We start from the raw sequence: 71,842 nt of genomic DNA, 5'->3' as shown, positions 1-71,842 counted from the left end.
GTATAACAGCTATTTGAGGACTGGTTGTATAGGTTTCGGAAGAAAAATGTGATGTTAGTAGTTGTCGGATATGCTGCGGTGGTTTGGGCAATATGGAAATCTAGACATCTAGCATGTTTTGATCAAAAGTTACCGTGAGACCCTACTAAGGTTGTGTACTCAATTTGTTACTGGACTGATCTTTGGGCTGCTTTGCAAAAAACAGATCGAGAACCGAGCACTGATGAAGAAAGGAATGGCAAGAATTCGTAACAACATGGTGGAGATGGCGGTGATCCAAGCTTGGTGGAATGGCGGTCGTAAAGTGCTCGCTGCCTGAAGATGTAGAAGAAGATACCAAGATCAGTTTGAGTGGCAAAAAGCATTGGAAGTGCGATGTCTCCTTGGAAAAGCAACGTATTACTTTAGATTTTTTCCTTAGTATGTGATGGTCAGCAGAGCTCCAGACTTCTCTGCTTTTGCGTTTGTTATCCCGTTTACATTGCTCTTTTATTGAACTTTTGTGCAAGACCTCTGTAACTGTAGCTTCACTAATTGAAGTCGGGGCTTTCCAGTTTCCCCGTATCTTTAAAAAGCTGCCTGTGCTAGCTTATTACGGTTGTTAGCATTAGCATTGGTTAGCCTGTCAATTGTCCAACAGCACTGACACGAGTTGGCATACGCCCACATCCGTTCGGATTTCGCAGTCCATAGAAAACCATTAGCACTGCAAACAAGAGGACTGCTAGGCTTGCGTGTGGTATTAAATTTTGTCATTTAGAATATCTAATACGGTCATCAATTTGCAATGCTTGCATATCTTAGAACCAGCACATTCATTGCGAGCCCGTAGTCTTCTCTCCTCTCTCTCACATGCAGTTACTCCTTCCAGTTAATACTTGAACGTTTATGACATAGCATGGTGTTCGTTGCATACTTTTGAAAACTATTTTCAACTAGAATATGTTTATATAAATAATAAGCTTATGATATTATGATAGTATTTTTAAGATAAATCAATATATAATTTTAATGTTTTGAAACTAATTATTTCAAAAGTTATTGATGATCAGGGCCGGTATTGTAGGGGGCAAGAGGGGCGGCTGCCTATATATATATATATATTACTTGTGATCAAACAAAGCAAACAATCCAAATTTCAATCGACTGGCGGCCGTTGTTACATTATCATGTATGGGCTTTGGCCTTTGGCCAGCCCAAAAGAAGTAGGTTTATTGCTTTGGTTCCTTCGCAACAGGTTAGCAACAAACTAAATTAGCAATTGTCTCGTGCACAAAAAAGTTGATAAGATTGCTTCCTCTCGTAGAGTCCTGATCTACCTTATACGTCGTCTCCATGGACGTGCGGATGACCCTCATGCTCTGCCTTGCCAAGCACCTCACGCCTTAACCAACGGCCGCCGCCGCAACCTCCTCCACCTGCGCCGGCAACGTCACACTATCACCGACGTCCGTGTATGTGGCACTGGCGCTTGTGGGCGCAGGCGCGGGTGCACGCGATGCCACGCTAGAGCTGGTTGTCAGTGTAATAGGTAAGGAGGTGTCCCACGAGGCGGGTTCCATGCCGCCAAGTGTTAGTCGGTAGTAGATATTGTCAAGACCACGACTGCATCGCGCGACCAGGGCGAGCCTCGCACGACCAGCCCCCTGGTCGTAAAGCAAGATCCTGGTCATAGGGTAGATTCTTACCTAACTAGTCAAGTCTTATTTTATACTGACCACTTGAGTATTTTTCTTCCTAGGCGCTTGCTTTCAGTGAGGCATGGTCATAGGGCGGTGTGGAGTTGCAGTGACCCATCTCGTAGAATTTAATGCTGCGAGATGGTCTGACGGGTGAGCATGATAGCGTTCGATGATGGTACAGGGTGTGCAGGACGACTAGAGCAGAGCAGGCATACCTATCTAACATCATGATGCGCTAGAGGTAGTTGGCTCCTTCAAGGGCAGGTCTATCACAGGGTTTGGCATAGTCTATTTGTTTGTATTTCTTTTCCCTTAATTTATAAAGGGATGAAGACTCTGCTTGTAGCGAAAGAGAAAGATACTCTGTAACAAGTTCATCCAATTCATAAGACAATAGAGATGATGTAGTGCTATTATTCCACGAGAGGTCTGAACCTGGATAAATCCTGGTGTTCTTAGATCTAGTTTGAGATACATCCAGTAGAAATGTAGATCAACGTGTTTGTCGTCCGATATACCCTAGATTCATTGTCAGGGATCATCCCCTAACAATTGGTGTGCTAGGTAGGGGCACATTTTTTCATGTTTCTGTAAGTATTGATACTATGGTTGGACTACTCATGTCCAGATCCACGACGGTTGTGGAGTCCCATTTCAAGGACCCCGGCCGTCGTGACATTTTCGTCATGGGGTACGACCCAGACGAGCTCGATGTGCTCCAAGCTTAGGACACTGAGCTAGAGTCTGAGAACTCCGTGACTGAATGTGAAGTTTGTATGGAGGCCCATGCAGATGAGGGCAACAGCGACGCTCATGTCGTGAGAACTAGAGGTGAGACTCAGGCCTTAGGCCAAGAGGGAAACCTGCCTAGCACCAGGCTCAAAGATGGTCCTCTATTTTCCCCACAATAGGAACGCCACCTCGAGGAATGCCTGCATGAGGTGAAGACCTTGGCGGTGTCATCTTCAAGGCTGTCACACCGCACGCGGAACGTGAGTGCCTGGGATTTGCCCCCTCACGGTGCCTCTCTGCGGTTAGCAACTCTATTACGAGGCTATGACCCCCATGTAGAACATGCAGACTACACATGTACTTCTTAGCCACCCGCTGGTGGCGGTACCAGAGAGTTCACCGGTAGCTCCATGGTTACGTGACCTCACCCTATTGGTAGAGACCACCCAGCGCAAGACCATGGCAGTTGCCACCCCGTCCACCATAAGGAACGACCGAGATGGTTGCCGGCAGCGTTCGCAGTGGGCTTCGCAGCAGGAGGGAACCCGTGCTCCCTTAGTAGCAGGGAGTACAATGAGACCCTCACCATGCCAGGATAGTCCACCCGCTGACCTTCATGACTTGCTGCACCATCACGACCTCCGTGATGTAATCCGGGGCCAAAAGGCCACCGTGGAACAGGAGGAGCATGCCCGGTGAAAGCAGGAAAAGGGCAAGCAGCCCTGCAACTCGCCTTCTCCACATAGGGAATCATTAGACTCCTCTCCCATCACTAGGGCCACGAGACTGATGTTTCTCTCCCTGATCGCGTGCGGCCACCCATCAATGAGCGGCTCCCATTAAGGAACAGGGTGTAACGCTTTATCGGCTTGGCTATGAGAGGAGCATTGGCCAGACAAATTCTGACCGATCCGAACCAAAAAATATGTCGCTATGGTGTGAGAGGAGAGCTTGACCAACCCCGAGGACTTCCTACAGGTATACACCACTATGGTGCAAGCCGCAGGAGGTGACAAGAAGGTCATGGCAAACTATTTCTCGATCGCTTGGCTAGGTTAGCACGGTCTTGGCTAATGAACCACCCCCATGGGTTGGTTCGGTCCTGTGAAGACTTGTGCGACCAGTTTGTCACCAACTACCAGAGAACCTATGCCCGACCAGAGGTCGAGAATGACCTATATAAAGTCAGGTAGTGGCATGGCAAGCCTCTACGAGACTACATCTGACATTTCATCGAATGCCGGAATACCATTCCAAAGATCATGAGCAAGCCCATGGTCATAGCGTTCCGGAGAGGGGTTAGAGACTAGAAGATGGTCGTAAAGCTGGCCACCAAAGAAGTCCATAAATTAACTGGGTGTGTTGCAGCATTGAGCATGTTCATCTCAAGGATGGGAGAGAGGGGGCTGCCCCTCTTCAAGCTCTTGAAGAAAAGGGACCACTTCCTGTGGACGCCAGAAGCGGAGGCGACCTTCCAAGATTTCAAAAGGCACCTCTCTTACCTTCCTACGCTGACCACTTCTCGACCAGACAAGGAACTATTGCTTTATGTTACAACTACCCCATAGGTCGCGAGCATGGTAGTAGTCATCGAGCATGAAGGTCTTCAACGATTAGTGCACTACGTCAGTGAAGTCTTACACGGCACGAAGGCTCAATACCCACAAGCACAAAAGCTATTGTACATTATGCTGATGGCACCTCGTAAGTTCAGGCACTACTTCCAAGCTCACAAAATTAAGGCAATCTCCTCACTCCTAATTAGGGAAATCCTACACAGTAGGGATTCATCAGGAAGAACAACAAAGTGGGTAGTAGAGCTCAGGGATTTGATATTTAGTTCGTCCCTCGAACGGTTATCAAGTCCCAGGGGCTAGTCAATTTTATAGCCAAGTGTTTGTCCTTTGAGCCCGAGCAGGAAAAATGACCAGAGGCGGATGAGCACTGGACCATGCACTTTGATGGGTCATTAACGCTAAAGGGAGCAGAGACTGGAGTGGTTTGACATCACCTACTAGCGACACCCTTAGATACGTAGTTCAATTATATTTTTTTGCCACTAACAATATTGCAGAATATGAGGGCCTCCTATCCAGAATGAGAGCAACCTCTGCACTTGGTATAAAACACTTGCTGATGATAGGGGAATCGCTACTGATCGTAAACCAAGTGCTAAAGGAGTTTCAATGCTCTGACCTAACAATGACATCATACCTCATTGAAGTGAGAAGATTGGGGTGATACTTCATCAATTTTGACATCAAGCATATCCTATGCAGGGACAACTTCCTCGCCGATAAGATGGCCTATCTAGCTTCTTCTCGCACTCCTATCTCAGTCAGAGTCTTTGAAGAAAGACTCACACGACCATCCACCGTGGTCTCGAGCCAAGGTGAGGGGGATGCTCCATTTGGAAATGGAGTAGTCGAGGTAATGCTTGCAGAGGTAATGCCTCCTTTGGTGCAGTCTTCGGGCGTCCATCGTGTGGTCACCCATCTTGATACATGTACAACCTGGATGTACCAGATCTTGGCATACCTTCAGAATCAAGTGATCCCTGATGATGATGTGCTAGTAGAAAATATCATGCACAAGCCCACATATACTCCTTAGTAGAGGGACGCCTCTACTGTAGGGGGAGCAACAGCTTTTTATTGAAATGTATCACTCCGGAAGAGGGGAGAATAGTGCTCTCTGATATCCACGGAGGCATATATGATAGCCACGCTACATACCACACTCTGGTTAGAAAAGCATTCTAGCAAGGATTCTATTGACCCACAACCCTTCAGGATGCTTGCGAGCTGATGAAATGGTGTGAGCCGTGTCAATACCATGGCTGATAGACTAACCTACCAGTCCAAGTACTGCAAACCATACCACTCTCTTGGTCTTTCACTTTCTAGGGGCTCGATATCGTGGGACCGTTCCCTAAGGCCCCTAGCAGTTTTTGAATTCTTGTTCGTGTCAGTCGACAAATTCACTAAGTGGATCGAAGCTAAGCCTATCAGGAAAATCACCCCTGCAGTAGCGATCAAGTTCATACGAGGGTTGGTAGTGTGGTTTGGCAGTCCAAACCTTATAATTATGTACAACGAGACTCAGTTTGCTAGTAGCGCTTTCAAATATTACTACGGAGAGATCGGAACCAAAGTTTGCTACACGTCGGTTGCACACCCCCAAAGCAATGGATAGATCGAAAGGGCAAATAGGATGATACTGCAAGGGGTCAAAGCTCGGGTCTTTGATTGGCTTAGGAGTTATTCAAAATGTTGGGTGCATGAACTCCCCATAGTACTCTGCTTGTTGTGCACAACCTCTAGCAGGGCTATAGTAAAATCTTCTTTCTTCCTGGTCTTCGGTGCTGCAGTAATGCTCTCCTTCGAGATTGCCCTCTAGTCTCCTCAAGTGATCAGCTACTCGGATGACGACCAGGTGGTGCAACGAGAGGATGACATAAACCTGATCAAAGAGTTCCACGATCGTGCTCTAATTCAAGCAGCCTGATACCAGCAGAGCCTCAGGCACTACAACAACCGCAAGGTGCGGGAGTGAACACTAGTCATAGGCGACCTCATCCTTAGACAGAGCTAGAACAAAGCAGGCTGAAACAAGCTCTCCCCCAAGTAGGAGGAGGGCTACAAAGTGGCCAATGTCACCTGACCTGGTGCGGTCAAGTTAGCCATGGAGGATAGTTGTGAATTGCACAACTCATGGAACATAGCCCAGTTGCGCAAATTCTATATGTAAGGATGCTCGAAAATGGTCCATTTTTTTTGTTTTGCAGGATATTTCGGACAAGCGTGGAACATGGCTTGTAAGTTTTCCCATTCAAAGACTACACTCTCTATTTTATAGGATCTCTCAGACAAGAATGGTCTCCCATCGACTTGTAAGTTTTTCCAATTCGGTGGTTAGACTGCCTAGTCGGTAGCTTTTCTACCGACCGACGATCAGGGGCTAGAGTAGTTTAAGTTTCCTTTTTTATGTTGCCAGTTTATGTTGTTTGCTCTCTCATGTGGTGAGTGCCAAATCAATTGAGAGGGAATGAAAACTGCTGCTAATTTAGTGTTAGAGGTATGGGTGGCCGAAGGATAATGACCACAAGGCTGCAGGTCCAAGTTCAGGTTGAGCGCTAATCGCCAATGAAGGGATTGTTGTGCTAATGGATGTCCTAGGCATGGTGAACAAGCTAGTGAGCGGTACAGAAAGCCTTGGTCACATGAACACGGGGAAGTTTATATAAAAATGAGTCCTGGAGCTACAAAGTGACCACTCATGTAATGCTCGGGAGCTGGTTTTAATGATTTTATTCAGTGTCCCTAGGATCCAAAGATGCCCCTCAGCGGGTCGAACCAGACGCTCCAAAGGAGGGAGCAAATTGCATACATAAATGAGTCTGCATGGCCGTCGAGCTCCGCCGTGGTCCACCGAACAACGCCAAAGCTTGTAGTGACCACCGGAGCAAGCTCGAGGTTGGAGACGTGGTTGTTGACGTAGGCAAGGGCAAGGTAGGCGCCAGATACTCTGATCTCAAAAAGGTGGTCGCTGACGGTCTCACAAAGCCTCTACTCGAGGTCACCAGCCTCCTCAGAGGCCGCCAAAAACTAGTTAATATGACCGGTCACAGTATCCCTAGTGGTTAGGCGAACACGAACGCCAGCAACCCGAAGCAGCGAGTCGAAGGGCTGAACGCCCGACTAAGCCAATCATAGAAATACACCCACTTTGCACCATGAGCAGTCCCTCTTAACAAACTGGTCGGAACTAGGTCGCAGAGCACACAGGAGACTGGTCGGGTATTACTTGGCTAGCCTAAGACTACACGAGGCTTAGTTTGTGGAAAGACTAGCGCACCTCGGAGATCACTCTGCAAGTTCTCTCACTCGACCACAAACCTTAGTTCACACTCGGCCACTGCTTCCTAGTTATGCTTGTTGTTTGTGTCCTTGATGGTCGTGGTTGGGGGCTCAGAGCGAGTAGAAGATTTAGTCAAGTCAGGGACTCTACAACCACAACAACGACACAAGCACATCAAGGAAACGAAAAATCTTCATTTAATTTATAATGCAAGCCTAAATTACAATTTGATATTTACTCTTCGATGGTCTCCGCCTGAAAGAGAGACCCTAAGTACTCCACGGTCCCCTGGCACTCTACCTGCAGCTTTGCCTCGGCTTTGGGACCGGAGGTCACAACCCCCTCGCGGATGGCCTTGAGATTGAAGTTGGGGTCGCGACTGCGGTAGCACTAGAGCACGTACCCCACTACGTCTTTCGCCACCTTCGTCACGTCCTCCGCTATCTGTGCCACCAGGATGCATGGAAGCTGGGTGAACTTCTCTGCTAGGATATTGATGGTGTAGGCCCAACCCTACTCAGACTCCTCCTTTGGCTCATTGGCTTCCAGCCTGACGCTCCTTAGAGACCCCCGCATCATCATGAAGACATTCTGTAGAAAGCCACGTGTTGTCCTCTCATCCTCCATCAGCTTGGAATGTTGAGTGGTGAGCAGGACCTTCTTCTCATGAAGTAAGGCATTCTCCCGCTAAAGCGAACTCCTCGCCTCTTTTTCTTCGGCTACTAGCCTCTCCAGATCATGGCATCTACGGTACTCCACCTCCTTCTCAACAATCAGCATGCTGATAGATGCGGGGAGGCTGGCGACCAAGGTAAGTAGGCCAGAGGTAGGAGTAGGCCCTACAAAAGGCTCTACAGGCGCAGAGTTCACGATCATTATTTTGGTCGTCGAGCTACTACGGGCTGGAATTTCTAGCCAAGGAGCCAGGGGAGGGGTCACGACCAAGGTACAAGACCTGCAGTGACAATAAATTTGTGAGGAACCGTCCAAATAGTATTCTAATTAATCATTAAGTCAATCATTTAAACAATCACAACTGCAATGATTACCCAGATTACCATTCCGGTTGTTCCAGCACGTGTTTTGTGCCCAAGATCGGAATACATGCTTTTTTAATAGGTAACATCACAACAAAGCTTAAGAAAGAGTGAGTAATTAAATTATATTGCAATCATTTAGAAGATTATAATTTACAACAATTTACAGAGATACTACGCCGATCTCTAGACGTCATGGTGGTCGAGGTGGAGCTCTCTTCTCTCCTCTGGCTCGGGGCTTGCTCCGATGAAGGGGGAGCTTAGGGACAAGCTTGAGGATGACGTGGGGGACTCGTGGACGATCTCCTTCTTCGACCTTCAGCCTCCATTAAGCTCGGGTGGAGGATCTCCTCTCCCTCCTCCTCTCTCTCCCTCCTCTCTCTCTTCTATCTCACTCGGATGGAGAAGAACAACTGAGTGGGTGGTTGAGTAGATAAGAGTTGGAACAATGGCTTAAGTGGTGGTTCTAGATAGTGGTGGTCAGACCGTAAACTCGAATGGTTAGATCGCCCCAGAGCAGAGGCTAAAGTGGCTCTGCTCACCTTTGGCGATCAGACCAACAGTGGCGCGGTTGGCCTGCCCGGAGGTCTTTTCCCAATTCCTTCCTAAAGGGTTTTGGATTGCTTAGGAAGACCCAACACATATAGTGGAACGCGTATAAGCTAAAGACATACATTTCCAAAATGTTTAAACACTTAAAACATGACTTTAAAGCACCATGATGCTTATGCATGGTTAATTACACAATTACCGTTTTCGGATGTGATAACCCCCCCCCCCCCTCTAAAAAGAATCTCAACCCAAGATTAGGCAAACTTAGGGAAAAGGTGATGGTGATGAAGTGGAAGGGAATCTCCCACAAATGGAAAAGAATTTTATTGAAATTCATCGACAGAATAAAATGATAGACTTAGGGCCTTCACATGAGCTGGCGGTTAGACAGCTGGAAGGCTCAGTCAGACCGTAGCTCGGTTAGACCGCGGGGATGTCAGTTAGACCAAAATCTATACAAAGAGTTTTGGGCTCCAAATGCCTCTGCCTGTCAGACCAGCAGACCAACAATGGTCAGTCCACCAGGAGTATGTTCTCCCGGTTTGAAAGGTTTCTAAGTGCAATCCTTTGATAACAAACTTTCCATTCAACATGGTGATGATTATAGACATGTGAGATTCTCCAATATTCAAAATTACCATGATATTTATATGTGCTCAAAAAGTTCAGGATATTCAGAGCGAATTTTATCCTCACCCTCCCAAGTTGCTTTGTCCTCAGTGTGGTTGCTCCATTGGACTTTGATGAACTTGATAGAATGACGTCGAGTGGTACTCTCGGGCAAAACCAAAAGACAACTGCACTGAGCCTTTCAGCTCAAGGCATCAGCGGTAATGTTCACCTTTCTTGGATGGTAATGGACCTCCAACTCATAGTCCATGATCAACTCAAGCCATCTTCTTTGCCTCATGTTGAGATCGGCTTGGGTGAAGATATATTTGAGGCTCTTGTGGTCAGTGTAGATGTTACAAACATTCCCAAGGAGATAGTGCCGTAAATTTTCAGGGCGTGCACTACAGGTGCAAGCTCCAAATCATGAGTGAGGTAGTTCTACTCATGGCACTTCAACTGGTGTGAAGCATAAACAATTACTTGGCCCTCTTGCTTAAGAACACAACCGAGACCGATGCAAGATGCATCACAATAGACATCAAAGTTTTTGTGAATACCCGATTGTGCCATATGGGGCGCTGTAGTGAGATGGGACTTCAAAGTCTAGAAAGGCGCTTCACACCCATCAGACCACTTGAATTTGACACCCTTCTTCAATAACTCAGTCATTGACTTGGCAATCTTGGAGAAGTTCTTAATGAACCGGCGGTAATAACCCGCAAGTCTGAGAAAACTCTGGATGTCGGGAACACTTCGGGGCTGCACCCAATTGAGCACATCCTGCACCTTGCTCGGGTAAACTGCAACACCACTTTCAGAAAGTACATGTCCAAGAAAAGAGACTTCCCTCAGCCATAAATCACACTTGCTAAGTGTGGCCTAAAGGTGATGTTCCCGAAGTCTCTCAAAAACAACACGATGATGATCGGCATGTTCCTCCTCAGTCCTGGAGTAAATGAGAATGTCATCAATGAAAACCATGACAAACCTGTCTAGCTCCTCCATGAAAACTATGTTTATCAAATACATGAAGTACGCCAGCGCATTGGTGAGGCCGAAGGACATAATTGTATACACATACAATATATAGCGAGAGGAGAAAGCCGTCTTTGGAATGTCCTCTTTTCGGATCTTTATCAGATGATAGCCCGTCCTCAAATCAATCTTGGAGAACACCCGGGCACTGGCCAACTGGTCAAACGGGATATCAATCCAAGGAAGTGTGTATTTATTCTTGATAGCGTCTGCATTCAACGGACGGTAATCAACACACATCTGCAAAGTCTGATCCTTCTTCTTTACAAAGAGTGCCGGGCATCTCCAAGGTTAGGAGCTTAGACGAATGAAACCCTTTGCTAGTAATTCCTGAATTTGCTTTTGCAGCTCTGCTAACTCATTTGGCGGCATCTGATAGGAACGCTTGAATATTGGATTTGTTCCAGACACAAGCTCAATGGCGAACTCGACTTCTCGGTCGGGTGGCATTCCAGGTAACTCATCCGGAAAGGCGTCTAGGTAATCACGCACCATTGGAATATGAGTAAGGTCCATGGAGATGGCACCTTCCATTGCATAGAGATGAGGATCACTCTCATCAAGGCATAGGGTGACCCGATCATTGAATGAATTTGTAAGAGAAATGGACCTTGGTGCACACTTGATAATCGCACCATTCTGGGTGAACCAATTCATCCCTAAGATGACATCCAAACCCATTGAGTCAATCAAAATCAAGTTGGCTGGAAAAGTGACTCCATTGATGAGAATTTGTGCATCCCGAACGAAATCCTCCAAGAATATTTTTCCACCGGGTGTTGTTATGAGATAGGGAGTTTCATAGCTTCAATAGCAAAAGCATGGGTCATGACACTACTCTGCTTGGCAAAGGAATGAGAAGCCCTATAATCGAAGAGTACCGTTATAGGGTGAGAATTGACAGGAGTGTGCTTAAAAGCACACCAATATCCTTTTGGGCTTCCATGATTGTGATGATGTTGATATTCCCCTGCTTCGAAGTTGGGACCTTCTATGACCCAAGAGGTGGTGGTATAATTGGGGTATTTACCATATCATCTTGCTTGGGATAGCAGCAACTTTGGGCAAAGTGCCCCAACTGGCCGCAATTGAAGCATGGGACCCCTCTTCTATGTGTTGACCTGCTTCTCCAGTCCTTCACAACTTCTTGGGATTGCTCTTGGGAAGGAGAGGAATGTGCCAAAACACATAGACTATGAAGGCACCATGATCATTGCATGAGACAAAAGCGGTGGTTGCGCTCACAAATGTTGCTCATTGTATCTATAAGAAAACTGTGCATCCCTCTTGCGTTTCTTTTCCCCCTGATGTTTCTTCATTTTGTACTCCACCATAATAGACTTGCTCACCATCATGTTGAAATCATCAAAATCATGTGCGGAGAGCCTCTCTTGCATCTTTGTGGAAAGCTTGTCCATGAAGTACTCTTGCTTTCGCTTGTCAGTGGAGACAAGCTCCGGTGCATACTGTGCTAACTCATTGAACTCCTGCACATAATCCATTACCGACTTGTCCCCTTGCTTTATGTTGAGGAACTCCTGCCTCTTGATGTCCCTCACACCCTTAGGGATGTAGGAAGCACAAAAAGTTGCGTGGAAATTTGCCCAAGTGACAGAGTGGCTAGGGGCTTGCATGGTGAGATAGCTCTGCCCCCATGCCCCTGTTGCACCTTGAAGTTGATGAGTGGCATATCTGACTTTTTCATGATCATCACACCACATGAAAGCAAGTTTATGCTCAATGGTGCGAAGCTAATTATTTGCGTCATTGGGATCTTCAGCGTGGGTGAAGATAGGTGGCTGAGTACGGAGAAACTCAAAGAAACCTTCATGTAGGTCGGCTCCAACTCCAACAGGATGGGTTGTGTTCTAAGCAATAACCTTAAGAAGGTCCAACACCTCCGCCATAGGGGATGGAGGGGATGGCTCTTCATCACAGGCATTTGAACCCTTCAGATTGTCTTTACAGGCACTATGGCAGTTTCTCATCCTGTTTGTGATGACAAAATGAAAAGAGGTGAACGGTCAATCCTTGACTTAGCAAAAATGGCGTTAGTCGGATCCCAACAAATGATGCACGCTAAGGCATCATGTAACAGATAGAATGCATGAACAAAAGTGCAGTGCAAGGTATGCGAAAACGTAGCCTAGCTCACAACTCACAACATGTTTCTTTCTCGAGCGCATCACTCCGTAACAAACATCAAGATCACAGGCATTCATATCTACAATGATTACCAATCATCACCCTTCGTGCTACCTTTTTGTTTCTCGTGCGAATGGTGCTTGTGCATCTCACCGCACAAGCAACATTTCATACATTATTACCAACGTATTCACTTCCCGTACCATCGCTTTACAAGACACCCCATGTAATCGCCACATGGATAGACAACCATAACTACCATCGTATGATGGATGCTCATACATTATTGCTAACATGTTCACTTCCTGTATCATAACCATACGGGACACACCAGGCCCTTGCCTCGCACTGGTTGAGCCCCCGATATTTACCGCCATCGGGATGTGTTCCTTACCTTTTTTGTCGATGCAACATGATTTATAAAGACATCACAAAGCAAAAACAAACAACTTAAATGCGAAAAACAACATTATATTACACTTAGGGGCATAACATAGTAAATTTAAACATATTAGCAAGAAGAGGTAAAAAGAAACTTTAGTGGGTTACTTTAGTGGAGTTGTTACCTTTCTAACCCATGTCTTAAGTGTTTTTAGGCTACTTCATTAAACCAAACTCCGATACCACGTTGCGAGGAACCGTCTAAATAGTATTCTAATTAATCACAAGTCAATCATTTAAACAATCGCGACTACAATGATTACCTAGAATGCCATTCTGGTAATCCCAGTACGTATTTTGTGTCCAAGATCAGAACACATGCCTTTCTAACAGGTAACATCACAAAAAGCTTAAGAAAGAGCGAGTAATTAAATTATATTACAAGCATTTAGAAGATTATAATTTACAATAATTTACAGAGATACTATACAGCAAAAAAGTAACATCTATGAACAACAACAATTAGGTGAAGCCATATGCCCTTAGGCTCCACCCAAAAGCACGCCACTAGAGTAGACAACACTACTCTTGCCCGCCGCCAGCATCGGTGAACATGAGGTAGCCTGAAACTAACATTTCCTCACCTGCAAATCTGAAAGAGCAGTGTGATTACGAAAGTACTTGTAAGACTTAATCCATATTATGTACATATAACGACCCGACTCCAAGGATTATGCAATTAACCCATTAGCGTGAAGGCTTGGTGTGCAGTTTGGTCACCCCTGGTTGTCTTAGGGCAAGACTGGTCGCTCCCCTGTGAGCCGGCACCACTTGCAAGACCTCCGCCCGGGATCAATAATGGGCCACGAGCAGTCTGATCACCCACGGCTAACTCAGGGCGAGGCTGGTCACTTCTCTACTGACCAGTAGTGCTTGCAGAACCTCCGCCCGTGGTTGGCATTCGACCAGGGCAGGCTAGACATCTTCACGATCTTACGGTTTGGAGGTGTGACCAAATGGATTAGGAGGAGGCGGGGCTGTGCTTTGCTAGGCATTCAGATGGAGGTCGCGGTGAATCCCCCCCTGAGGCGGCCTGATCAAAGACCTCTAGAACCTCGTCAATGATTGGGCACAGAACATCAACATCAGGGAGGCCCTGTAATGGTGCCAATCATGTAAATCTAACTCCTAAAAGGGCTTGGGGTAGGAATTTTGAAAATACCAAACTTACGCTCTTGCGTTATGCTCTCTCCGATGAGGTGAGATGACACAGCGGAAGTGTGCCGACTGGAGGACCACCTTTCCTCAGGGAGGCCGACATTAGGATTTGGACCTGCGAGTTGATGGCATCGTCAGTAAGATCTGAATAACAAAAGAGATGTGAAAGTTCGCACACCTCGCCAAAAAGGCAACACAAGGAAGCGACAATGGGGTTACCTGTGAAGCTCTCCCGGGTGACATCATCCTATCGGAATACAGAAATGCCCGGTGTTCTCGCCTCGGTAAGGGGAACCGTTGGCGCTTGATGAAGTCACGCATGACATCCGACCCCATCAACCTGTCCTCTTGAAGCCGTTCAACCTGCTTGGCCAGGGTTAGTAGCTCTGGGGTAGTTGCAGGCGAATTCTCCCAGCTGTCTGTGACCTGTGTTGGCACGCTTGACACGCGGAGGTTATCCAAGAAAATGTCGGCTATGAGGTAGAACCAATCCTCCCTATAGACCGATCGCGACAACTTGAGGCCCACCTCAATGTAGAAGTCTGTGGTGTTGTCGTGAAGGCGGAACCCGTAGCTTCCGGTGAGCGATCCAACCACCAACCGATAAGTGTAGAAGAACCAAAAGAGGTCGAGGCATGGCTCAACCCCAATGAAGTTCTCACAGAGGTGAGCAAATGCTCACCTGAGAATGGAGTTAGGGTTGAGATGGAGGTGGCTGATGTCATAAAAGGAGATGCGGTGGTGAAGAACTCGGAGAAGGGCGGCACGAGACCCGCCAAGTAGAATGAGACGAACAACATGATCTCTCCCTGGTGGGGAGTGGGTGTGGTACCCTAAGGAAAGGTGGCTGGTGAGCAGATTGATGTTGTACACCGACTTCAACCTCATCGTGTGGCACTTGGATTTGGGGAAGGCGGGCTCACCGCTGGTGCGCACCATCGAAAGAAATGGAGGATGCGACAAGGGCAAGAACATAGACAGAGACGAAGGGAGATGAGCGCGAAGGCATGGAGACTAAGGGAGATGAGCGCGAAGGCATGGAGACTAAGGGAGATGACGAAAGGATTCATGGGGAACTGTGGGTACTCCAATTTAAAGGGATGTCATGGTATCTCAACTGTCGTGGGGTCTGATCCGCGCAAAATTCGAAAGGTTGCGTGTGGGGAACCGAGATTCCCTCAGGCCTGGTGGCAATTAATATTTCTCTCTCCCACATTTTCCTCTCTCTCTCTCCCACGTTTCTCTCTCTCTCTCTCTCTCTCTCTCTCTCTCTCTCTCTCTCTCTCTCTCTGAACGTTTAACCTCCCATCAGGATACGATTTCCTGAGTCAACCATTTATTTGGATTACGTCGGCGACCACTCCCTCGACAAATTTATGATCACCTGGGGCCCAAGTGATGCGACCAAACCCGACCATGACCACGTGACATGCAGCGATCACGGACCCCTGCAGTGAGCCACTCAGTCCATCATATCTATGAGAGAGCTTGGGGGTTACTGTCGGTGTAATAGGTAAGGGGGTGCCCCACGAGGCGGGTCTCGTGCCGCCAAGTGCCAACCGACAGCAGGTATTGTCAAGACCATAGCCACATCATGCAACAAGGACGAGGCTCGTGTGACCAGTCCCCTGGTCGCAAAGTAAGATCCTGTGACTAGTCCTTATTGGTCATAGAGAAGGTCCTCATCTAACCAATCAAGTCTTAATTAATGTTGTCCACTCGAGTATTTTCCTTCCCCGGGCGCTTGCTTTCGGTGAGGCATGGTCATGGGGCAGCGTGGAGTTGCGGTGACCCATTTTGTAGCATTTAATGTTGTGGGATGGTCTGACGTGTGAGCGTGACAACGTTTGGTGATGGTGCAGGATGACCAGAGCAGAGCAGCCATACCTATCCGACAACATGATGGGTTAGGGGTAGTTGGCTCCTTTAGGGGTAGGTCCATCACAGGGTTTAGTACGATCCATTTGTTTGTGTATCTTTTCCCCTGATTTATAAAGGGGTGAAGACTATGCTCGTAGAGAAAGAGAGAGACACTCTGTAACAAGTTTATCCAATTCATAAGACAATAGACAAGACATAGGGAAATTATCTCATGGGAGACTTGAACCTGGATAAATCCTGGTGTACTTAGATCCAGTTTGAGATACATACAGTAGAAAATGCAGATTAGCGCGCCCATCATCTGGTATACCTCGGATTCAGTGTCATAGATCATCCCTGACACTGCTGCTTGACTTTCTCGACATGCCCTCAACCTTGATCATTGCCTCCTTTAGGCGCCGCATGGCGGATTGCATCCTCGGCGGCTAGTGCAGGCCGTCTGACCCCCACGAGCCACGCGTGCTCTTCACATCCTCGGTGGCTAGTGCAGGCCATCCGACCCCCACGAGCCATGCGTGCTCTTCGAAGGCGGCGTCTGGGTAGATGCTTCCCGCGGTGGGCTTACCGACGCATTCTGTGACATACTCTAGAAAGTGTTTGAGGTGGCTGTTGTTTTTTATATACTTTAAGTGTTTATCAGAAACAGATTTTTTAATGAATTGAATATTATATTTGCAATTAATATATTATTATTTTTTATGCTTCAATTCAAAGGGATCTCGTTTTTAGTTTTTTCCTGGACCATCAAAATCTTAGGACCAGTTTTGTTGATGGTCAAAGTTTCAAATTTTTGATCGGATCTGGTCCAAAACATCATGTATTTGTAACTGTAGCGAGTAGCAATTAAGCACAATTAATATTTCCTCTCAGGTCTGCAAATGTATCTGATCGTTAAAAGAGTGAAATTTGACTGGCGAAAGGAAAGCTACACCAGTAAGAACTCCTGGATGCGACGTTGACCCAACTTTTGTTCTTATAAATTTCGGCCTAAATCCAAAAGTTTAGAGTTCCTTTGTGCCCTGATTCCATCCGCTGGCTACTTTCTTCTATGAACTTTAAACTTAGGAAGGCCTTGTCAGGAAATACACTCTCCAAATTTTGCAAACTGCTCGCTCGCTGTAGTGAGAAAATTTTGTCAAATAACATCGATCGATGGCCACGTCTCTAGGTTCGGTGAGGGCATGGTTGCCGAAAAAACGCACTTAATTATCTATTTAAATGCAAACCTTAGGTATATAAGTGACCACACCTACAGCCGTGGAGGGCAGTTCAAGATTTATATATAGTTAAAACAGTACTACTGCTTGCCCTTTAAAAAGAAGAGTACTACCACTTGCTTCACTTTAGTCAGTAACATATCTGAAAGATGAGCAAATTTCATAAAAATATAATTATTTTGATCAAACACTCACAAAATTACGACTGTTTTGACATGTGCCGTAAAACTACAATTATTTTGATACAAGGTACTAGAGGACTACAACTATTTTGACAATGGCTAGGTCTGAGAAAGTTGTAATCGTGCGGTAATCAGTGTCAAAATAGTTATAGTTTTGTTATCCATATCAAAATAGTGATAGTTCAGTGGATACTAGGTTAAAATAGTTGTAGTTATATGAAATTTACTCCTCGGAGATTAGAATCAACCAACATCAAGCTAGGTTTTCTTGACTTCGTAACAGGAAGCTATCTCAGTTCGTTTCTACTCAATGAGAAGACTCTACTCCGTTACACACGCTATTTCATAATGTGCTCGTTCCATTTCACAATATTTGTCTCGGACCATCGCATATAGAACGAGGAAATTAGATTAATAATTAGTGACCGCACGTGCCCCTTTAAGTGGTATGATAAAATAACTTAAGGTTCCTACATTATTAGAATAAGGGTAGGCAGTGTAAATATAACAATAACTCTACCTTTTTCATCATTGTACGAATACTTTGTAAATCCATTCTTAACAGAAAGGGACAAATGTTATGAACCGAAGAGCACTTTGATGGGCGGATAATTTTTGGGGCATGGATGAGGGAGCTTGACCCCTTTTTCCTGATATTGAAGAAGAGTTGGGCCCCTTCTGCAATGGAGTCATGCATCTGCCACTGGTCAAGTATCACATGTTCTCGTTGTAACTTAATCTCCTAAACCGGTACCCGTCCTTGCTACAACCTACGGTACACTGAGCGGCAAACTCCTCCGCGTTGTTGTTGTCGGTCCCCTCGCCTCGAGTTACCTCATCGGCACTGGTATAGTCTGACACGGATCTGTATATTACTAGTTAGTTTGTTAGCTATGTAGGCTAGGGTTCTTCTGTGGTGTCAGATCGACGGCCACAGAAGCTTTTGTTCCTCTTTCATAGTCCGGCAATGGTAATGACAATGACATGCATTCCGGCGCTGTGAATACGAGGTTTGCATCTCTCTACCTCAACGCGGTTGGGTTGGAGATCTTTGGCATCTCCTTTAGGTCTTGTTCGGTTGGGCCGGGAACGGCCAAGGTCGTGGCCCAACCCCGTCGATTAGCCCGACGCGGAAACATTCCTAGCCTAGTATTTTTTACATCTTCGTTTAAACCCATTCGGGATTGGAACCCGACTCACCCCATCGTTTCCCCCTCCCTTCGGCCTGGGAAAATAGCATCGACTTTGGAGGCGAGGAAAAAAAAATCCTCTAACGCTAGTTCTGCGGCGACACGACTCAGAGGCGGCATTACAACGACGCAACTCGAAGGTGGCGGCGATGACGACGCAACTCGAAGGAGACAGCAACTACGACGCAGCGGTCTCCCCTCCGGTGGACACCTTCTCGCCGGTAACCGCATCGCCCTCCTCTTCCTTCCACTCTGCTCTCGCCTACTAGGGTTCCCTCGCATCCGGTTCTTGATTTGCGTCCTAGGGTTCTTGATTCGGCACGTGTCGGAGGGTTAACTCCTGTCGCAGGGATCCTGAGTGACCACTTTTTAGAGATTCGGCCGGGGGGATGATTCTGAATATGTTTGCGGGAGAAATAAATGGATGTAAATGCGATGGCAGGTGGAGTTTTAGACAGGTTCGGGCCACACTGAGCGTAATACCCTACTCCTGTGTGGATGCTATAAATGCCCTAAGAATGTCTCTCAGGAATGTGCTAGTTACAAGAATGTTTGTCTATCCTAGAGCATTGGGCTCCTTGTTCTTCGGTGGTCTCAGCTTCTATGCTTCTACAAAGGTGTTCTTCGGTCTCTGAGCAAGCGCCTGAGAGTTCAAGCGTTCCTCTGTCTCAACTCAGTCTCTCTCTTGAATTCAGATTCAGCTCCCTTTTGTCCGTGCCCGCCGACTCCTTAAATACTCGCCGGCGGTAGCGTGCCCCGAAAGAGAGGGCACGAGTTCCAAGATGCCATAAATGGAAAGGGAGTCATCATGGCCTATGCGTGAAGTGATGGGGGGTTGAAAACGCCCCCCCCCCCCCGGTCTTCGGTCGCCATAATGGCACTGGCAACGGGCGCCGTGGAGTGGGCCCACCGGGCAGCCGCAGAGCGGCCCGGCGTGCCCGTTCGGTCTTGTACGCCTGCCACAGCAGAGCGGCAGACGGGGCACCTCGGGCCTCGCGACGCTATCCCGAGGCGCACCGGATGACGTGGGATGGGACCCGTGCATTAAATATCCCCACGCCCTTCTGCCAGAATATGGCAGGGACTGACACCGAGCGTGGCGGGAGCAGTTGGAGGTGACAGGCCACACACGCTCTTAAATACGGTATTGGGCCTTTCACAGGCTGACACCTCACTGCTGGACCCCTGCGGGGGCCACCGACGAAGGATTTCTTAGGCCTTCAGGGGACCGAGTGCTCGGGAGTCACTGTTCACTTCCCCGACCACTCTCTCCCGGGAACGCCCTCTCTTGATCCTCAGGGAACCGATTGCTCGGGGGCCACTGTTCACGGCCCCGAGCACTCTCTCTCGGAACTGGCTGTTCAGATCTTCGGGGAACCAAGCGCTCGGGGGCCGCCGCTTGCGGCCACGAGCACTCTCCCCCGGAACTACCTTCCTTGGGTCCTCGGGGTACTCGGGTGCTCGGGGGGCCACTGTTCGCAGCCCCGAGCACACCCTTCCCGGTACTCGGCTTTCCTGGTCATCGGGGGACTTGGGTGCTCGGGGGTCACTGTTCACCTCCCCGAGCACTCTTTTCCCGGTTACTTGGTCTTCGCAAATCATCGGGGAACCCGGGTACTCAGGGACCACCGTTCGTGGACCCGAGCGCCCTCTCCCGGGACTTAGTCTTTTTGTACCTCGCGGAGGTAAACCCTGCGGGAAGGCGCCACATGGCGGATTGCTGGCCTGGCCTCGGGATTCGGGGACCCCTGGTTCCTAATTCACTGACAGTAGACCCGGGGCCATTGGCAGGCGATGGCCCAGAGACTGCGGATGGGGCCCTCGTCGCTATTGAGGCCGAACCCAGCACCGATGCCACGTGGCGTGTTTTTAGGCACTGGTCTCTCTATCCCAGGCCTTCCGTACGGCCCAGCGGGAAGCCGAAAGGGCGCACGCCCGACCAACTTTCGAGGATCGTGGTAATGAGGCGGGCGGCGCGCATGATAACGAGGCGGGCGGCGCGCGTGGCAACAGCGCAGATCGAGGGTAGTGCGCCTGGCCCAAGGGAGATTCGCCTGGCGGTTGCGCCGGCCGAGGAAGTTGTTTCGCTGAGCGCGCCGCGGCAGGCGTCATTTGAAATCCCTGGGGTATAAAAGGAGGAGGGGAGCGAACCGCCACCCCTTTACGCCCTTTTTTCGCGATCGAACTTTCTTCTTCTTCCTTGCGCTCCAGATTTCTCGCCCTCCCTTAGGCGATCAGCACACCTTTCTTCCCCCACCAATCCAGCACATCCCCCACTCCGACACAATGCCGAGGGCGAGAGGTAGCCACCACGACAAGACACCCGACAGCGTGCTGCCGGAGTCCCGGTTTGTCAACGAGGAGGCGGCGGAAAAGGTGCAGAAGATGATGGTGCCCGAAGGCCGGCGGGAGGCCTCGGTGGTAAGGCCGGTGAGCTTTCCGCCGGTCACAAACTGGCCGGAGCGGATCGTCATCTTCGTCTCATTCGTGGCGACCGGGCTGGTGCCGCCGTTCTCAACCTTCTTCCTCCAGATCCTCGACACGTTCAGGATCCAGCTGGCGCACCTCAGCCCGAACTTGGTCGTCGTCTTGGCGATCTTCGCACACTTCTGCGAGATGTTCGTCGGGGTGCCACCGTCGGTGTCGCTCTTCTGACACTTCTTCGTGCTGCGGCCAGCCGGGAAGAAGAGAGGCTTCTCCACCGCTGATGTCGCCGACTGCTGCAACTTCCGGCTGCGGGACGGCTTGGCTGAGCAGTACATCCCCCAAGTGCTACGGAGCAAATTGGACGACTGGCGGCGCGACTGGTTCTACGTCGACGTCAGTCCCCACGACCGCCTCGCATTGCCGGAGTTGGCGGAGGAGCCCCACGACCGCCTCGCATTGCTGAATCTGAATCTGGGAGGCGGCACCGTCGATGGACAAACGGATGCAGCCGGTCCTGGACCGCATCGAACACCTGCGCCAGGCCGGCCTTACATCGGTGATGGTGGTGGCGGACTACCTGCGCCGCCGCCTGTCGCCTCCGCAGGAGCGGGTCCACCCCAGCTGGATGTACACGGGTTCCCAGGAGATCACTAGGACCCAGATCAGCGCGGAATGGGACCTGGACGATGCGGCGCTGGCGGGCCTGCTCCGGGTGGTGACCGGCGTGGAGGACTTGGCCCGGGCGGTGATCCCCCGGGAGCAGCTAGCGCTCTGCGCTGACCCGAACCGGGTGGTGCTGCAAGCAACGCTGCCCGAGTTTGATGCCCAGGGGCTGGTCGACCGGCCAGGGCGCCGGAACCCCGGGACTATCCAGATTCCTGGGGTGGACGAGGCGACTGGACGAGCTCCGAGGGCCTCCGGGGGGACGCCGCCAGTAGCAGGCCGCAGGCGAGCGGCAAGGGGGCCGCGGGCGGCCCGGCACAGACCGGCGGCACGACGTACCGGAGTTCTTCACCCGTTGGGGAGGTGAGAACCACTCCGGCCCCCGTGCCTTTTAGCGCGAGGGAACCGTCGAAGTGCATAATCCAGTACCCGGGCGCATCGTGCCTGGGAAAGGCGGAGATTTCTTCTTGGTCGATCTCAGGAACGGGCGTCCACTCTGCCACGAAGTCAGAGATCGCCTGGCGGCTGACAAAGTGCAGATCGAACTCTGCCAGCTCCACCGCCCACTTGACGACGCGCCCAGTGCCTTCTCGGTTCTGGAGGATCGGCCCCAGTGGGTACGTGGTAACCACCGAGACCTTGTGCGCCTGGAAATAGTGGCGCAGCTTCCGGGGAAGCAACGAGCACGGTGTAAAGCAGCTTCTGGGCTTGGGGGTACCTTGTCTTAGCATCTCGGAGAACTTCACTGATGAAGTACACCGGTCGCTGTACATGGCAGGCCCGGACTGCGGCTTCACCCGAGGGCCTGTCACAGCCCCCGAGCTCGGCGGCGTGGTCGGGGCTGGCCGGGTGCTCGGGCTCGACTCCCTGTTCGGGAGGATCCAATTGCTCAGGCTCGACCCCTTGCTTGGGGGGGGAGCCAAGTGCTCGGGCTCAACCTCCTGCTCGGGGGGAGCCGCGAGAACTGGGGAGTACTCGGGGGCGGCCGAGAGCTGGGACCCAGCACCTTGCCCCGAGCACTCATCACGCTCCACCACCAGTACAATGCTCACGACCTGAGGAGTGGCCGAGACGTAGAGCAGTAGTGGCTCGCCTTCGGAGGGGGCCACCAGTACGGGCGGCGAGGTGAGATATTTCTTCAAGTCACAGAAGGCCTACTCGACCTCCGGCGTCCAGTCGAAGCGACCGGTCTTCTTCAGGAGTTTGAAGAGGGGGAGTCCTCGCTCCCCGAGCTTAGAGATGAAGCGCCCGAGGGCCGCCATGCAGCCGGCGAGGCGCTGAACTTCCTTGAGACGAGCTGGGGGTCGCATCTGCTCGATGGCCCGGATCTTCTCTAGGTTGGCCTCGATTCCTCGGCTAGAGACCAAGAAACCTAGGAGCTTGCCCGCAGGTACCCCGAAAACACACTTCTCGGGGTTGAGCTTCAAGCGGGTAGTGCGGAGACTATTGAAAGTCTCGGCTAGATCTTCAAGCAGGGTGGCGCGGTCTCGGGACTTGACCACGAGATCGTCGATGTAGGCATCGGCGTTGCGACCAACCTACGAGTCAAGGGTGATGCGCACAGCGCGCTGAAAAGACGACCCAGCGTTGTGCAAACCGAATGGCATCGATACATAGCAGTAAGTCCCCACTGGAGTGGTAAAAGAATTTTTTTCTTCATCCTCTATGGCCATGCGAATTTGGTGATAACCAGAGTTTGCATTTAGAAAACATAAAAGATCACATCCCGCGGTTGCATCTACAATCTGATCTATGCGGGGTAAAGGAAAAGGATCTTTTGGGCAAGTCTTGTTTAGGTCGGTGTAGTCCACGCACATACGGAGCTTGCCGTTGGCCTTCGGGACGATGACTGGGTTCGCCAGCCACTCGGGGTGGAGGACTTCTCGGATGAATCCGGCATCAAGGAGCTTACTTACTTGCTCCCGGATGAACTCCTGGCGCTCGGGCGCCTGCCGCCGGACTTTTTGCTTCACCGGTCGTGCGTCCGGGCGCACAACCAGGTGGTGCTCGATCACCTCTCTAGGGATCCCGGGCATATCGGACGGCTGCCATGCAAACACGTCGACGTTAGCCCGGAGGAAGGCGACGAGCGCGCTTTCCTATTTACCGCCCAGGTCACCGCCGATTCGGACGACCTGGGAAGCGTCTTCGCCCACCACGACCTCCTTGGTAGGAACGGAGGCGTCGGCAACGAGTCGGGGTTTGGATGAAGAGGGTCCCAGGCCCCCTGGGTGACCTTCGACCTCGGCCCGAGCTGAGACCAAGGCCGAGTATAACTGCTCGGCGTAGGAGACGGCGCTGCTGGTCTTTGCAGATACGGAGATGGGGCCCGCTAGGCCCGGCATCTTGACCGTGAGGTACGCGTAGTGGGTGACCACCATGAACCGAGCGAGCGCCGGGAGGCTGAGGATGGTGTTGTAGGGGAGGGGGAGCTCCACGACGTCGAAGATGACGTTCTCCGTCCGGAAGTTGTCCCGGCTCCCGAATGTCACGGGCAGCTCGACCTGCCCGAGGGGCAGGGAGTGCCCGGGTGTCACCCTATAAAAGGGGAGAGACGGCTTTAGGCACCTGGAGGGCACCTGCAGCTTCTCGAAAGCCTCCCTGGAGAGGAGGTTCAGGCCTGCGCCCCCGTCGATCAGCACCCTGCTGACCTTTACGTTGCAGATGGTGGGGGACACTACCAGGGGTAGTCGCCCCACGCCTACAGTACTGGCGGGGTGGTCGGCCAAGCTGAACGTGATTGGGGCGTCCGACCACTTCAGGGGCCTTGCGGCCTCTTCACTCGGGGTCGCCGAGCACACCTCGTGCCGCATGGTCTTGACGCTGCGGCGAGAGGAGGGCGTGTACGCGCCTCCGTCCATGAAGGCGACTGTGTGCTCAGGCTCCTAGAAGCCGAGCTCTTGGTTGTCAGGAGCGACTCTGTCGTTGCCGCCCCTGCGGGGCTCCTCGTGGTCCCTCTAGCGCTGCTCGATGAGGCCCTTGACCGTGCGGCACTCCGTAAGGTCATGTCACTTGGTCTGGTGGATCTGGCACCACTTCCCCGGCTCGAGCCTCGCGGGAGCGGGGGCCCTTGCAGGAGCGGGAGCCCTTGCGGGAGCCGAAGCCCTAGGAGGGGCTCGGGCCGGAGCCCTCGCGGGCGCGGGCCGTCTGTCGGCAGCCGCCCAGGAGCAGGACCCTGAGCAGGCTCGACGGGGACAGCCTCGCGCCTCCTTCTCTTCTTCTTTTCCCACCTGTCGGAGCAGGAAGGGTCTGGCTGATCGGCGGCGGGATGCTTAGGGCGCGGAACATGCCATGAAAAATCGGAAAGAAAAAGACAAAAATAACAAAAATCAGTATCACCCCCTCATATAAATCCGATTTGTCATTTTTATATCTCATGAACTAAAAAGAGTTTAGTCTTGAATTATTATATACATGTGTGTCACCCCCTCATATACATATGTGATATTTTTACTGATTTTTTCAGTACATCTAAACAAATTTTTTTAGAGAGTTTTCACAGTTTACACCGAAAAATTGGTTTGCACTAAATTTTTTCCCTTAAGTTTTAGATAAGGAGAGAGGAGATACTCGTGGACTCAGTTTTTCTTTTTTTTTTCTTTTCTGTAAATAGGGATATGCTCCTTTTAAGTTTTACTACAATTCCAGCCCCTTCGAAAAAAATATTACATTTCTCACACGGGATTATTATATCACGTGTCGGTGAGATTATTATCCTTTTTTCTCATGGAAGGCTACATTCTAACCGAAAATAGTCGGCAGGGGCACTTTGGTCAATCCAGCCCACGGCAAGTCACACATGCAGTGCGCGAGCAGAACAGAGCAGAGTAGGCACACACGAAAGCCTTTAAAGATAGCGAGCTGCCGAGCTCGCAGCGGATCGAACGGAAGAAGAGATACTACTGCTCACTTGCTCAGCCAGCTCACCCTTCTCCTCCGACACTCCAAGCCGAGCTTGCGCGCGCTCAGGCGCGATCATCCATCCAGATCCCAAATTGTATCCCCTGGGCGTGGCGAGAGAAGGATGGCGAACTCCACGCGGCCGCTGCTGGCCGCCCTGCTGCTGCCGGCGCTCCTCCTCTCCGCCGCCTCGGCCGCCGACAGCAAGAGTACGGGTCCTACCGCCACGCTTTCGGTTCCTGCAGTTGCTGCCGCGTGCTGCATTTCTTGTGTTTGTTCTTGCGTGCACTCCAATTTAGGACCAGCGTTTACTGTTTGCTAGGCTGGTGTTTGAATCTGGGTGTTTCTGATGCCTAGTTCGGATTTGGGATCTTGGGGCCGGGGTAGACAACGGGCTCCACGCCCTATTGGATAACTGGGTTACGAAGATGACTGTGGTGGTATGCACTGACGCATGTTTCCCTCTTCTTTTTGGCGTTAAAGATATCTTCTTTGCATGGATAATTGATTAGATGCTTCACTGGACGAACAAACAGTAAGCTGATTCCTGGGAAATTTTAGTGTAGTTACTATTCTTGGCATATGTTAAATTCACAAAATTTTGGTAGTAAGGTTGTAGGAACGGGAGTTAAAATTATGTGCTTGCGTATTAGGTTAGTTGTGATGAGTCAAATTGCAAGGACTGCTAGAAGGGGCTGGTCACTTTTCCAATTTCCGCCGCGAGGTATCTTGAAGTACTACCATGATTGGTTATATTGATAGTGTGTGGGAAGCTTGGTGGCTACTCTGTCACTCGTCTACAAATGACTAACCGTTACATTGTTTTGGGAGTTCCACATGCGGAAATACGGCTTGATTGCTGTGATGGCAATAACACCGTCTATACAGTTTACTTATGTTGCAGACATGGAATATTTAGCATTTGGATGTTTATGAGAAATAATTTGTTTAAGATTGTGCTCAAGATATTAGTTGTGGTTATCTTTCTCAAAATAAATTTATAGCCTAATATGACCATGAAGCGGAATATGAACAATAGGAAACAGACTTGATATCAAAATGATCAACTTGCCCTGTCATGGTCCCAGCTTCCATACATCTGGAATTCTGGGCAATTGCAGCTAGAATTCGTGATAATCTACTCATTGTTTTACGAGGAACAAAATATATATCAAGGAAGTGTTTTTGGCAAGATCACCATGACACCATCAATTTTGATCAATCACAATGAATGTATGGCCTGGCTGTACTGCTTTTAACTCTCGTACGTAAGCGACTATGTAGTTCTTTACCTCACCAAGTATTATGTCCAGACCTGCTGCACAACTAGATGTTCTCATCCTGACTATTTGTGTTTTTCTCTCTAGAAGCTTATTTTCCAACACATACGTATTTGAATAAACATTTTATTAGTTAGCTTTTGTTTTTCCGATTGGCTATTTTTTCATTTGATTCTTGTAAAAATAATTAGTTGTCTCAAGAATTTTAATTTTGAGTGGTCTAGGTCTACTGCATTAGTTTCTTCTCATCCATGCAACTTTCTCAATAGTGTTACAATTCTGTGAGACCTATTTGTTCAAGTACCTACCATATGCTAGACTGTTACATAAGGTTAGTTGAATTAATAGGCTCCAATCTTCCATAGGACTTAGCAACGATGATTGTATGTTTAAGTAAGCCCAAGCATTTAGTGCATTTGCTGATTTATATATCTTTGTGATTTCCACAAGTATTTAGGATGAATTTGCATTTTCACTTCCTCTTGAGCTGTGAAATTTATATTTCTCCTCCCGTATAATGATCAAATTATCTCCTTTTTAGACAACCCTGCCGATCAGCTAGTAGCATTGGTCAACAGCAACCGTACTGCCAGCAAGGCTTCTTCTCTCTCAGATAATCAAGGTCTGGGATGCATTGCTCTGCAGTACATCAAAGCATATGGAGGTCAATGCAAACAGGTGAGCGACAAGAAGCCTATCGAGTCCAGTTTCACCGACACGTTTGCCCCCAACTGTGGCGTCCAAGCCGCAACTCTTTCCAAGATCACCGGGAGGCTTGTGGTGTGCCAGTCCAACTACGCGTCTCCAGCTGAGGCCTTCAACATCCTGATTAATGACGCAAAGGGCCTTCAGGTATTGCATAGCAAGAACCACACGGAGGTCGGAGCAGCTGTCAGTGGCACTGATGGCGGTGGGCCGTACTTCTGGTGTGTCCTGTTTAGCGATGGGAAGCCAAGTACCAGTTTCAAGGTGGATGGCGAAGTGCCTAAGACTGCCCATCCAGGATGCTTCAGTGGCAACAATGACGACTGCATGGGTGCCAAGAACGGTGCCGTTTCAATGAATGTTGGTACATTGAGGCTGGTGGCAGCCCTTCTTTTTGCTATAGCTTGTGCTTTTGCTCTGTGAGGTTGAGTAGGGATGCTCTGTTGCGTCATTCTTTTGATTTGTGAAACGAGTAGAAAACCATCTTGTTGCAGTGACACACCATTCTTTCACTTATTTGAGCAGATTGAACTTTGTAAGGAGACAGAACCGTTGTCAGCATTTGAGACTACATGTTACCTGTTCAGAATGCTCAGTCAAGTAATCCTGTGTACTCTTAAAAGTTCACTGTGGCTGTAAAAGCATTTTGAGCCAATCTGTTTGTCCCTCAAATGCAATTTCTGATGCCAAATGCTCCGTTGTTGTATTTATAATCGGATAGATCACAAGTTGGGAACAAAAATGATCCTTTTACGATTTGTTTCGAGTTTGCTTTGTGTGTATGAGATTGTTCGAGAAATATAAGTTCTTGAGCATATGCTAGCTTTCATGCATATTCTAAGACTATCTCTAACCATATTTTTTCATTTCGTTCCCTTTCTAATTTCTTTTTCCGTTCTCATTCCCTTTATTTTCTCTTATCTTCAATAATTTCTCTTCGAGGGGAACCGCGAAGGGAAATGTGAGAGAATTTCGTCCTGAAAGAAATGATCTTGAGAATCCCTTCGTGACGGGAGCCATGAAGGGAAACCGTTGGAGCGCTAAAGGGGAAAAAATCATTTCACGACAAAAATTTCGTTCTCGAAGGGAAATCATTGGCTTTAGTCTAAGAACTATGAAGGGAGCCATGCCAACAGGTAGCAGCAGCGATGCCAGCATGCATGGTGTGGTTTGTTGGTCGAACATGCGTGTCGGATTGCATCAGCAGCCATGTCCAATTGTCCATGCCGTCGACGATTGCCGTATGACTGTATTGGTGTTGCTGACGTTCCCGCAGCTTAGGCTTCTCGACGACGATTGCCATATGACTGTATCATGCTGACGGTTCCGTAGCTTAGGCTTTTCGTTGAGCAGGAGATAGGTGATGTTGTCTGGACAGCAAAAAATGCATCAACTTAGCACATCTTACGATAAATTTTGATAAGACCTTCAACCAACAAGTATACAAAAGATTAATAAATAAGCGTGCACACACATTGACACAGTGATTTGCGTGAAAATTCCTGGTTAAGACCACGAGTAAAAAGCCACTGAATCAAACTGTCCACTCCCAAATTTTCCGCTATGAGCAAATGGGTATAGTGAATCCTCCCTAAGCATCTAGAGGACTACAACAACAACATCAACACAAGTAACATGCCATCATGATATATATTATATAGGCAACAACACAATACCTTTTTAACAGAACTTGTACTGCCTTAATCCACTGCTACGCGAACTGGCAAACCTCCTCTAAAATCTGATGCTCCACTTAACCAGCCATTAATCAACTGATCATACTAGATGAAGCTAGAACTAAAATGACGGTAGTGCACTACGTCACCATACATGTAGCAAAATACACAATTTTATTGTTCAAGGATGATGATTTTCGGTTTAAGGGTGAAATTTCTTTTAACCCTAGTGCATGTGCATGACCAAAGCTGCATGTAGCTTCACCCCTGGATGAAATTAGAAGCTATTGACCAAATTTGGAGACGATTTATTCAACCATGTTTGAACATCTAGTTATGGTCTTATGGACTTGATAATATAGTGTAGGAGCCACAAAAATATAGCAAAAGCTTGCTTTACCTCTCCTCTCTCTTGTCTCCCTACTTGGTGTGGCAAATGTTACGATAATTTTGTGTTGTTTACTGACAATCATAGCCGTTTTTATATCCTTGCCACGCGACCACCTCGTCCTATCAAACTTGGTCCAACTGTGTTATGTACATGAAGAAAAACGAAAGATAGTGCAGCGAACTTGACAAAGTTGACAACAACTGGTACTACTTGGATCATACAATCGATATGTAAATTACTAAACTTTGGCTTTCAAAAAAAAAAAAACTTTAGCACATTATATGTGCTAGCGCACAATAGTTTTCTTCTTCTTTTCCGTCTTGTCGCATATATGCATAAGAGCATAACTCAATCGCCTAACACTCATTTTGTGATGACATTATATGATAGTAAGTCATACATCCTATCTGCCTATCTCCCCTGCCGTGCACATTAATTTTAAAAAATCTCATGTGAAGCCCACGAATTCATGACCCAAAAAAAGTCAGATGCTCCGCTAATTTTGACAGAATGCTAGAGAAAAAGGACACACAATTTCGCTAATGCAGCTACGAAGAGATCACACGTGAACACAAATTTGCACAATCTCCCCACGCATCCTGTTCTAAACTATTTTTTAGTTCATCTTCTTTCATAACAAAAATCTTAAAAAGGACATATATTCTAATTCGATATTTTTTTAAGAAACACTATACAACTCCGGCTCGTAGCGAGTCAGCTTTCCGGCACATCCAACTCCCCTCGCGCCTTGGCCCCGCTACTTACCCATAGATTCTATGACCCCAACACCATAGTCTATTGATAACATCGCCGCTGACACGATGTCAGACCTCTCCTCGCGTGTCGTCCTCAACCTCGAGACACCGGCCCAATCTAACAAAAATAAATTTTATAGAATCTTCTTACAAAAGACCTCTATAAAATCCTAATCTAATCATACATTTTCTGATCCAATGACTGAATAAAAATAAAACAATATATATTATAAAAAAAATCTTTCGTATGAACTGATCTTTAGAATTTGCTTCCCAACTGTACTCCCCCGTCTCACCCTGTCCTCCCCGTTTGCGCGGGAAAACTATTAAAAAAAGCGAGGAAACCGCCGCCCCGCCTCCTTCCCCAGCAAGCCTCCCATCCCCTTCCATATCGCTCCAAACCCCCAAACCCCTCGGCGCGGTTCACACCTCGCTCCCTCCGCTCTGCGACGATGCCCCACCTCCGCTCCCACGCCAGGGCCATGGCCCCCTCCTCCTCCCCGCCGTCGCCGGCGGCGGCCGGGCTCTCGGGGACCCCGGCGCCGTCGCCGTCCACCTCCCTCGGCCTCGGCCTCGGCCCCGCCTCCCCTGACGACGTCGGGGGATCCCTCAAGTCCCCCGCCGCGGCGCCGCGGCGCCGCAGCCTGCGCCTCGCGGGCGCCGCCACCATCCCCACGGCGGGGACCTCCGCGCAAGACAGCGGTTCCTCGGGGTCGCGCGGGAGCGGGAGGATGACGGCGAGGACTAGGGCTCGAGTTTCCGCATCCCCTGTCGCTTCGCCGTGGGCCGGGAGCTCTGCGAGCGGCGGATCGGGGGCTAGGTTTTTGCCGGGCGCCGGTGGGGTAGGGACGTTCATGAGTTTGCGGTCGGGGTCTCGGATCGCGAACCGGCAGATGGAGGCGGGTTCTCAGGTGGATGGGGAAAGGGGACCTTGGTCGGGCGGAGGGGGAATTGAAGCTGGAGACCAGGTGCATGATGAAATGCTGCACCGGCACGCCGGTGCGCCGGCGAAGCGGTGCAAGAGCATATTGGTTGGGGGAGTTGGGACGGAGTATGTGGCTGATTTGGAGAGCGATTCTGATGAGGATTGCGTGATGCTGGAGGAGGCTGGCATGAAGATGCCGGCCCAGTTACCCACCGGTCCAAGTGTGGTTGGACCGAATCTGGTTTCGATGAGCATGGATTGGACAGAAGAGGGGACTAAGGATGATCCTGCCAAGACAGGCAAGGAGGAAATTGGAAACGTTAGTAGCTGGGATGATGACTTCTTGTATGAGGAGTCTGTGCACACACATAACTTGGCAGAGACGGCAGTTGGTGGGGTGCTTGAACAGTTAGCAGCTCCTGTAGGAAGTCCCGAGAGTCCTGCAGCAGAAATGTACGCGGATATGTATTTCAAGGAAGAGATGAGAAGATACGAGCATAGAATGGCAGGCAAAGGAAAAGGGAAGCTAGTTTTGGAGAATAAATATTCTAGTCCTGATGCTAGTGTGGGCATCCGAGTTGGTACCAGGGCCCAAAGATTTAGTGCTGATAGTAAAGGAAAAGGAAAGATGGTTATAGGAGAGAGTTCATTATCTTTGAGCTCAAGTGAGGATGAGATGAATTCGGAACCAGTGGGTTCTAAAGAGGTTCAGAGCATCTCAAGATCAGTTTATGCTTCAATGGAGTCACATCGAAGGCAAACAGCAAGAGATAGAGCTATTAGGCTGGCCCCTAAATTTGCATTCTTCAAAGCAGATGAAGAGGAACATAGTGAAGGCGATGATGCAGAAGAGTTAGAGCCTGTTGCTGACCCTCAGGACTGGCCAGGTCCATTTTCAACTGCAGTGAGGATATATGAAGAGAGAGAGGCTAAATTGAGAGCTCGGGAGTCAAATTCTTCTAAGCTGGGCAAGTCTGCTAATAAGGTCATCCTTTGGTCCCCTTCAAAGGATAGAAAAAATACAGTACGACCTGCCCCATCACTTACTAGCTTATGCTTAAGCACTCTTGCGGATCATGCTGAAGGTATTGAATCACTTGGAGGTATTCCAGTGGAGCTGAAACATAAACTCTTAAAGATGTTGTGTTGTTCTAGGAAGATGAATACCCATCTTCTCAACGAACTATTGTGTGATAGTCCTACAGAACTGCAGCTTAGCGATTGTTCCTGGTTGAGTGAGGACGACTTTGAGAAGACTTTTGGGAAATGCAAGACAGAAAGTTTGCAGGTTAGTACCCCCCCCCCCCGCCCCCGCTTCATGCAGTTTCTGTGTGATGAGCACAGTATTTACACCTTTTGCTGGGACCTTAGTGTTTTTGGGTTAGTCATTTTTAAAGGACTCATTGAGTATTTGTCTTAATGAAGGTTCTGCAGCTTGACATATCTGGGCGATGCATGCCTGACTACATATTGCCTACTACCTTAGCAAAGGTTCCTAACTGCATGCCTTTGTTGAGAAAAATATCTCTGAATGGAAACTATCGCCTTTCTGATAAGGGTTTAGACACAATCATCACAGCGGCACCTTCTCTTAGTTCGCTAAATTTATGCGAGTGTTCTCTTCTCACTTCAACTGGAATTGAGATTCTTGCTAACAAGTTACATTCAGTACTCAGAGAACTTTATATTGATGACTGCCTAAATGTGGAGGCCATGATGATTCTTCCTGCTCTACAGAAGATTAAACATCTAGAGGTTTTGTCAATGTCTGGAGTACAATCTGTCTGTGATAAGTTTGTGAATGAGCTCATTCCTGTACATGGTTCAAATATGAGGGAGCTAGCATTTGCTGGATGCTTGTAAGTCTTAGGCAATATTTTCTTTATTAGGAGCAGTAACATAGTTATCATAGTAGATTACTGTTTGCATCTAACACCTGTATGGTTTCACACTGTTTCCCTAGGAGCCTAGGACTTATGTCATTTAACTATCATGCCACCGACAATTTCTCAATACAAATACAAGCCCAGAGCAGAAGCCACTGTTTCTAACATAACTAGAAGACTTACATGAAAGGAAAAATTGTTAAGAAGCTTACTTTGACCTCAATGTGCAATTAATGGTAGCCGCTGCTTTGTTTTATTTGTAGCATCAGTCTTCTACTAATGAAGGGCTAGAGAAATGCTTGCTTGCGCATTTCGAACCTCTAGTGACACAATAGGACAGCATTTTAATATGAATTTGCTTCTGTTTGAGTGATATAATTCTCGAGAAGCGTATTTTGACCTCAATGTGCAATTAATGACATTGTTAAGAAGCTCGTTGGCCCTATCTGCTAACCAACTCCGTTCTTCACAACTACCTTCTGTCATAAAGTTTCTGAATGGCCAATAAATATGAGTGTATGACTAATCATGTCTCTTAAATCAACTATGGCATGCTTATGCAGTTATAAAGAAGTGGTATGTAGCTGCATTTCTGACTTCCTACTCTGGTGTTTTCTAAATGTAGGAAACTTACCTCATCTTCTGTCAAGACTATAGCGGAGAGCTGTCCACAGTTATCTTCTTTAGACCTTCGCAATTTGAATAGGTTGCGCGATTCAGCACTGAGAAATCTTCGCAATGGTTGTAGGTTAATAAAGATATTAAAGCTTCAAAGAAACACATTCAGGTATTCTCTTTTTGCGGTTCCATCTTTGAAGTGCCTCTTTATGAAGCAGGGACTAAGCCATGCTGATGTTGTGTTATTTTTCTTATTGTGTGTCACTTTATCTTAAAGGCTTCCAAAATCTGACGGTGGATAATGATCATTGAGTATGCATTGATTAGCTCCTATCTAGCGTTCTATCCATCTTTTTCAGTAAGCTAATTCATAGGTGCTTCTTTCAACCATGATTTGTGCAGTGTAAAGGTTATGATATATTTTTCTGCCTGACCATAATGACAGTTTGAGAATAACATTACATGTAGATGGCTCGCTTCATGTCAGTCTTAACACTAGTTGTGGCCCTACTGGACACGGATCATCTACCTAAAATTCTTGTAGAATATCATATTAATGTAACCAGCTGATTTTGGGATACTGTTTTTAAAGGATTAATTAAGCACCCAAAGCTGATAAAATACAAAGAAAAAGGGAAAGCAAAACACCATTGTAATCCATAGGGACTCAAACTGGTTTCCGGTCTCCCAAAGGGGTCGTGGAAATTGAAACCAACCAAAGTTGACATTTGGAATATTGTGGAACAATGTCTTTCATTTTACTAGGGTGATTATTTTTCAATTTATTTTGTGGTACTCTTCTTTTGTATTGATCTGCACATGCTCTTTTGCGTAATGAAATCGTGCAAATAATTCCTGATGTTATAATTAACTCGATCCATATTACAGCGATGAAGCTGTTTCTCAATATTTGGAAGAATCTGGAGGATGCCTAACTGAATTAATGCTAAACAATGTTGAGAAGGTACTTTCTCTATTCTTCCTTTATCGCTTGGATGTGTGATATAAATTCTTATTCTTGGGTTCAAACTTCCAATTTTGCTTGAGATGCATACACTGGAGCCTTTTCCCCAGTGTTACCTAGACACCTGTGTCCAAATTTATTTGCCGAATCTGACACTCCGAATCCGAGTCGGATTCCGACACCAGTGTCGGAATCCGAGTTATATTTCATGTGTCCAAATTTTCTTTGCCAAATCGGACACCCGAGTCCGAGTCGGATTCCGACACCTGTGTCCGTGTCCAAGTAACACTGCTTTTCCCCCTTTTTAGAGCAAGGGACAGTATGGAAGGTCCATAAGAAAAGCTATTTATGGATTGATGTTGAGGTGATTCATTTTTTTTGTAACTTAGGTTGTGCTAATAATTGTACGTGGAACCGGCAATGCATGATAACATGAGATACAAATTACTACTATATATTGACCTGTTACTGACAGTGTTACAGGTACAAATGTGCTTAAACAAAACACTTGGAAAATGCCAGCCTGAAGGAATGACCACATAACTATTTTTGTTGGTTGGTCTAGAGTAGTATAGCATGTTGTGTGAGAGAAGCGGTAATAGGGATCACACTATACCTTAATATGAGGGAAGGACATTGCATTTATGCACTCATATAGCCTATATTTTTCAAACTGGAATTTAAGAGTAAATGGGAATATTAAAGCATTGTTGGTTGTTTGTGGTAACTGGTAATCTTATGATATCTTAAATCTAGAGAGACATGATCAGTTGGGGCAATGGAGAGTATGAACAAACTGTAGATTTACATGAATGCATGGGGCATGTTTGAGATGTATTCGAAGTTTCAAAATCCATCAAAAGTGCATCAGAGGTATACTAGAAAATACAAAGGCATTGGGTATGTTTGGGACTTGACTCACAAGATATACTAGATTTATCCCCATTGCAACAGAAGTTATGTAGTGTTATACTAGTTTGCTAGTGAGAACTAAGAACCAATCTGATTTATTTTCAGCTACCTGAAAAATTTATGAACAGGAATCCGTGAATTCTAGCATCTTCCAAGCAGGATCCAGTTTTGAAAAAGTGTTTCTGAGGGTCATTTAACTAAATCTTTTTTCTTAAACAAAATCCTGTGATCTAGAGGATAAAAACTTCTGAAGGTGTTGTCTAGATCTGCAAGGTAGGTTGGTAGGAGTGTATGACACATTTAAACTGTCATTTACTTACCTGCACTACTTTATTCTCGTGCTGATTGGGAACTGTTATAATTACTATTTATTTGCCCCACTGAAGTTTTTTGAGATGTGCTGTTCACTTGCCGATTGACTTACGGTTACTGCCGGTATTGTTTCCTGCTATTTTTCTGACCATATGTCTGATGCCTTTCAACTGTTTAACGTATGAACCATTTTGCTGCACATAATAACCTTCTCATTTTGCTGTATTTACTCAAGGCTGGAGACCTTACTGCCCTTGCAATTGCTGGCAAGTGTTCTGCTGGCTTGGAGGTCCTTGATCTTTCCTTCTGCCGTGAACTGACCAATGAAGCTTTGGGGCTGATTGTTGACAGCTGCTCCTCGTTGAGGATTCTCAAGCTATTTGGGTGCACCCAGGTATGATGACCTTTCTAGTAAATAACAAGTACCGCTATCTTGGCATAAATGCACTTTTTTTGGTCCATGTTCTTTCTGTCAGCAGCTATATAGATAAGGAACACATTTAAGTAACATTCAGCTTGTACAATCCACTGTTGATTGGTAGTGTCATTAGTCACGACAGCATCTGCTATTTCAGAATATGAAATCGTAATTAGTGCATGAATCATTTCATTGCAGATCACGGATTTTTTCCTCAAGGGCCACTCAAACCCGTCGGTCAAAATCATCGGGATAGAAGGGAGCATACTGGAGCAAATGGATAACCGTTAGTTTGTTCGCAGAATGATCATACATTCCCCTAACCATCCAGTTGTCTAGTTTAGGAGGGGTGACATCAAAGGTCCTGAAGGTTGCTGCACCTTCCAGTAGGAATATCTTGTCAACCTACCCTGCTGAAATTAGTTATATGCTCCTATAGAGAACTGTTTTGAAATGATAAACATTCATTCAGTCAAGTTACATGAAACAGTGGAAAATCTGCTGCTGCATTATGCAAACTATTGAAAGAAAGTGAAGATTCCGTGGTAAGACTAGTTAAATGAGAGTCTAAAATTTGCATGAGATAATACTATTAACTTAGTGAAACACGTGTAAAATAACACCACACAAGTGCAACTAATTATCTCTTTCTAATGGTTTTATTCATTTTTTTTAAAAAGAATTTTTATTAACTCTTATAGTCACATTAAGGTGATATAATATATAAGAGTTCATCTCTAGATTCTGTATATAAATGCACGTAGTCAAACTAATGAAACAAAGAAAAGAGAAATAACACTAAATCAAGAACATGTCTTCAAAAGTTGATTATGGTGGCAGGGCTTCGAAACGAAGATTAGATTGTCATCTAAATCAGGTATAGAGTTCTTTGGCTACTCGTTTCAAGTGTGCACATCTAGTTGTAATCAATTGTCGATGTTCTTGTCGTTGCAGTACCAATCACGTTCAAAACCAATATGTATAAGAAAAAACAACCTGTAAAGTAGAATATTTTCTTTTATTAAAGATAATATTATTCTTGAATAACCATAGCGACCAACAAAAGAAGATCGCCGCCATCAATATATTAGCTTTAAATTTTTACTAAGACCACGAAGCCAATTTTCAAACATGTTTGGTGCACTTCGTAGTTGGTATAAATTTGTGATCACTTGGATTATAAATCATGTGAAACGAGCGAAGCAATACTGAAAGAAGAGATGCTTAATCGTCTTTGATTTGAATCAAAACAACACTTCTAATTACTTTGCCATTGTCTTTTAATAAGGTTATCCTTTGTTAGTAGAACACTTTTGCGTAAGTACCAAATGTAGATCTTAATTTTTAATGGTAGTTTTAGTTTTCACATTTGTTTAAACTAAATAGGCTGATTGCTATGAACAAGGGCTCTATAGACTGAGTTGACACAAAACTTTTCCGATTGGCTTAGGTTCCATTGAAACTTATCTCATTCATCAATCAAGTTAATGTTGGTAAGGTGTGAAAGTAGATCATTCCATGCTACTAATTTTGGGTCAATCAGTTCCCTTCTGAAGGATACTTTTTGTGGGTATTTTTGTAAAGTAGTAGCCATCGTGTCTTGTTTGTTTTGAACTATGTTATATACCACTGGGTATTGGTTCTTTAGCGGCAAATTGCTCAACCAACTATCTTCTTAAAATCTGATTTCAGAACCATCTTTAATATTAAAAGTGTCATAATGGAATAGGATATGTTTTGCCTTCATTAAACCAGATCAAAAGTGGGAATCACCTAATTTCCCCTCACCTTGTATAAGTGGCTTTGATCCCAGATATTTGTTTCGAAGGTTTTGCCACCGCCCCCCCCCCCCCTCCTCCCCCTTCGGTCAATGTTTTAATAGCCATTTGCAGAGAAGAGAAATATTTGAATATCCAGGTGCAGAATCCCTAATCCCCCTTGTTGTTTGGGTTGGCACAGGACCTTTTATTTCATCAAGAGGTATTTTTTTTCTTCTGGCTATCACTTTACTAGTAAAATTTGGATCAAAAGTAGTCAAGTCTTTATAGAATCCCTTTTGGAATTAAGAAGAAGGACAACATATATACATGTAGGCTACTCAGAACCGAGTTAAGAAGGACGAGTTTGCCCCTATAGTTAAGTATTTGCTCTTCTAGCTGCTCAGTCTTTTTTCAAAATGTTCCTCTATTGCTTTCTAGTACGAATTTCTTAGTTTACGATAATGTATCGGAATCCCTAGATAACGCAATGGTAATTCACCCTTAGCGCATCCAAAAAATCTCCGTATACTGGTCGACATGCTCCTTTGCCATGCCAAAAAAGAACATTTCACTTTTGGGAAAGTTTATTTTTAGACCAAAGAGCCGTTCAAATGCACATAACAATAGCTTTAAGTTTTTTGCTTTTTTGAGATCATGATCCATAAAGAGGATTCTGTCATGGGCATATTGAAGAATTGAAAACCCATTATTTACAAGATGGGGCACAATTCCTATGATTTGATCGACGCTTTTGGCTCTCTCGATTAAGACTGCTAACATGTCTGCGATAATATTGAACAGAATTGGAGAGAGTGGGTCCCCTTGTCATAAGTCTTTTTTTGTTTGGAAAAAAACCTATCGGTATTTTCATTGAATTTTACTGCTACACTTCCCTAGTAATAAAAGTCTCTACCTATGAACATCATTTAGGCAAGAATCCTTTCATACGTAGGGTCTGTAGCAAGAAAGGCCACATCACTTTGTCGTATGCTTTCTCAAAGTCTATTTTAAGAAGTAACTCGCTCACTTTTTTCCGATGGAGTTCGAGTATAGTCTCATGTAATATGACCACTCCTTCTAGGATGTTTAGGCCACACGTAAGCGCAGTTTATGTTGGCTGGATTCTTTAGTCCGTAACACCATTTACACAATTAGTGGCCACCTTTGTGAAGATTTTGAAGCTTATGTTCAGCAGACATATTGGTTGGTCTATATTGCTGTATTTGGCAAGCGTCTTTTAATTTTGGTATGAGTGTAAATCCCGGAAATGAAGGCTATGTAGTGGTACATTTTTAGAGTGCAATTCATAGAACATTACCATCAGATCATTTTTTATGATGTCCTAGAAAGTTTGGTAGAATTCGGCTGGGAAGCCATCCAGGCCTAGGGTGGTAAGCAATGCCATGATAGTTTCAAACTTCTAGAAAGTCAGTTAAGAAGGCCGCTTTCTACCTCACTTTTCTAAGTCTCAAGCACAGTGATGAAATCCAATTTATTATCATGAACACATTAAGAGATGTACCAATATTTAGTCAAGTCACCGAGACCTATGCTATTCCATAAGACACATTTTATGAGGAACTAGTTGGATTTTTTATTTTCTTGCCCTTTTGCAGTGACCGCTTATGGTGGCCTCCTCTTTTTTTTTTGAAGAATTGTGACTTGAACTTTCGAGGTGTAGCTTTAAGGTGGTTGATTAAGGGTCCAAGGTCTACCTTATCCATGCCATCCTTTGTGATCTCATTAACTAAGTGGGAAAGGAGAGGATTCCTCCTCACTAGTGTTTACTGTGTTATTCCCACAAGATTCTTTTTTACTGATTTTGTTGCTTAATTTTATTTCCTTTGATTGAACTCTATCTTTATCACCAACCATGTGTCTGATTGCATTGATTGAGACTTCAATTTCCTTATCGTTGTTACCCATCGAGACACCTAATTGTCCGATATTTGACAGAATGCAACTAGAGTTTAAATGTGATCATGATGGGCTCGAATTGTTTGGTGTACCTGGCGTATATGTGGCTGGTGGTGTGGAATTGACAGACGCTTTGTTGATAGCGAACTCGGAGGTCATCATTGGCCCATGGCTGCAGGAGGTCGTTGGTGTGAGAGAGGATTTGTTGGAGAATGGTGCAGCTGTATCCAGATTTTTACTGTATCCGTCTTGGAAGCGACCGTGGAGGGCTCGGTACGAGCGTTCAGTGGTATGGCAGCGGGAGAGAGCAGCTGGTTTCACTCTGCTGCGAGTACACCTTCGTGATCGGCCGATTCAACCGGAGCCACCGCCGATGCGGTTGTGCTGGCCGAAATCAGCACAGAAGCGTTGGCCCCATCCTCCTTTTCCTGACCTCCAGCGGCTTGGCATCTAGACACCGTGGCTGGGACACCCCTCCCGCCGGGCATTGTTGCCGCGCTAGTCGGGCCGCCGGACGCCGAGCCGAGGGCTGCGCTTGTCGAGGTACCATGGAGAGTTGGAGTTGGGCTTCCACACGGTATTATGCGGAACTCCGCCGGAGCTGACGTCTTCTGGGGTTGCGGTGTCTCCGTAGCCGTGCCAGCCGATCCGCCGTCCTCCGGGCCGAAGGCAGGATCTGCCGAGACTTGGTGCGGACCCATCCTCGAAGCTGGCGAGGAGGCCAACAGAGACCGTGGCGTCGCCCTTGCCACTTTCTCACAAGCCTCCCTCATGGGATTGAGGGGAGTGACTGCAATCCAGCGCGGTGCAGCAGCTGGCTCCAGCGTTGAAGAGACCCCAGCAGCCCCAAGAAGGTTTGATGAAAGCTTCAGCGAAGATAAGTTGTCAGCCTGCGTAGGAGTGGCACTTTGTTTTTTGTTGTCCAAGGATATCGAGATATTTTTTGCCTTTTTCTTGGACTGTTCATCAGGCACATTGAGCTGATCCTCATCATCAAGTAAATCATCATCTTCAAAATTGTTATCCTCACGCATCAGAGGTGTGCTCGAGCTTCATCAGCAATGAAGTTCGAGTTCTCCAGGGAGAATGTTATTTCATAGCCATCTAGACCAAAGACTGTCTGTTTTAACCGGCAATAGCTTAAAATCCATCAAAGCCATCGCAACAAGACATATCGATGCCCATATGGCTAGGTAGTGCCGGTAGGTTGGTAGGATTCTGGATACGTGAACCTAAACTTTTTCGATATGGTAGTGTTGGGATGGTACGTCAGTCGGCAACCATTCTCCAAAAGAGAGAGTTACACCATATGCCTTAAGATGGAATTCCACATTGACCATCCTGCAAAGCTCCTCTACCATGATAAAAACCACAAGGAAGCCATCCGCTCCTCAAGAAATTGCCTCCCAATTCCAATCAGAACGGATAAATTGTCGGAGTTCTAACTGAATAACCTCAGCCGAAAGAGTACCTCCGAAACTAAGAGCCGTGAGTGTCACATGGTGTTCTACTCTTTTCTATCCCGAATTCTGGAATTGGAAGAAGCCCAATTTATCCCCGCCCAAACCGAAGAGGGTCGCATTAGGCTTTGGTAGTCTCATAATCGGACACTTGGCCGATAAATGAGAGTCCTTCTTGTCCCAGATTACACAATAAAGCTCAACGTCACACTGCTCCGAAGAATGCCCCTTGGTTTTGCACCTGTATGGTTTTTTCTATCTTCGTAGCACCATCTATAGTGTCCTTCGTAGACACCAAAGGGAGATGTTGCGATATTGCATTGCTTGCCGACATCAGTGCAAGAGTGACAGATGGCTTGCCATGTCCATGCACGCGACCAGCTTGCCGATGACCAAGGCGATGACCGGAACCGGATGTTCGCCTTGAGGGGTTCGCAGCACCAAAGGTAAAAGGATCGCTGTGAGAGGCTCCAGGTCCGGCGTGTCCACCGACCCCTCCGAGGACGCCCGCCGCGCTGGCTGAAGCCAGAGATTGGAAGACCGGTGCCGGCCTTGGTGGAGCAGGGTTCCGGCCGATATGCGCAGGATTGTGTCGAGGGAGCGTTCTATGTACGCCTCCTTTGCCAAACGCATCCGGCCTGCGCCGCCCGACGAGCCTCCACCCGCATTCTGGCCGCCCACAGCATTGGGATTGGTTTCATCACCGCACCCCGCCATGAGAACTTGGGAATAGGAGGGGCCTGACGAAATTGGCCGAGATGGGGGATGATCTTGGCGCTCGGGGGGGGGGGGGGACGAGAGATCTTGCAATGGGTTGAGGCTGTGATTGATGACCTGCCTTTCCCAGATTGCCCCATAAATCCTTCCAACTTCTTCCTCGTGGTGACCTGTGTGCATCTTCAAATATGGAAACAGCTGAATCATTGACGCCGCCCTGGTTGTTTGCACAAATCTCACCGGATTGACAATCATGGTTGGGCACCTCCAATGACCCCTCCCTGTTCTCTTGACCAGACATTGCCGGCCATCGCTGGTCGGTCAGCAGGAAATAGCCCAAGGCAATCACTGGAGGAGGCCGTGCTTTGGGCAGGGGCCTTTCCAGGGCCTCATTAGCCAGCCCTTTCTCCTCCCACAGCCGACTTGATTTTGAGCGTGCCCAGACGCTGGCTGCCACGGAGGTACCTCGGCCATCTGAGTCATGGTAGCCTCGGGGATGCTCATCATCTTGTCGTCTTGGTCGGTGTGGCGCTGTTGGCGGATTGGCCCGACGGCAGCCGGATTCATCTGAGCGCTGAGATGGTTTCGGCGCCGTCGTCGACCCCTTCCTCCGCTCGGATAATTTCATCAACCGAGAAGCTCGCCATCCGCGCAGCTTGGATGAACTCCAATGTCGACGGAGAACGGACGCCCACAGCCCCCTCGGGACGAACCGAGGCCGGAGTTCCCCCGTCCATACAGAGGCACCAGGATAGGGCGATCCGTGATGCGCCTAACGCATTCTTGCACAACATCAGATACGTTGTTTTGTATGCAGTATCCATTTTTTTTTTCACGAATGAGATCTACATTTTTTTTTTCACGAACGAGACCTACACTCCCAACTGGGACGCTACGGGGTACCCATCAGGAATACGAACGTGTCACGAAGGGGCAGCGCTCCCGCATGCAAACGCCGAGATTCGAACCCGCGGCAACAGATAAGGCTCCATCGAGCTTTACCATTGGGCTACAAGCCCATTTGCATATGTCCATGTCTATCAGCCTCACCTCTTTGTCTACCCTCGTCGAGTATCTAAAAAGGACATAACACCGTCGCGTGGCTTTGACTTGGCAGCTGTGCTGCATGGTATCAGCAAAAGGAGGGCTGGAGGCAGCACACCACAGCAGAGCTTGGACTCGAGATGATGGAAGGAAGGGTATTGTAAATATAGTTTGTTACGTCCATGCATAATAAACAAACGTATGCACGAATGGAGCAGATGGTGAGGGAGCATTTACTTAATTTAGATGACAGTCTAAATTACGTATCAAAGACTAAGATTAATAAACTCAGCCACGGAGATCTGCTTCAATCTAGTTATAATTTGTTTTATGTTATTCTATGTAGCGTATAGCAATTTTTTGATTTGTGATTGTACGTATCTTTTTTATAGACGGAAGGTAAACTTTTATGTAGTTGTATTAGTTTGATATAAGAGTTATAATAAAACTTTTCTTTTCTAAAAAATAAACAAAACGCTTGGAAATGTCATAACAAACAGTTTCCTTTCCTTAAACCGCACGCATAATAAACAACAACAATTTCCTTTCTTTAACCGCTGCGCTGATATCGCGGGAATAAAAAACAGTGTGCAAATATCCTTTTCTCTCACGTCTGCTCTGAAATGTCATCTGTTCTTTTTCGAAGTTACATATCTCCATTATCTAGCACTTACAAGATATATATCTCTGTTCTTTTGATAATGGCGGAGTGCTTTTGGTGGCGAATTGATCGGCCATACTCAGTGGCCGCCTTAGGTTCGGTGTCCTCTGAAATTTCACGGTTCTTTTTCTTCTACTTGGGAGTTCCATTCTCTTCAGCATCACCATTGGCATGTGCAGGGCCATTTTCCGGCTCCTGTGGTTCCTCTAGCTTATGCTTCTTCTTCTTCTTCTCGATTCCAGGCTCAGCTTCTCCATCAGCAACGTTGGAGGGCTTATCCAGATCCATTGCATCAGCCTCCGCCTCAGCGTTGAACTTCTTTTTCTTGCTTTTCTTGGCAGATGCATCGACCTTCTCATCATCTGCGCACATTGAACAGTGTAAATATTATTGCACCATAAATGGAATCAGTAATGTGTTCCTCTGGAGGATATTAAAACAACAAGAGCTTGGGTTTCTGACAGATGGAATTAGCCAATCCTTACCATCATCATCCTTTGAGGTACCATTTACCGTACTGTCAATAGCAGCTTTCATCACATCCAGGTTTTACGAGGTGCAACACCCTTGTCAGAAGTCCAATCTCTCAACTTGCTCACGCAATTTTTACCCGAAGACAGAGGTACTTGACTCCGAAGTCAAAATATACAGTGGAAAACAATCAGAGGATGCTCTTAGAATGAGCATAATTGAGTCTGGTAATAGAGCTCCCTGCAACTAACCTGAGTAACAATCAATGCGTTCTGCAATTGAGAATTTGTTTGCCGGGTACCGAGCCATTCTGCCCTTGTTCTTGGTTGACGCACGGCCAATAAAGGAGTGGAATATAAGGCCATACTTCGCTGTGTTCCCGCGAGTTTTCAACGCTCTTGTGGACAATGGAGAAGCGTAAAATGACTTTATATGATCAGTTTAAAAGATAAACTACTTCCAAAGCTGACTTAAAATTATAGAAACACAAGGAAATCATAAGATGTTAACTTGGCAACCTGAAAAGTGCCTTCTCAGCACCAAGTATTTGAAGAGTGGATGTAGGGCAGTGGGCAAGATTTGAAAGACTGCCAGCATGAGAGATTAGGCGAGCTCCAACAACATCATCTTCTAACGATGTCAGATTGGGTGCAATATCAAATCTGAAAGCGAATAAGAAAAAAGTAATGTGATAAGAATGCCCTATGCCAGGCTTACTTGCTAAGTTATCATAAAAATGCCCAATGCCAGGCTAAAAATCAGTATACATTGAATTGAAAAGCAATAATATTTCATCAAATACAAGCGAAAATGCAAAGTGATACAAAAGTGCGATCATGGCAGCAAGGCAGTTTATCCATGCATCAAACATAATTTGTGCTGCAGTTTATCCATGCATCAAACATAATATAAGCAGTTCACTTCTTTAGGAGAAGATCACCTTAGTTCAGTTAGTTGTTGCATCCAAATCAAATTACTTTTGAAATAGGAATGCTGAAATTGGTAGAATCCACATGACACTTAATGGAAAGCAGATCATGGTAGCATGCACACGTCATACGGATGAGGGCAAGGAAGGAATGACCTTTTGAAATAGGAATGTTTGAAATTCGTAGCATGCACACGTCATATCTTATCCGTATATGGTATACTCTTTATGCGTATATACCTTATAGTTAGATATTCGATAGTAGCTCCTAACTCTGCTCGGGAGGAAGGGTTTCTGCAATTTTCCACTCAAGTACTGCCAAGTCTAAACCTAGTCGAGTAAGGTGGTTCAAGCTTGCAGTCGAGAGAATCGAGTAAGAATGGATCCTATTCCGAGTATCGAGTACAAACACAATTGGGATAAGCGCCCTGCTATTAACCGCACTCGAAGCTCAAGAAAGGATAAAAGATCGATTAGTCAACACCAGATTTCAAGTAGAATTAAAAAACCTTTTGAAATTTGAACAAATGGGTATAGGCGCATTTAATGTCTTGCATAAGTTGGATGGGTGTGCAGAGATTCGCACGATATCGCCACTCCACCTTTCACGCCGATTGAGGCATCACAGAGACGGGAGTGATTGCCGAAAGACAATAAGTTTTGGGCTATTTAAATGCATTAGCCGGAACTATAGCAGTCATTCATTGCCCTCATCGCCAGTCTTTTCGCACAAGCCTCCATCTTTCTCCGCTCATACACTCACCACCATCGGGAAACCATGGATTCCGGTTCTCCTTTGAAAAACCCTGCTCCCTCCTCGCCGGAGGAGGAGTCCGACGTGAAGTCCACCGATGCCTCGCCCAAGCAGCTTGACGAGATAGAGCTCCTGACTGAGACAAGGTCAGCCTCCCTGATGCAAGAATCGAGGCTGAAGGAGCTTGAGGCTGAAGGAATAGTGTCCCTTCACGATCTGGTTGAATGGAGGCCTGCATCCGATGAGGAGTTCCCAACCTGCAAAGTTGATCATGAATTTGTGGTTTTTGAATTGTTTTTTCATTGTGGGTTCAATGTCCCTCCGTCCAAGTTCTTCTTGAATGTAGTCGATTGGTACCAAATCGAGCTTCACCACCTAAACCCGAACTCCATCACCATGCTTAGTGCTTTTGTTCATCTCTGCAAAGCCTTTCTCGGCATTGAGCCAAGTTTAAATTTGTTCCAATACTTTTACGAGATGAAAAGGTTTAAGGAGAATAAAAGTGTCGCGGTATGTGGTTTTCAATTGAGAAACGGAATGAAGAATTCCTACATCCCAGTTCCCCTGATTTTCTCCGAGTCAAGAGATCAGAAAAAACTTTGGTTTTATATCTCCAATCCTAATCTGGTCATGTTCCGTTAGTCTATAGAGGCCTTCTTCCCCGTCAAGTCCCATCTTGGACGAAGAAACACCACGAGACCAGACACACCTCCTACTATGCTAATCGAATCGACACGCTCAACCAATCTGGCCTAATTGGATGGCATGTGGCCACGGATTTTATCAGTTGGAGGTTGAGCCCCTTGAATGCGTGGGAACATTTGGTCTGGGAAGACAGTGGAGTCAAAGATGGTTTTAGGGATGTGACCAAATGTAAGAATTAATTAGCACTTTGTTGCATTTGTTATTGCAGTCAAGTTCTTTCGAATGATTTTTCTCATTTCCACAGCTCTATCTCCTCAAGAAGTTACTGTTCATCTAAACAAACTCTTCTTTGACGAAGCATCTGAGTGTTACATTCTGCCCTACTCCCTTGTGAATCCTCGACCGGAGGTGGGAACTCCTTAAGTAGGAAGACATGAATGTTTGTTATTGGCTGGATCTGACTTCTCATTTTTTATCACATGATCCATTATTCCATCAAGAGCATATCCTCATAAATGAGGTCCTTGATCTTGATGACGCTTCTTCAGGTGCTAGCGACAAGGGGAAGGAACCGTCACTTGAGAAGCTGAAGGGTCTTACCAACCAAAGAGATTGTCCTCGTCGTTTGATCCATTGTATGACCTAAAATCCCTCATGCACAAGCAAAGAAGTCCTCTGGTACTGAAACCAGATTTTTTAGTAATCGATAATTTTTCTATTATCAAGCAAATGCCTGCTAATGCCGGGTCTACATGGATGGTCTTTTCAGGGGATATCTGGTGCATCCTCGCAACCACCATCCTGAGAGACTGTCACGCCCGATGACTCAACCAAAGGGGTAACTCCTCCCGAGTTATCGTCCTTTAATTGGTCATTGTTTTTAAGAATTTACTTGATAAACTCAGGATTATGCGTGGTTGTTAGCTGATTTCTTACAGGCAATGGCCACTTTGGCCTCATCGGACCCCTCGACCATCCCTCCAACAGAATCGAATCCTTCTGCCAATACGCTGAGGAGGAAAATAATCAAGAAGTAAAAGTCAAAAGTCAATGCGCTTATCCTAGTCAACAAAAGGTTAGATCTGAGTATTTGTGGTGGCTTGTAGCTTTTTGCTCCATTCTTGATCTTGTTCATCATAGTTTGCCACTTCTGGAGAAGTCAAAAGAGCATATCACAAGCGACTCAAACATTGCCCCGCCTTCAACCTCCACAATTATTCCAAAACCTCAGTGGATGTTTCTAGGTCAAGCCTACAAACCAACAAGACTGAAGTACTAGCATCGGCCTCACGGAAGATCCTTTTGCGGCTCTGGAGGACCTCATTAAGGCTACAAGCGCCTAGGTAGTTGCTGCCAAGCTCGGTATCTAGAAGTCGACCAAAACAAGTGCCAAATGGAAAAGGATGCGGAGCTCGCCTCTCGCTTGGCAAGAATCGAATGTTAGTACTCCCCTTGACCACCAGCAAGTGATTCGTTCATTGAGTAACTACTAACTGATCGATGTCTATTCTTTCCAGTTCTCAAGTCTGTAATTAAGGACAACAATGCCCTCATTAACGAGCAATCAAAAACCATCAAGAACAAGGACAAATATATGGAAAAACTCCAAGGTGAACTAAAGCAGGCCAGAATTAACCAAAAAGCCATGGTTGATGCTTTGAAGAAGGCGGAAGCCGATCGGGATGCAATGGCTGATATTTCAAAGAAATCAGAGGCTGATCGAGATGCTGCGGTTATAGCGCTCCAAGAGCTAGAGGAGCAGACCCTCGACCACATGACCTAGTCGGCCTCCTTCAATGCCAAAACAATGTTTGGTCTCCTCAATAGCTATGATCACCATCTCGACACTTCAATGGTGACAGTAGGTTTCGGATGCCCTGTAGAGGAGGCAGCAAAAATTATGGAAAGCGTCGAACCTCTGTTTCCTGCTTTCATCGAGTCTTTGGGGCTTAACCTCTCCGACGGCAAAAGTGAAGATAGTTCTTCTAGTTGATGGTCTGTGGTGCGAGACTCGAAACATTTATATTTGATCCGTACTCTAGGGATGTCTGTAAACACTACTATTATTTTGCTTGTCTAATATGCTGCCGCCTGCTATTTCCTTATCGATGAAATAGAGTTAGCATAAGTAGATGCAAAACTGATTAGCAAGTGTTATTATTATCCTCGAAGATCACTTATCGGATATCTGCTAGTTCCTGAAATCTCAACTAAGCAAGCCATTAAATGCATGACCCTCAAGTAATTACTCGAGGCAGCCAAAAAAGGAATAAGGAAAAGACTAGTATAAAACTAGAAACAAACCACATGATGGACTCTTACAATTTTTTACTGATTTGCGCATTTGATCAATCATACAAATAAGAACTCGTCAGAGAGCACACACGAGATCGACTAGGACTTTCAGAACCTTTGTTGGCCGTTAGGCGTGAGATGTTTGATAATCTCGGTGCTGTTATGCCTTATGAGGTGTAATTGTCCATCATCGACCCAACACATGCCTCTGTTGGTTCTATCCAATATGATCAACGCAAAGCCAGATAAACTTTTGCAAAAATACTTACAAAAGAATATGGTATTATTATGTAGCACCTAACTCTCTAGTCGAGGAGAAAAATTCTTGAGTAAAGAGTAAGAAAGACCATACATGTACCATTGAAGGAATTTAGCGTAGCCCTCAACTTTCTACTCGATAACTGAACAAAACGAAGAGTAAAACCCTAGCATCAAAAGTACGAGATGTAGCCCCCGACTATATGTTTGATGTGATAATCGAAACAGAGAGTAGATCATATGCGCCATACTTGACTTGGCCCCTGTCTCTTACTTAATGACTGGATTCGAGTAGATAGTGGAGTATAAGCGTTAATATTATACGATGTAACTCCTAGCCTTCTGAATGACATGATAACCAAAGACAAAAAGTGAAACAAAAGCATAAAAAAAGTATGATGTAGCCCCCAACTCTACGCTCGATGCGATAATCGAGTGGAGAGTAGAGCGTAAGTATAAAAAATGCGTGATGTAGCCCCCGACTCTCTGCTCGATGTGGAAATCGAGTGGAGAGTAGAGCTTAAGCATCAATACACTGTTCTCAACCATAAACTCGATGGCCTTAACCGTCGAGCTTTGGGTTACAACTATGCTATAGTCAGCAAGTAAACTCGAGCGGACGGGTAGGCGAGCATTAAAAACCCACTCCCATTCGTACTCGTTTTCACCGCAACCTTTGATTTGACGTGTCATAATGACCATCCATTCGTCTTTGTAGAGATTAGACAAGTCATAACACTCTCACGATGCCTCGATTTCCACTGGGCGCGCAGCGCAACCGAGACGTTCTCAAACACGTTATCGTTTCGGATCTTGACGTTTCCGTTTACATAGTACGACATATTTCCACAGCTATAAATAGAGGGGACCTAAGGCCATTTATCTTCATTCCGTCTCCTCCCTTTCTTCCTTTGCCTTGCCTGATAGAACTTGTAGAGCTTGAAGCCATGGCCTTCCATTCCACCGTCGTCTCCTTAGTCGAACTCTGAAACTAGGGGAGAGGTAATTCTCTCCTCGAAGCCTCTCACCATGGTTCCACCCAACCTTATCGTCATTTATTCTGATGAGGAGGAATCGAGTGAGGATCCTAGAGGAAGAGAGCATGAAGAATCACCTAGGGATGGCCGGCCCCTCTCCCGACGGATGAAGCGCTTCATTACCGCTTATGCCGCATGGCGAGTGATGCGAATGACACGGGAGAGGGATGAAGCCGATGGTGATCCTAACGAGATCATCAACCAAGTTATTGACGAAGCTTTCGGCGATGAAGCTCTCGAGCCCCCGGCGGCAGAGAAAGTGCGGTCATCTCTTCCGTCGACAACCGCCAGATCGCCTCCGTGACCCGAAGAGGATCCGTCAGGCTTGTCGGCGCCGATCAACAGTTCTAGTAGGGTCTTCGCATTGGCCATTTTTCCTGGCCCTTATGCTGGCCGGCGTTCGATTCCCAGAGTTATTAGCTGCCATCCCAGGGAAGAATACATAAAGTTTCTCGATTTGTCCAAGGGCGAATAGGGATCCACACGCTTCTGATCTCTTAGAGGTGATGGATCTTCACAATTTGCCACATAGGTCAAGTGGATGTAATAGGTTAGTTAATCTGATCAAATGTAATCGACTTACCTATAACTTACCTTATCTATGAATGGAATTATCGGAGTTGATCGATATGCCGCGAGTTCTCGAGTATCTCACCGTTTGGAGTAGATAACCGTATTGATCCAGGTCAAGTAACTTCAACCACTATATAGGGTCCTTCTCACTTAGGTAATAACTTATGGCGACGGGCCTGTTTCTACACCTTTCGTAGGACAAGATCTCCAGTAGCGAGTCACCTGGGCTGGACTTTTCGACTATGATATCTACGCAACGCTTGTTGATATTTAGCCGCTCGAATGAATGCTCGATCATAAAACTCCTCGAGTAAATTAATGTCGTCTACTCGTAACTCTGCTCATGCCCCTCCTTCAAGTAGTTTTCCACTCGAGGTGATCCAAGCTGCAATTCAGTCGGGAGCACTGCTTCTGCCCCATAGACTAAAAAGAATGGAGTTTCACCGGTGGTCCTGTTAATCAAGATACGAACGACCCATAATACTGAGGGAAGCTCTTTCACATATCATTTTGAGTAGACCTTCAGCCTATCAAAAACCCGAGTTTTGAGGCCCTACAAGACTATACCATTGGCACGCTCAATCTGACCGTTGCTCTAGGGGTGAGCTACAAAGGCGAAACAAGTTTTAATGCCAAATTCTTCATTGAATGCAATAAAGGTCCTGCTTTTGAATTGTCTACCATTATCTATAATTATCCGATGCGGAATTCCGAATTGGGTAATTATGATCCTCATGAATTTCTTACCCGCTTCTACGATTATCTTCCTAATGGGTTCAGCTCAATCCACTTAGTGAATTTGTCGATAGCCACGAATAGGAACTTGTAACCGTCTTGGGCCCTTAGGAACAGTTCCCAAGCCCTAGACGGAGAAAGGCTAAGAAAGAGAAATTGCAGAGCTTAGGCCAGTCGAGTGATCTGCCTTCTAAAAAATTAGCAACTCTAGTACTTTTTGATCACCTCGGAAGCATCCTAGAGGGCAATCAGCCAATATAATCCCTTGAATAAAGCTTTTCCGACCAATGTGCGGGAGAGGAAAATGATCCTTGGGGTAAGCTTTGTTGAGGTCGATGAAGTCGACACACATTCTCCACATGTCATTAGCCTTCTTGACGAGGACAGGATTTGTGAGTCACGTAGGATGATGAACTTCTCGAATAAAGTCTGCCTTTAGGAGTTTGTCAACATCATCCTGGATACCTAGCTTCCTATCCTCAGCATATCTTCACTGCTTCTATACCACATATTTGGTGCCAGATTTAACAGCTAGTAGATGCTCGATTACTTCCCTAGGGACCCCGGACATATCAAATGGTTGCCATGCAAATACATCTTGGTTCACTTGGAGGAAAGCAACAAACTCGAGTACCTATTTGGGGTCGAGATTAGCCCCAACTTTGATCGTCTTGGCTAGTTCAGATGGGTCGAGGGGTACTGCCTTGACATCACCATCAGTTCTTTTGTCCTTGGCGCCATTGTTGGTCTCTTCCTTGTGCCAGCAAGGCTTACAAGATTGGAGTTACTAGTGGCTTGATACTTCTGGTGCTTGGACTTCACATATTTTGAAGTAATTGACGACCGACTAAAGTATTCAACCATATCTAGGCTCTGCTTGTCGCACTTGGCTGACGCTCGTTGATCTACTTTGACAGTTATGACCCCTTTAGGGCCCGGGATCTTAAATTTCTGGTACATATAGTACACGACAGTCATGAACTTACCCATTATTGGGCAGCCTAGAATCACATTGTATGCTATCTCAAAATCCGCGACGTTGAAGGTAAGTTTCTCTGTGCGGAAGTTGTTAGGCGTGCCAAACGTGACTGGCAACTCGATCTGACCAAGGGACATCGTCGATGAATTAGGAGTTATGCCACGGAAGCCTCGACTCCCTTCTTGAGCTCCGACCTCTCAATCCCCATCTTATCTAAAGTCTTAGCAAAGATGAGGTTAAGCAAACTACCCCCATCAACCAGTGCTCGAGAAACTTTGATGTTGATGATAGTTGGTTGTACTACAACTGGATATCGACCAGGAATGAAGGAGGATGGTCGACTTAGTTGAAGGTAATCGGAACTTCTGACCACTTGAGGTGCTAAGTAGGCCCGGTGAGACCAGGTTGACCTCTCGTTCGACTGCCTTGTATTGTCTTTTTGACTCATACGCGGTGGATCCTCTGAAGATGTGTGCCAAACTTTGGTCAGGCTCATGGAATTCGGACTCATCACCTTTAGCATCTAGCTTAGTCTGTTTACCGTGGTGCTCAACAACAGCGGCTTTGAGCTTTTCTTCTACCTTCTTTTTGAGGATGTAGCATTCGTCAAAGTCATGCTGATTGGTCTGATGAACGGGGCAACACTTCTTGCCATTTCGATTCAGGCCTTTACTGTCCCTGGTGTTGCGTGACTTGCTCCTATCAACCGTGGCTACGGTTGTGTCCAGACCCTTGCGCTTGTCACTAGGCTTGCCGTTCTTCCCCTCGTTCTTCGAGGACTCAGGATTGTCCTTGCCAGGCTGAGGGTTTTTGGCATGTGCCTGAGCTTCGGCTTTTTTTACAAATTTATCAGCCAACTCAAAGAGCTCCTTAACCGTCTGGATCTTTCGGGTAGCAAGCTTCCCTACTAGATCTGTGTTCTTGACGCCCCTCTTGAAGGTGATGATGAACGATTCGTCAGAAATTTTCGAGATTGTGTTTCGTCTGCCACTAAATTGTCGGATGAAACCTCGAAAGGATTCATCCTTTCCTTGATTCAGTTGATGGAGATCATTCTCCATTCCTGGGAGCTCGAAAGTACCCTAGAAGTTAGCTATGAACTAACCTTCAACTCGTCTTATGATTGGATCAAGTTGGGAGGCAGGTTCAACAGCCATGACCTAGTCGGTCCATCAAGCGTGGTTAGCAGGTAATTGGTCATTACCTTGTTATTTCCACTCGCTGCACGGATAATTGTGGTATAGATATGTAACCACTCATTGGGGTTGATCTTCCCGTTGTACTTTTGGATCAGGCCCGTCTTGAACTTCGTGGGCCACCGCATCGAGCAAAGCTCTGGGACAAAGGCTTCACAACCTCCGTTGAATTCCTCAGGAGACGGAAGAGAAGGACTGTCATGCCTGTCCCTTCGAACAAGGGAGTCACATCGACTGTTCCATCCTAGAGATCTGCGATCATTGTAGCATCAATCATCCTCACGGCGCTCCTCACAATTGTTGTTGATAACCTCCTGCAAATCATGTCTGTTGTGAGGGATGAGGTTCCTTTGGTCTCCTTGATTCCTACGCTCGTGGATAGGGCAGCTGCAGTTCGACCTGCAGGGTTGTACTCGGTGTCGATCTCTTGAGCTGCCTACTTCCAACCCTTCTACTTGAGAGCGTCTGCATTCGTGGCTCCTCAAACCAGCACCTTGCCGGTTGGGGGCCTAGAGGCGCTATGATTGTTTGCTCGAGCAACTTGGATCTAAGCCGCATCGAGTAGGGTACTGACCTGATTAACCATAGGGGTTAAAAGATTCATCAAATCCAATTTCAGAAGGGATCTAAGGATCAGATGAGCTCCCTGGACATTAGCATCTGGAGTGCTAAAAATGCCACTGCCAAGGCTTGGTTGCGGTCGAGCCGGTGAAGCCTCGTGATGGCTGCCCTGAGGGAGTTCGTCCCTCAATCTCGGGACCGGTGCTAGTGGAGGTGTGCCCACTGAAAGTAGTCGTTGAAGACCAGGAGGCGTCGGTCCTCCTGCAGTTCATCAATGATTGATGGCATTAGGAGCGTATAGAGCTCCAGCTGCAGATGTCTTCGGCGGTATATCTCCAGCATTGCCGGCGTTGGCGACCACTAACTAGATCCTTGAGGATTTCGGTGCCATTATTCACCATGGCTTTTGGATCTACCACCATCGGATCGGCGAGTGGGACCCCAGTTCCTCCAGCCATAAAAATGAATCGATCTGTTCGGTTGTTCTGGCTGTCGATGGAGCTGTCATCACCACTCGTGTCGCTGTTGGTGTCCATGAACTATAGAACATTGGGCTCCTTGGAATCCCATTCAAAGTGTCCCACCTTGTGGTATGCCTCCAATGGGCTGAACTCGAGAATACCGGTGTGGATCAGTCCACCCTGATCGTCCCAGCGGAAAATCATAATTCCGAACGTGATCTTCGATCCGGCCGGGGGCAATTCGAAAGCGATCGCTGGTGACTCGAAGCGGCCGTAGAAGCTGGTGTCGGAGAATCCGGTGCGTATGTGCACTCAAGACATAGTTGATCCTGAAAAACAGAAGATCCCTACCTGGCGCGCCAATTGTCGAGGGTTTTTCCTTGATAATATGTACGTAAGAATAACGTGGTTGTTTTTGTGATTCAGGAATCAAACAGGAGACGAGGCACACGCGATGTATATAGGTTTGGGCCTCTAATTGTAGTAATATCATACGTCATATGTGGTCGATGATGTATCTGTATTTACTCGAGTACAAGCAAGGTGTCTAGATCTATTACAAGGAGTAGATGAGATCTAAACTAGACTAATGAGGAAGTCACCGAGTATCTCCTGTGGCCCTAATGCTTGTGCTGAGATGCAGATGAGTTGTCCTCCTCCGGAAAAATAGAGTCTCCCTCGGGGGTCTGGGTCCCCGTCTTATATATAGGGGTCTTGTACCACATCCTATCTTGCCGTAGTCGATAGAAAATTCTTCATCTTGTCCACCAAGAAAAATCAGATAAATGAGTAGATGAGATCTAAACTAGACTAATGAGTAAGTCATCGAGTATCTCCTGTGGCTCTAGTGTTTGCGTCGAGATGTAGATGAGTTGTCCTCCTCTGGCTCTAGTGTTTGCGTCGAGATGTAGATGAGTTGTCCTCCTATGAAAAAATAGAGTCTCCCTTGGAGGTCTGATTACTCGTCTTATATATAGGGATCTTGTACCATATCATAACTCGTCGTAGTCAAGTTAGGTAATCAATTAAGACCTTTCTAATATATACCTACTAGATTTTTTAAATATTAAATACCACAGATTCAATTTTATAATATCTACAATTATTAAACATGCACACAACATATCTATATATATATGATATACTCTTTATACACACATATATATATATATATATATATACATATATATATATATATACATATATATATATATATACATATACTTATAATTAGATATTCGACGAAATGCACGTACTCTAGTCGATGCATAATGCACAAACGACGAACTTAAAACAGCATTAACCTAGGATACCCAGGAACCACAGAAATAAGAAGCTAGCGCCGGCGGCCGCCATGCCCGCTGGAAATCCGGCCATCTTCCACCTTGGTGGTCACCATCAGCTGCCATGCTTCGCCTCCACACACACACTATGCACAGAGGAAACAGCCACCACCCAATACATTTGTACACTTGTATTTTCTATTTTTGGATATTTTCTGCTACCTTAAGAGCCCCAAAACAAATCCACCCCTTCCTCCACCATCCCTTCTACCAACCAAGAATATTCACAAGGGAGATAGATCTGTACAAGGGAATTAGGAGAAACCGGAAGCAACAAAAGTCTTCGTTTTGGCCTTTTGGGTGCGATCCTTATCTCTTTAGGTCTTAGCACCACTTCTGATTGACCACCCTGCTACTCGCAAAAGTCACTTCGCGAACGACCCGCCGCCTCAGTTGATAAGATCGGAGACCCACCCGACGTCGGGGCCTCCGACCCCGGCAGTGGCAGCGCTGGCGTCGCCAGATACAGCGTCTTCCCTGCTCAGGCGCTCGAATACCTTCGCGCGGAGGGCTCTCCCCGACTCCACCCTCTGTACTGGCTCCTGGTGACTGCTAAAGCCAACGTCAAGTGTCTCTAAGTTGTCCATGACGCCGGAGGTGGTGAACATGTTTGTCGGCGTAGTCCTCAGGGTGGATGGCAGGCTGTAGAGCCCGCCAGCCGTGGGCGATCCCAAGGCGACAGCGGGGGCGGGGTAGCCGGACCACCCGCCGGAAGGAGACGAGTTTGCCTTGCTGAGGCGGAGCTGACGGAGCGAGGCGAGGACGTCGTTCACGGGGGACCCCACGCCGGGCCAGGAACCTCGACGGATGGCGGCGGCCCCGTCCGGCGACAATGGCGGGGAATCCGACGGGGGCGACTTAGGCGGCGACATCAGGGTGCTTGTCGGCGACGAGGGCATGATGCTCTTAGGTGAGGTAGCTGTCGAACGCCTGGCGCCGCAGCGAGGAGCCATCGTAGGACTGCCAACGGCGAGGAGGCAGCACTCCTCGGGCTGGACTGTTGAGGCGGGAGGACGCGCAGCTGGTCGGGGGTGTGGGCGAAGAAGCAGACGCGGCGGCGACAGGTGGTGCCATCCTTGCAAGGCTGGGTGCGGTAGCGCGCCGGGTGGATCCAGCACTCGAAGAAGCCGTGCGCAAACTCGCAGGCGTCCCCGCGCTTGCACCCTCCCTTGCGACGATCTGGGGAGGAGGACGAGGGCGGCGGGGCCGGGTGGTTGGGAGGGTAAGGAGCAGTGATTGTGTTTGGGTCTTCTCGGTTCTTATTAGGTTTTTGAATAGGTTTTGTCTGGTTTTAACAACTAATTAGGTCTAGCGGGAACCAAAGGTGGCGCAGGGTTAAAGTGACATACAAATCAACTTATATGTTATACAGTAGAGATTTGATTACGAAAGATGCTCTAATAAATTATGTTTAAGTGGTGATGGTGTAAGCTGTTTTTCTAATTAGTTGTTGCCATAACCGTGTCTTTATTAGACGAGTTTCTCTAGAGCTCTAAGCACGGCAAAATACACCGGAGCTTTGAAACTCTAAGCTAATAAGCTCAAGCATTATTGGACGTACAACTTCCAACGACAACTAAAGAATCGGATGACTCAAATACTTGAATCGTGGGTTGAATATGAATTGACTGCCTTGAAACACATGGTTATACTGGAATCATACATCAAAGTAGCATATGGAGTATTTTCAGCTGCAATCCTAACCAGAGCCCTAAGCCATCCTAACTCGCTAGCACATTTGCAGAGAAGATAGTCCCAGTAGCCACGCCATGAATCTTCATGAAGATTGCAGGGAGAGAAGTTTGACTGATTTTGTAGAAATTTAGGCGAAAGTGTTTGAGTCATATACATTTGGTTATACGGGAGTTATACATTCGGTTTTAAAGAAAATTTTATATATATGCGCCATCTGCAGCTGGATCTCACTTAAGAGCTCATCTTTCATCCTGCTAAGATTGATCCAAACTAAATCTTAATAATTTAGATCCAAACCCCACTATAAAAAAGCTAAAATCATGCAATAAAATCCATGTCGCTGTCTTCATCGGCCTCTGATGGAGTGCGCGGAGATAAATTAGATCTCATTATAATGTTTTTTTTTCTTTGGTGACCAGAGATCGACACCAGGATTTAGCGTGCTCATCTCTTCTACATGTCACCCACGTTTTCTCACTCCTCTCCAATCCGCGGTTGTTGCGGGTGCTTTAGATAGATGTTGTAAGTGTCATTTTGGTTGTTACAAATGTTTGCAAATTTTGTTAAAATACCTTACTCCTTTTATGTGCTGTTGTGTATACTTTAGAGAGTTGCTACGTATATTTGTCATTTGTTACATGAAGCTTCTATTTTGATCTTTCTCAAGTTATTTGTTCCAAAAAGTTATATCTCATTGTCATACTAAAGTTTTTTTGGGAGTCCCCGTACTTGTAATATTTCCAAATCGCCTTTGATTCTGGCCTTTACCTTCGTAGGTTTTCCATGTGTAACATTCTTTGTGAATAGGATCTACAAGTTCAAGTGATTTTTAAGAATCATTTTTTTTCTTTATTGTAGTTTGTTGCAGACGAACTTTTTCCCCTTACGAGCGGTGCGGTGATGGGTTCCCGTTACCATAAAGAATTGGTTGGATGCAGTCTGCATGGTCGCAAGGGTGCGGGGCTACTGCATCTGCATGCCCGTCTTGTCCTCGCCACAACCACCCAACGGCCCAGGGTCTTTGAAAATAAGATGTGTACATGTTGGCATGTTGTCTCGGCCTTGGCAGCGAGTGGTGAACATGATGCAATGCAGAAAGGGGGGAGAGTTGATTCGGGACTCTTTCTGAGGCTGATGGATTGCAGATGTTCTTGTTTGCCTTGCTAATTTTGCCTTCCTTTGGCGAATGGGTACTGACATACTCCTACATTAGCTGGAAATTAGGGGTAAAGTGGAATTGTGAATGGAAGCTAGGGTGGAAACCGGATCAGAAAGTCCAATAAGATCCCATATTAAACAAATAGTCTAAGACTAAATGTATCGGACAATTCGAATATCATTCCAGATAAACAAATAATCGGATATCCATTTCCCACGCGTAACAAAAGCATATCCATGTTGCCGAATAGATTTAGCGCATCAATAGTCAACCATAGAAGTTGACTGCACCTTGAGTTTCCTCTCTCCAAACAATTGCATATTACTAGTTATCTTCATCCTTACCAAGGTCTATTATTGTCTCTACCACGCAACATATAGCCGATAGTTTCTTTAGTCAGCTCTAACCTTCTCATCGTCCGTACATCCGTTACGTTATCTCTACTGCGTCATCTATGGCCGACAGTTTCCTTAGCCAGCTCCAGCCTTCCTATCATTCGTACAATATTACATTGTCTCTACCGCGTCACCTGTGAACGACAGTTTTCTTACTCAACTTTAGTCTTTCCACTATCTATACATTCATTATGTTGTCTCTACCGCGCCACCTGCGGCTTATAGTTTCTTGTCATCTCCAACCTTCCCATCATCTGTACATCCATTATGTTGTCTGAACCGCGTCACCAGTAGCCGATAATTTCCTTAGTCATCTCCAACCTTCTCACCACCCCTACATCCGTTACATTATCTGTACCACATCCCTAGTTATTGCGATGGCTGTGCTTGCGACACAAGAGTCTCGCGGTCCGATGACAGTTGCACATACTGTGGGGCTGCGGATGCATGAACTGGGTTCTGCCAAGAAAAAAGGTACTGGGTGACAGACGTTTCGAGTCAACCGGGGAGGGGAGGAGCCAGAGATCGATGCACTGGATCGGAGTCCAGGTGACTGCTTCCTTTCGCAACAGACAAACAAGTTCGAATATGAGCAACCAGACAATGACAGATCACTAGAGATACGAGTGATGTGCCCAGGAGAGAGAGGGAGAGAGAGAGAGAGAGAGAGACGATGCTCACGGTAAGTGCGGATCATGCATGTTGCTCAGAATTGCAAACGTAACGGAAGAACCCAAAACTGTAGAAGCTTTTTCAACTTTGAGCGAGAAGTGCCACCGTAATCCCGGGTAACTTTGGGTCACAATGCGCAGATCCCGAGGCATGTGCCGGCCGTCTCGATCAACTCTTGCCTGTCGAAGGTGACGACGTCATTCGTCGGTCGCCCTGACGACACCGGCCCGGCCTCTCCGGCCTATAAATATTCGGCACAGTTCCCCTCTTCGATCACACAACAGCTTTAGCACGTCAGTTTCGTCACTCGTCAATGAGTACTGAGCAGTGCCTCGAAAAGGAGCCCGACATGTCCTCCTCCTTCCCGAGCGGCATCCGGGCCTTGATCGTCGACGACGACGCGAGGTTTCTGAAGTCGGCTTCCATGCTGCTGTCACTCCAGAACTTCAAAGGTACATTTCGCTCTTGTGAGCTTTTGAGTTGGCAAGTTTTGAGCATTGGATCTGCGTGTGCGCGCGCTTAGTGTAGAGCTCTCTGTGCAAGTTCTTTTATCATAATCCTTTTTTGGGTCATGTACGAACTTGCCTCCCATGTTTTCCTCAAAGGTGCACTAAAGGTTTATGTGTTTGGGAATGTGTTTGTTTGGAAAGTTTTTGGGTTTGAGATATATTTGTAGTTGTTGTGCTGTGTAATTAACTCTATATGTACAGAGTTGTGTTTTTCATTAGATGTGTATTCTTATATTCCTGCAGTTCACGAGAGTATAGAGTTATATTTTTCTTAGATCTATATGCATAAAGTTGTGTTTTCCTTAGATCTATATGCATAAAGTTGTGTTTTACTTAGATCTATATGCATAAAGTTGTGTTTTTCTTAGATCTATATGCATAAAGTTGAACCTGGTCGGCTATGTGTACTCAGTGTGCTCTCACACCCAATAATCATTACTCATCATGAGATCTCGGTGGATCTATAACATGGGATTACAATGTGCTTCTTTTTGCTATTGTATTGTTGATTATTCAAGTTTTCTTGCATGACACATAGATCAAAGGTGCACTAAAGTATCATGTGTTTGGAAATGTATTTGTTTGGAAGGTTTTCAGGCTTGAGATATATTTGAGTTGTTGTGCTGTGCGATCAACTTTATATGTATAGAGTTGTGTTTTTTATCAGATCAGTTTTCACACCTAATAATTATTACTCATCTTGCAGATCTAAGAAAAGCACAACTCTATACATAAGATCTCCATGTTTCCATCTAAGATATAAATAAAATGGGTAAATATTTGATATTTTCTTCAACATGCATGGGTGAAAAATTTGCAGCACCGTCTAGCTAGGGATTGAACCCCATCGGCTATGCGCACTCAGTGTGCTCTCAGACCTAACAATCATTACTCATCTTGCAGATCTTGGTGGATCTATAACATGTGACTACGATGTGCTTCCTTTTGCGATTGTATTGTTGATTATTCATGTCTTCTTGCATGACATATAGATCAAAGCTGCACTAAAGGTTCATATGTTTGGGGATGTGTTTCTTTGGAAAGTTTTCGGGCTTGGGATCTATTTGCAGTTGTTGTGCTGTGTGATTAGCTCTATATGTACATAGTTGTTTTTTTCATCAAATCTGCTTTCACACTCAATAGTCATTACTCATCTTACAGATCTAAGAAAAGCACAACTCTATACATAAGACCTCCATCTTTCCATCTAAGATCTAAATAAAATGGGTAAATATTTGATGTCTTCCTCAACATGTGAAAATTTTGCAGCACCATCTAGCTAGGGATTGAACCTAGCTAGCTATGCGCACTCAGTGTGCTCTCACACCCAATAGTCATTACTCATCTTGTAGATCTTGGTGGATCTATAACATGTGACTAAGATGCGCTTCTTTTTGCAATTGTATTGTTGATTTTTTATGTTTTGTTGCATGATATATGACTAGAACATGGGGGTTTTTTCCTTACATGTTGCTTTAGTTGAGATTCAAATCAAATTGCGCGCGCCGGCTCTCTTCGCGCCATTTTTTAAATATCTCGGTGTTGTTTTTTAAGAAATAACATGTGACTATGATGTGCTTCTTTTTGTGGTTTTATTATTGATTATTCACGTTTCCCTGCACGACATATGGCTAGATCATAGGATTTTTTTTCCCTATATGTTGCTCTAGTTGAGATTCAAATGGAATTGCGCGAGCTGGCTCTCTTCACGCCATTTTTTAAATATCACGGTGATGCCTTTTTAAGAAAAAACATGTGACTACGATGTGCTTCTTTTTGCGATTGTATTGTTGATTATTCATATTTTCTTGCACAATATATGGCTAGATCATGGGTTTTTCCTCTATACCTTGCTCTAGTTTAGATTCAAATCGAATTGCGCGCGATGGCTCTCTTTGCGCCATTTTTAAATATCTTGGTGATGTTTCTTTAAGAAATATTTTATTCATATTATTATTTTACTACACATTGTTAAATATGCTGGATTATGCATGTTTTCCTATCAATATTTCATTTTTCTCTATCTTTTATATCCAAACACACTTATTACCCCCTAACTTTATAGGTATTATACACCTTCTTGCACATCACCTGCTTCTTTGTGCAGTGGCGACATGCGAGAGCTCAAAGTCTGAACTGAAGCTCCTGACCAGTAAGAAACTCAAAGGTGCCGACATCATCCACACCAATGCTCGGAAGGTGGCTGACTGTGGCTTCGACTTTCGGGCCATCATCGAGCCGGATCTTCGCATCCCCGTCCTCTACTGTAAGCACTCTGCAGATCAAACACGTACTATATATTGTGCGCATCAGACTCATGCAGTCAAGCAGAATCATTTTCTTTGGGTGCATGCAGATGCAGTCCTCCCACAGGACCACCAGAGCGTTAGCGACGAGGCAGATGAGCTGTTCCGCACGCTGCAGGCGGCGACTTATACCATAAAGAAGCCCCTCAACACTGACGAGGTGCACCGCCTATGGCGCATCATTGCTTGCCGAAAGTGCTTCCTGGACACCAAGGCGAGCGGGAGGGTTCTCGGCGGCGCCGGTGGTAGCTGCAGCTCAACCCTCACCACCCTAGACGGAGGCAAGGGCAACGGAACCAGGGAGACGCCATTTCTGATCTGCTCCAGTGATGAAGAAGGGGGTGAGGAGGAGCACATCAAATTCAAGACGTTGAAAGGAAGGAGAGACCAGAAGAGGAAGGCCCGTAACCCTAGCGGCTCGGACTCCGGCACTAGCCACGATGACAGCAACAGCTCAGGTTTTTCTGAACGTGAACACCAAAATAATTATACATTATGCCTCATGACAGAAGTTCGAGCGCGTGGTAAAGGATATTGGCATAGGTCCACACGTAGTAGTCCTATATATGCTAGTAGTACCTAGCACAACCTTCATTCTAAAACGTTATTATTGCGGTTTCGGTACCGTTATCTTCGATTGAACTTAATCTTAAGCTCCCATTTTGTCTTACTCACTTGTCAAGATATGGACGGCGAATAAGAATAAAGGTTAAAGTTGCATATGCCGTACACCGTACAAAGTTAACAGTGACATCTACTTTAGATCGAAGCGTAGTAAATATAACTCTCAAAGATAATTTTTATTATTATGATTAACTTATTATATCGTGTTTATCAACCAGGAGACCACCCAGCCAAGACACTGAGGAAGGACCATGCAGCCAGCCACCCAGAGGTGCCATTTCTTCCATACTCGTTTGCCCATTTGTACTGCGTAGTACTTCCATTTTTACACTACTACATATTTGGAATGAGTGTAATAATTTTTTTGCGGGTTCTTTTTTGCGTGTAATAATGTTGGGACAGTTACTGTAAAAATTTGGAAACGGTAACTTCTTGTTTTTGCTCTCTAGAGTACTAGTGAACATTTTGCATGCGTTACTACTGCCAACCATGCATGCTTCATTTCTAGCAAATAGTTCTATGGCGCAAGACTACTAACTCTGGTAAAAAATGCTTTTCTGGTTAATATTAATTAGCATGCAGTCCAACTCTGGTAAAAAAAAATCTAAGTTTGACCTATAATCTCTTTGTATGTGTTTATTTGTTGTACGAAAGTAGTATGTACAATTTTTTCTCGGAAAAAATATGTTCGTAACATTATAATTTTATCTGTACGTGGTCGGACACATTTTTCAATAAAAATAAACTGTACGTCAAAGTTGTGTTTTAGAGACTAAGCTATATGGAAGAGGATCCTTTGACTTTGCATAGTAAAATCAGAGGGGAACAGTACCCATGATTTTAAGCAAATATGATACGTTTGATTGGAAGCGGATGGGCAAGATTTAGTGCTACAGTGATGCTACGATATCCGTGGTACAGTAAATTTAGCACAATGTTCTGCAAACAGTACCCTCACTACAGTAAACCTGCTACATCAAAGTCACATTACTGTAGCGCACCTCACAAAACCCTGTTCCTCTCTGTCTTTACCCCTTAAAGGTAGATGAACCGGATCCAGTCCATATATGTCCAGACGCTACTTATTTGTGGCATGAAGGATTACTGATTGCAACAAATGAATTTCACCACCTTTCCAGAGGAGTTACCTAGTTAATTATTACTCATTCCATCTTAACTTCATACGAGACTATATAAGTACCATTCGATGCATATATATAGCTACTGATTATTGTACTTAATCTAGTTTCCAAAAAATTATTACTACTTCATTGTTTAATTTCAACATCACATACACAAGTGTACTTCTTTGATCATACATATATCATATATGTGTTACACTATACCTCGAAAAGAATAACGTATCTTATTTTTTGTATAGCTTGACAAGAAATCGAACAAGAACGACGATGGCAATGCGTTCAAGCGCCAGCAACCTCAAGCCATCGATGGTGAGCCGCACCAGCCCGGGCTGCAGGAGTCTCTGTTCGTGCAGTCCGTCCTCAAGACGCTCGACGTGCCCTCCTACAACCCCAAGATCTTCGCGGACGCTACCGGGCTGAGCAGCCACAAGGTCGCCGCCTTCGCCGGCGCTAGCAACTCTGCCGCCCCAGCACCGGCACAGGCACCAGCATCGCCCCCGGTGTACCAGCAGCAGCAGCGCCCGGTCGGCAATGTCTACATCAACAACATCATCTCCTTCTCATCCGGCGCCAACGCTGCTGCCCCCGCACCAGCACTGCCGGCACCAGCATCGCCCCCGGTGTACCAGCAGCAGCAGCGCCCGGCCGGCACTGTCATCGTCAACAACATCATCTCCTTCGCATCCGGCGCCAACGCTGCTGCCCCCGCACCAGCACCGCCGGCACCAGCATCGTCTCCAGTGTACCACCTGCAGCAACTAGCAGACAATGTCTCCAACAACATCATCCCCTTCGCATCCGGCGCCAAAGCTGCTGCCCCCGCACCAGCACCGGCACCAACATCGCATCCAGTGCACCGTCAGCAGCAACCCGCAGGCAACACTACAGCCCCAACACCAGCACCAGAACTGTCCCCGGCGTACCAGCAGCAGCAGCAATCCGCCGGAAATGTCTTCAGCAACATCGCCTCCTTCGCCACCGGCAGCATTGCCGTCCCAGCACCTGCACTGCTTCCAGTGTACCAGCACCAACAACCCGCGGCCAGCAGCATCGCACCACTGGCGGCAACAACAACCATGTCCACGGTCGTTACAAGCCAGCAGCAGTTCTCCCTCGGCGACCACCAGCAGCAGGTCGTTGATTCTCCATCTCTGATGTTCGGGCCCTTCCCGTACCAGGGCCCGCCGCTGCCAGTCATGCAGCAGGACATGTTTGCGCCACGAGGGAGCGGGAGGCCGCGGCGCGAGTCCTGGAACTTCCAGCTTCCGTTTCAGCAGCCACCCGCTGCCGGCGACCTCTTAGTGGGCATGACTGGTGGTGGGACCATCGGAGCAGCTGCAGCTACACCTCACGCACGAGCGTTCGGCAACAACACTACCGCCGGCTCCCTTATGCCGTCTTTCAATCTCGGTGCGCCACAGGATGCCGACGAATTCGCCGCAATGGTGGCTACATACACCAGGGACGATCCAGCACCCATGAAGCCTAACCAAGTTGGAGTGGCAGCAACCGAGGCAGAAATGGCGGCACTCAACATCAGCGACGACGCTGGATCGCTCGCGGCGCCTCAGGTTCCTGGCATGCCTTGCGACGTGAAAAATCCAACAATGGCAGGAGCAGTCGGCAGCAACATCGCCGAATCATTTGTGGCGCCAAGTGGGAACCAGCAGCTTGCAGTGGGAACATGGGGCAACAACAATGGATCACTCGTGGGCTCCGGCGCGGTAGCGAACGGGGATGCTCACTTCGCGGCGATGGGCATTTCTGACAATGGTGAGTTCTCTTTCACTCTGGAGGAACTTCTGGGCCTGGACGAGGTTCCCATGTACGACGCCGGCCTTGGCGTCCAGCTGGGCAGCGCAACTGATGGCACCACCGCCGCCGCCACCGGCAATGCTGCAGGGACCTCTCTGAACGGCGGGGAAGGGGGTATGGAGAAGTGGGACATGAGTGTTACTAATGTCAAAGGGATCTTCGACGACATCTTCAACGAGAGCACTGGTCCTTTCCTGCTCCTGAACGATATGAACAACGGCAACTAGCAGTTCGTGGGGTGCAGTAATAAAGTACTAGTAGTAACCTAGAGATTGAGTGAGAGGGAGAGGGAGTGAGAGTGAGAGTGAGAGAGGATGAGGACTCACGAGTCTCCTCTCTGAAATAAACCAGCTGTGAATAATGTAGTGAAGTTTACTCTGTCTGAACGAATCTGTGTTATCCTGGATCAAAGTGTTATATTATGTTATTCTGCGTTTGTTTACCTGCTTACTTTGTTATTTTTCACTTTTGTTCTGTTTCGATCGCTTTATTTTTTGGGTGTGGCTATTTTTCTAGTGCCTGAAAGCAACTTATTTTTCAATCATTATTCTTAGCTCTTGGATCAACATCAACCACCTCAGTCCATAAGTGCTCCAATGGCCTATTACAGTGATTGAAAAATAAGTTGTTTTCAATCACTTGAAAAGTAGCAAGTCCCCTATTTGTTTATCCTGTGTTTTCCATGTTTGATTGATGGCTGCCAATTTCAGACATCCAAGGATCGCTTACAAATTTGGCAAACCAATTGTCCAAGATTGCATAAATGAAAATTTGTTGATCATGAACATGATTTGGTATCACATCGGCATCAATGAAGTTTACCCTTGCACCCTTTGCTGTGCTAAAGAGTGAGGACTGTGAGTTGATTGATCAACATGCACATTTAGTTTAATTTTGGGGGGCATTGCTAACATGTTTGGATTTTTCTAAAAGAACTATGGACCATTTGGAGGCAACTTCATGCACGAAGTACATGTTGGCTCTGTACACAGACACAGTTGGGGTATTCCTAACCATACCATGATCGAGATAAGAGGATTAATACTCGATATATACATGGTGAAGAAGCTGAACAAAGGGATTATGATTTTTGGTGAAGCACAAGGGTATTATAATTGTATCCCCCAAAAAAGGTATTACAGTATCATGTCAATTTACAGCTGAAATGATTATATGAGTACAGACAAGTTTACACGATATTAGTACGTTATGCTAATTTACAACACAGTAATCCAACTATTTTACACGCACACATACTCCACCAAACTTGAAGCGCCATCTTATTTATCGAGAAAACTTGACGCCAAAAAAGAAACCCCAAGCAACAGATAACAAAAAAGAAACGGGAAATCCTCTGAATGCTGATCTAATCCGCCTTATCTTTGAGACGAACAGAGGAACTTGACCTATGCAGACGATGCAAATCCATCATCGATAATGATCTCACAGGAGCAGGTGATGTCGATCCTGTTCGTGTCATGGAAATCTTCTGAGAATTGGAGTTCTCACAATCATCAGGTGACCGACGAGATTGGAGCTGCTCGGGCGGCTCGTTTTCTTCGATGCTGATACAGCTGCTGCTCCTGGAACTGCTACTAGCCAATGTCACCAGAGAGTTTCTGCTGAAACTGGCAGGTCTCTTAGGAGGTCCGGTTTCATAAACTTCAGCTGCTGCTGTTTCGTGTGAATTTTCATACATGATGCTGTAGGCAAGGAGATTCTTCCGTTTTCTGGAGTATGCATTCTCTGCCTTAGTGATGTCCTTCGCAGAGCCAGAAGATGTAATAGCTTCTTTAAGGCATGCGAAAGATTTGGATTTACCGTTGCAGAATTTGGAGATGCTGCGCCTGCCCATGGAAAAATATGTTGATATCAGTGAGGCAACGTATCAAAGTCTCCAAGAACATCCGCATCATGCATGCGGTGAACCACATGATGATTGAATTGAGAAGTGCCATCACAATGTTCCACACAAAGCAATAATACCACGATGCTACTTGCGCTTAATTTTTTCAGTAAACATAGCATAGGCCCACTGCAAAAAGAATTAAGCATGCTAACTCACATTAAAAATATACTGTTGTCATAGAATAGATAACATGGAATCTCAGTTTCGTGAAGAGAAAATGTTGTCTTTTGACTAAACAACAAAGCCAAATCGGGTGAGACAATGGATATGCTGTGGGGAAACAAAACAGCCTACCTTTGTCCTCCTGTACTATTAAAAATAGTTTGTACTTATACTTTTTTGAGGAAAACGTACTTAGACTTGAGTGTAGGGATGATATTCTAGGTCCTTCATTAGCCATCAATTGATGTCTGAGGCTCTGTGCCACTTAAACCACTGCAGTCCTTCTCAATTGAAAGTTGCTGCCTAAGATTGGTTGGTACCAAGTGAGGCAGGTCCTTTTCAGTTACTTAATAATTCAACCAAAATGTGCCATGATTAGCAGCACGCATTTCCTATGCTAGATATTCCAGCAGATTAATTCATTTCCATATTCTATATTTATTGTGAAAACACTGGACAGAGCAATCAAGTTTGATAAAACTTGTTGTGATGGTTGCAACATTAAGATATGTAAATCTCTCCCATCTCCTCAACGTAAAAAACTCTTGACTCTTCTTCAATCATCTGTCAAAGAAGACCGTGGAGTGTTCCTCACCACATGAATTTAACACGTCAGAATTATCCAGAAGAAACAATATCCTAAACATTCCATACAATATGGATATTCTTGCTTGTCCAGTAAGCATTTCAAGGGAGACTATACTACACGGTCACTCAAACAAATGCTCTATGACAAATTGCAGATAGACCTAATTAATAACAAGCAGTAATCGCAGTGAGTCATAAAAAAATACTTTACCGATAGTTAGATTCGCACCAACAAATTTTTTGGCATTTTGATCCAAAACCTAGCTAGACCATAACAGCAGAATCTACTATATTAGCCACAATAACCAAAAGATAAATTAGTAGTTCTACCATCACACATCTAAGAAACTTTATAAATCTCAAATTTCACTACTTCTTTGTGAATTAGCAATGCTAATATCACCAGAATACTCATTGAAATTCAAAACTAACAGTGAGCAGTACATATCATTTAGACGAAAAAAAAGAATCACACTCAACACAGTAACCCCTGCAAATTTTAATAAACTAACCAACCCAAGTAATTCTTCTGGGAATCAACCGTAGAAATCAATAGCTAATTCACCAAACTACACAGTCCACAAATTAGCAGCAACGTCCCAGGTTCCCCCAAAGAACCGATTTTTCCTCCACAGCCTAGATCAGGAAGAAAATAGAACTGTTCACAGAGAATGAGAAACAAAGGAACTGGCAAGAACTCATCTCACCGAATGGGAAGCGCCTCCTCCAAAGCCTCCAACCCCGCCAGGCCCCTTCCTGCTCCCGTGTACGCGCTCTGCACCTCCCCCTCCTCCTCCTCCTCCTTCCCCGGCGGCGAGCACTCGTCGCTGTCCTTCCCTATCGACGACGAGCTGCACGCGGACGCCGGCGGCGGCATCGCGGCCTCGACGTCCACGGGCATCCGTCCGACCGGAAACCGACGGCCCCGATCGCGAGGCGGGAAGGGGTCGGACCGCCGAGGCGCCACACGCAGTTTTGGGAGAGCGAGGGGACGAACGATGTCCGGGACGAAGGTTTGTGACGAGTGGATTTGTCGTGCAATTCTAATTTAGTTTAGTTTTAAGCGGCTGCTAGTGATGGCGATGCGTAACTGACGAGGGTTATCGTTTGGCGCCTATTCTATCTCTGACCGAGAAATTTTAGGTCAGGTTTACTACGTGGGAGTCCTGGGTATTATGTTCTTTTTCGCACTTGTCATTTTAAATATCGACATAGTTTTTATTATACATTTTTAGTATAATTTTTTAATATGGTAGGTTAGTAAAGATTCTAAGATGGTGTAATTATTCTCTTTTATAAAATAGAGAAATAAATAATAATGTTAGATATTTTGGAGACGTGATGATACCGGCACAATTTTTCAAAAGAGTTGAGACGATGCATGCTAGAAGAAGTGAAAGAAACATAGAAATGTGAGTGACTAGGAACATTCTTGCTCCATATATTAGCGCAATCTGATTCAAATTTTTATTAGTTTGAGCACCACCCTCTTTAGCTCGAAGAAGTGGGGATTATTGAAGGGGCTCACAATATTACACATGCAATGTACTGAAGCTGTATGGAGCCTTTTCTCGGTGGTTGAACTGCTAAACAAATCCCATGGCTGATGGGGAAAGGACAATGTATTTTTGCCACGGAACACAATGTGTTTTGTAGATGGTACCCATGTCCAAAATTTCATTATTCTGAATTATGGAATATCTTCTAAGGTTTCCAACTTTCCATATAGTTAAATAAGGTGAGAGAGATAGTCGTTTTTGAGAAAAAGAAAACTTGTTCCAGCCTCTGCATTATAAAATGCATGTTGGGGAAAAGGAGACAATGTTTCATCGAACGCGTGCAAAGGTAACCATCGGCTCGAAAATGAAAGCATGGCCCTCTTGGAGGCACCACCTTGAACTATGTAAATATATGACCACCTAGGTAGCTCCCAAGCGAGGGGACCTTCGGAAGAATTGAATAATCCTCTATGCGGGAGCCGACCATGAGGTCCTGAGGCGGACAAGGAGCTTCGGCCAGGCAACGTCGTGGCGGTAGAGGACATTGAGGGCTCCTAGCACGGCCTAGAGGCTCATAGCTAGCGTGGAGGCTTCGGGACCAAGGACTGGCACCTAAAGGATCGAGCGAAGGTCACATCAAGAGGTTATCTAGAGCACCTCCACCACGCCCAACGCCGACACGGAGACCTAGGAAAAGCCACAATCTCAGGAGGTTAGGGATGTGAAATCATGTTGCTCTAGGTTCCAAGGAGCTAACTTTGTGATATGACATGTACAATAGAGTTGTACTCTTAGGCCTGGCAACGGGTCGGGTCGGGGCCGGGTTCAGCCAGAACGAACCCGACCCGAAACCCGAATTTAAAAATTCGACCCGAACCCGAACCACATTGCGGGTGCAAAATTGAACCCGACCCCGAACCCCGTGGGGACTCGAAACCCGACGGGGACCCGAACATGCAGTAGTCACAGAACATGTACATTTTGAAGTACAGAAGCATGAATTAGTTACCTAACCA

The 71,842-nt window shown here is 46.4% G+C and overlaps 3 protein-coding genes and 1 pseudogene across 3 annotated transcripts; 2 read left to right on the top strand and 2 right to left on the bottom strand.

Annotated features, from left to right (window-relative positions):
• Positions 1-25,631: 25,631 nt before the first annotated feature.
• LOC133899717 (uncharacterized) lies at positions 25,632-28,354 on the top strand. The gene is made up of 2 exons (XM_062340761.1): positions 25,632-25,923; positions 27,536-28,354. Exons 1-2 carry the CDS (start codon positions 25,839-25,841, stop codon positions 28,120-28,122), a joined length of 672 nt encoding a protein of 223 aa, XP_062196745.1. The 5' UTR covers positions 25,632-25,838; the 3' UTR covers positions 28,123-28,354.
• Positions 28,355-30,904: 2,550 nt separating this feature from the next.
• LOC133899728 (uncharacterized) lies at positions 30,905-37,074 on the top strand. Its single transcript, XM_062340775.1, has 6 exons — positions 30,905-32,734; positions 32,872-33,305; positions 33,958-34,119; positions 34,839-34,914; positions 36,374-36,532; positions 36,755-37,074. Exons 1-6 carry the CDS (start codon positions 30,974-30,976, stop codon positions 36,845-36,847), a joined length of 2,685 nt encoding a protein of 894 aa, XP_062196759.1. The 5' UTR covers positions 30,905-30,973; the 3' UTR covers positions 36,848-37,074.
• Positions 37,075-56,705: 19,631 nt separating this feature from the next.
• Positions 56,706-58,991, bottom strand: LOC133898613 (zinc finger CCCH domain-containing protein 2-like; annotated as a pseudogene).
• Positions 58,992-67,775: 8,784 nt separating this feature from the next.
• Positions 67,776-70,354, bottom strand: LOC133899640 (protein OXIDATIVE STRESS 3 LIKE 1-like). The gene is made up of 2 exons (XM_062340667.1): positions 70,035-70,354; positions 67,776-68,515 (listed from the first exon to the last, which is right to left on the bottom strand). The coding sequence occupies exons 1-2, from the start codon at positions 70,226-70,228 to the stop codon at positions 68,035-68,037; spliced, it is 675 nt and encodes a 224-aa protein (XP_062196651.1). The 5' UTR covers positions 70,229-70,354; the 3' UTR covers positions 67,776-68,034.
• Positions 70,355-71,842: the final 1,488 nt, after the last annotated feature.

This window comes from Phragmites australis, chromosome 18, assembly GCF_958298935.1.
Source record: "Phragmites australis chromosome 18, lpPhrAust1.1, whole genome shotgun sequence".
In the NCBI taxonomy this organism is placed as follows: Eukaryota; Viridiplantae; Streptophyta; class Magnoliopsida; order Poales; family Poaceae; genus Phragmites; species Phragmites australis.
This window is presented reverse-complemented; position numbering and strand designations above follow the sequence as displayed.

Excerpts from the sequence above, each read along its gene's own strand:
- LOC133899728 (XM_062340775.1), top strand. The coding sequence starts at position 30,974 with ATGCCCCACCTCCGCTCCCACGCCAGGGCCATGGCCCCCTCCTCCTCC. Across the intron at positions 34,120-34,838 it reads CTTCAAAGAAACACATTCAG|CGATGAAGCTGTTTCTCAAT; the intron begins GTATTCTCTTTT and ends TCCATATTACAG. Across the intron at positions 34,915-36,373 it reads TGCTAAACAATGTTGAGAAG|GCTGGAGACCTTACTGCCCT; the intron begins GTACTTTCTCTA and ends TATTTACTCAAG.
- LOC133899640 (XM_062340667.1), bottom strand. The coding sequence starts at position 70,228 with ATGCCCGTGGACGTCGAGGCCGCGATGCCGCCGCCGGCGTCCGCGTGC. Across the intron at positions 68,516-70,034 it reads GAGGAGGCGCTTCCCATTCG|GCGCAGCATCTCCAAATTCT; the intron begins GTGAGATGAGTT and ends TTCCATGGGCAG.
- LOC133899717 (XM_062340761.1), top strand. The coding sequence starts at position 25,839 with ATGGCGAACTCCACGCGGCCGCTGCTGGCCGCCCTGCTGCTGCCGGCG. Across the intron at positions 25,924-27,535 it reads CTCGGCCGCCGACAGCAAGA|ACAACCCTGCCGATCAGCTA; the intron begins GTACGGGTCCTA and ends TCTCCTTTTTAG.